The sequence below is a fragment of the Taudactylus pleione genome, unplaced genomic scaffold (genome assembly GCF_031769625.1).
Source record: "Taudactylus pleione unplaced genomic scaffold, aTauple2 ptg000541l, whole genome shotgun sequence".
Taxonomy (NCBI): Eukaryota; Metazoa; Chordata; class Amphibia; order Anura; family Myobatrachidae; genus Taudactylus; species Taudactylus pleione.
Genome location: NW_028284943.1, coordinates 3,289,986 through 3,362,074, shown reverse-complemented (window position 1 = coordinate 3,362,074; position 72,089 = coordinate 3,289,986). Strand labels below are relative to the sequence as shown.

Below are 72,089 nucleotides of genomic sequence, written 5' to 3'. Positions count from 1 at the left end.
TAGTACTGGACATGGTATACACATTTACACTGCATAGATTCTGCAGGAAGCAGTGATATTGTGTCTGACCACATCCTTGGAAATGTGGGGGAGAGGATATTAGTATATTCCGAAATGTACATGTAGGATTTTCTATATATAATTGGTGTATTCTACCATAAGAACTTTATAATTTTACAAACATTGCTTCCAGAAACGTTAAAATGCTATGTAAAATAATAAAATAAGTACTGAAATGTATGTGCCATTGTATATACTTTATTCAATATCTTAAATGACCATAAATATGTACCTTTGTTATTATTTATAATTTGTTTATTTACTGAGTTTCACTAGCTTGCTGTTTTAATAATTCAATTACTAGTTTTAGGCTCCAACTTATTAATACAAGGAGATGAGAAAGATTTTCTAATGCTGCTTATTGCAGAGATAGAAAATATTTTTCAACCTAAATTTCCATGTATCTGAGCCTAGTGATAGTGCAAAATGGGAATCACCCCCTGCGGTGGATTCCCATGTTACGCGTTTAATTAAAAGCACTACGTTGCCTTTTCCTACAGTTAGTTCCTTGAAGTATCCTACTGATAGGAAGGTGGAAGCTTGCCTGAAATACGCTCTTTCAGGGGCTGTTGCCCGTCCAGCCACGGCTATTGCAGCTAAAGCTATAGAGAGCTGGGCTGAAGCACTTGAAGACTCTTTTTCCCTCAGAGGCTTCTAGGGATCAGATGTATTTTGTTGCTCACATTCAAGATGCAGCTTCCTATATTGGAGAAGCAATATTTGATGACAGTCCACTAACCTCCCGAGTCTCAGCTGCGGCTGTGTCTGCCCGCCGAACCCTGTGGCTACGCTCATGGAAGGCAGTTGCGGATTCCAAGAAAGGCCTAGAAGGGTTTACCCTACAATGGGGAGATCTCATTTCTGCCTTCAGCTGCTTCTACTACATCTTTTAAGTCCTTTCGTCCTCAGGGAAAGCATAAAGACTAGTCCTTTCCTAAGCAGTCGGCCTCCACGAGGCTCGCCAAACCCAGGACCAAACAGACCTGGAACAACAGACGTCCTGCTTCTAAACCAGAGAATAAACCCTCAGCCTGACAGGCCTGGCATCCCTCTGGGGGATCCCAGAGTGGGTTGCCGACTTCTTCAGTATGCCCAGTGCTGGTGTCAAACCACCATGGATGTTTGGGTAAGAGAAGTGGTCTCTCACAGGTGCGCCCCCTCTTCCTTCAGACCCAAACAAGGAATGACAAATCGTTAAAAAGTGCTAGGTGTAGGGACGATAACAATGCCAGTGCACTCTCCTGCTGGTCGTTGGTTGGGGTCGGTGATCTCTTCAACATGCAGAAAGATCACTGTCTTTCACGATTTGTCACACATCATTCCGTGTGTATGCACGATAAACAATGTAATGGATGAAAGAGATGCACGCACGGATCAGTGCGGTCCGCGCGGCAAGCACCTGTGATAAAAGACACATGCAGGGACAGATTAGTTAGATCCGTCCATGCATCTGTGTAAAAAAAGAATGAACCAGTCCCGGGCTTTTCACAGTTGGTCCTGGTTATGCTAAATATAGGGGACAAACGACATACGGATCCCCTGTGTTTAGCACAACCAGCCCTGGGCTCTGAGCCGGTTCGGGTTTTGGAAATACAGGGGACAAAAAGCATAGGGGTCCCCTGTATTATCCATAACCAGCACCAAACTTTTTCTATCGGAGTAATGCCACAAGCCAGGGGAACCCTTTCAACGGGTCCCCCGACCAAAGCATTACCCCTGACCACTAGACAGCCCAGGGCGGGGATCCCTGGGGAATTGGGAAACCCGCCCAATAAAGGGGTCCCCCTCTCCAGGGCTCCCCAGGCTTAGTCTGATGGCCCGGAGCTATTCCCAGCACCCCTGGGAGCAGTGGGTGCTAGGTTGATAGTGTAGGGCAATTAAAGAGATAAAAATATTGTCTTTTGCAGTAGAACCAGAAGTACCAGCATGTGGGGAATTACGGGCCCACTGTTACCTGTAGTTCCACTGCAAAATAAATAGTAAAATAAACCATTATTATACCTGAGAAGTAGAAGGCTCGCCTCTTAGCCAATGAGCGCTCAGCACCGGGATTTCTATAGTGAAATCCCACCGCTGAGCCATCATTCGGGTAGTACCATCTTACTGGATAATACAGGGGACCCCTACGCTTTTTGTCCCCTGTATTTCCAAAATCAGGACCGGCTTGGAGCCCAGTGCTGGTTGTGCTAAATACTGGGGATCCTACGGCTTTTGTTCCCTGTATTTTGATAACCAGAACTGGCTCTTGAAAGCCTGGTGCTGGTCGTGCTAAATACAGGGGACCCCTACGTCTTTTGTCCCCTGTACTTAGCACAAACAGGACTAGCTGTGAAAAACCTGGGGCTGGGGTTTATTATTTATTTATACACTTATTTAAAAAAAAATAACACAGATGCATGGAAGGATCTCACTGATCTGTCCCTGTATATGTGTCATATTGGTTCATTTTTATTTATTATTATTTATTTATATGACGCCACAAGTGTTCCGCAGTGCCTTACAAAGTACATAGACAAATAAGTAACCATTGACTTACAATACAATACAATACAATACAGGACATGGATAAACATTGCTATATTAGTGACCTTTACGCCCGCATAAGCAGCCAAGTGTCAGTTGCCCTAGTGGGGAGTAAGACATAAATTAAATTACAGTAGGGAGAAGCACAAGAGGGTAGAGGGCCCTGGTCGAAAGAGCTTACATTCTTTAAGGGAGGGGAAGACAAACAGGAGTGACACAGAAGGGTAGGCGGGGAGGAAGGAAGATGTAGCAGCAAGTTAGGATGAGAGCTGGAAGGCTTTAATGAAGTAGTGGGTCTTAAGAGCTCGTTTGAAAGATTGTAGGGAGGTGCAGAGTCTGATGGGGAGAGGGAGGGAGTTCCAAATGTGAGAAGCAGCACAGGCAAAATCTTGGAGGCGGGAGTGGGAGGAAGTAATCAATTGGCATGAAAGGCGGCGTGTATTAAGTGAACGAAGAGGGCGGACAGAAGAGTGAAGGGAGATGAGATCAGAGATGTAAATGGGAGAGGAATGGGTGAGGGCTTTGCAAGTGAGTGTGAGAGCCTTGAATTGGGTTCTGAAAGGGAATGGGAGCCAGTGGAGGGCTTGCAAAAGAGGGGAGGCAGATGTAGAACGTTCTGAGAGGAAGATGAGCCGAGCAGCAGCATTGAGCACATCTTGGAGAGGAGAGAGATGGGATTTGGGGAGGCCAGCTAGGAGAAGGTTACAGTAGTTCAAACTGGTCATGACCAAAGAATGTACAAGGGTTTTGGTAGCATCCTGGGTAAGAAAGGCTCTGATATTTACAAAGATGCTTGTAGCACAGATCACACTGATACTTGCAAGCATCTGTCTACTATCGTGTACGATCTAATGATATGCAAATCATTAGATCCTGCATGATAAATCTTGTATCACATTATGTAGCTTTTTTCCTGCGTGTCCTGGAGTGCCGGGGAGATTTACTCACGATATTGCATCGTTGAGCACATCGTTCCGTGTTTAGGGGCCTTTATTCAGATGTTGCAGATTAGTATATCTCGTAGAGATATTACTTGTTGCTCTCAGTTATTCACTAAGTTTTTATGGTGAAAAACAGTCTAGGATTGCCCTTGCCAAACTTCAGCTACATTGTAGTGAAGTCTGGAAGTACCTAATCTTTCAGTTTCCACTAATGCTGTATTTTTCATATAAATTACAGTTTGGTTATATGGGAGAATCTCTTAATCCTAAGAGATGCAACCACCATTCATCCTGAAGATGAAGTAAAAGAAGTCACCAGAGATCTATGCATATGTAGTACACTCTGGCACAAAGCCAGCATGTACTGTGCTGCCAGGGAGGGGGCCTACAAGGAGCCTGCACATGGGCACTCTCCTCTCTTAAACCCCCCTGCTCCTCCATATCTTATTTCTGTTGTGTTAATGTGTTTTCGGTTCTAACTGTTGATTGAATATTACTGCTACACTAGGCATTACATGTTTTTTTGCGATATTTGACCACAAAATCAACATTTTAATGTCTGTTTTTGCTCGTTAATGAGGTGTAATGTCTGTTGCTCTTTCATAGTTTTTGTATGCGAACATACATGAGACATCTGCTCGGCTCACTGCTACCCTTACAGATAGCCTGCATATTTTCATATCTGTTTCCTGATGTTCCTAATGTGTATATTATATTGTACCTCTATATACATCAATATGGTAGAGTCCTTCTAATTAGATATACTGCATTCAGTACATATATACTTGTAATGGTAAGTTTGCTTACCTAGCATACATATTTCCACTAATAAAGCAGTAAATATATGATATTTTAGATTATACTGTAGGAAGATTGTGCATGTGGCTAACCTTGTGGGACCTTTAGACTCGGGTGTGAGTCTCCTGGTTTGATGTAATGGTCTCTCCGTGAAGTCCGTCTTTGATCCCAAACAAGCATGTACCTTCAAGGACACTGTGAATAGCAGTGTCCTTAAATGAGCCTGTTCAAATGCCAAAGCAAAAGCCAGTGTGCAAGATCCTTCTACTGCCCATAATGCATTTCAGCATGCCTGGCACTTTTCTCAAAGGTTAATCAGAAGGTAAGTGAAGGACTACCTAGTAAGGATGAATGGGAGGGGTTGGGTATCCTCCCCGTGCACCCTGATACTTACCTTCTGGATGCCGGCGGTCGGGATACTGGCGTCGGTATCCCGACCTGTCGGGATTTCGGCGTTGGTATTAGGACCGTCGGAATCCCGTGCGTCGGGATGCCGACTACATCCCGAATGGGGGATACCCTGATGAATTCCCTGCTAGTTTAGGTAATTAATTGGATGTGGCGGTGGCAGTGGCAAACGCAGGATTTCTAGAGGGGGGTTTCCAAATGCTTGATTTTAGAGCGAGTGTGGCCAGTCCATGAAGAGGGCAGAATTAGTACTTATCCAGCTTTAATATGCATCATACAATCTGTATTGTGTGTCATAATTCCAGCATATACAGGATAACAGTAAGTCATTTGATGCGGCAGTAAGCCATCCTGCCTGAGCTGAATGTTTTTATTTTAGATGTGAGCACCATTCCAGAGCATTGGAACAAGTCCAGGAGCCTGGAGGAGTAGCAGAAGAACCTAGCACTTCCCTGGACATATGTACATATTGGGCTCTATAGCAGTGCATGTTTTCCAGATCTCCTAGTTGGTGCACAGGTTATTAATTCTGGCTGATACATGTTAAAAAAACCACAGGTGGTGCTAATTATTTAATTTGTGATACGGAGAAGAACATGTAGCAATAGTAAAATTCTATTATATTGCTATTTCTACTGTGGTCGTGGTATGTGCTGGGGAGGGGGGTTTCCAGGCAGACGGAAACCCCCCCTGCGTTTGCCTATGGGTGGTGGTGCCCCATAAGTGCAGTCCAAGCTGCAAAGGTGCTTAGGAATTTACTAGTACTGTTGCAAGCAGTATGCTTGAGATCTGTTCCATATAACAGATGTGCCATATTTGAATGATGATTATAGATGATTACAGAGGGTGCATCTGTATTTTTCCAATTGACCGTATTTTGCATTGAACTGCATTCAGTATGTCATTTGAGCTATAATGTTTGTACATTTTCCTGGTATGAAATATGGTTGCAAAGGACGAACAAATTGTTATTGCTATAATTAGATGGTATATATTTTTCTATGACTGGGCTAATATAAGACAGTTCCACCATACATGGAACAGAGGAGTTCATTCAGACCCGCTCGCTAGATCCGTTCGCTCGCACCCAGCGTATGCAAATATAGTGCCCGCCCAGCAAGGCAGACGATCGCACGGCAAGGCATTAGCACGCCCACTATGTCTTGGCGTGCGATCACTGTGTATGCAGATGCCCACCAGCCATTCATAAGACGCCCACTTGCGCACGTCATCTCCTGGAAGTGCATGAAACCATTGGTACATCAAGCATCATCGGATGTGATCGCATCGCTTGAGGTAGACTATACCCTGCCGTAAGCACTGCGATCACATCAGTGTGAAATTCAACCAGGTGATGTGTACAATGACTCACGCCTCTGAAACGGCGTTGAGACGCTCAGGCACGCCTGCGTTCGCACCTCCACTCCCCCATTTCTAGTGGCCTGCCCCTGTTACCACCCACAAACAGCCTCTCCTGTCACTCATTTAGCTGGGCTGTCTATGCTGGGTGAGTGAACACTTCCCGATCTTTCGCAGTGGTTCCCGCACGCGCACTGCGATGTATGCGCACAATGCAAACCATCGGCAGCTATGAGCGAACACTTTTTAGCGAGCGGGTCTGAATCAGCTACAGAGTGTCCTCTTGACCACATCCTCACCACAAAATGTTGAGGGGATTGGAATTATTGCATGTAGGCATGATAGAACTGGATGCTACCTACAGAAGTCTTGGTGGAACTTGGGGCCTGATTCAGAGATAGATGCTATAGCACAGCCGGTGCATCTTTGTATGCAGCGGCTCTTCTTCAATATGCAAATGCCACAGGAGAAGTCTTAAGTAATAAGACGTCCACTGCCAGCTTCTCTGATCCAATGCTGCATCCGGAGACGCTGCCATCAGATCAACGTGACCATCGGACATGTGAATAACGCTCCGGTTACTTAGGATGTCCGGGTAAAGCACGCAGCCAGGGCCAGTGAGGCTGCGTGCAAGGACACAGCCACTGGCTTCAGATGCCCTGAAAACAGGGCAAGCGCACTTGTTTTCTGGGACGCTCCATGTCACGCTCCCATATGCCAGCACGTCAATCATACTGCGGCTTTTGGGGCACTGCAAACTGCACATGCCACAAAACATCAGAGATTTGCGCAAACATCGCTTTTACGTATATCTCTGAATTAGGCCCTTTATGCGGTTACAAAAAGCCATGGAGTCATTTTTCTTGTTAAATCATTCACCCAAAATGCCCCTTTACACTGTTTGCGTGGGTATGTTCAGGAGAGGAGATCAACTGCTTCTAAAGCCGAGAAAGGCCTTGGAGACTGGGTAGTGATAGGTTGGGGACAGTGTAATTGATAGATTGGGGCAGGATATTAGGGTTGGCAAATAATTGCAACATAAAGAAATATAGAAGTGAATTGTAAAGGTCCAGAGCATCATGGACAAATAGATAGGCTTTAGCCTGGAATAATCAGTAGTGGTAGAGGTTACTGGGGTAACCACTCTTAAATGTTAGAGTCATATGCAGCATTTTAAGAATATGAATGGAAAACAGATATAATTATCTAATTAGTAATACCTTTAAAAGATACAAATCCTGAAGTGGTGGTCTGGTGAATTAAGGGTATAGGGCTGGTAAGTATAGGGTAAGAAGTTGGCTTATAATGGAGAATGAGCAGGGCGTGTGAATGAAGTAGGAGAAAGTGGGACAAAGGGGAGAAAGGTAGGAATAGGGAGGAGGGAGGAATAAAGGGGTTCATGGAGAATTGATCAGCAAGTAAAACCATACAGTACCTTGTGAAAAGGAATTGTAGATCACTCCTATAAACCAAGTTAGCACTATTCATGGTTAGGAATTCATTTCAGTGGTGTTAAGGCTGGGGTTTGGTGTTGGCAACACCTATCTTAGTTAAGAAGATAATATTCTTAAGTGTCTAATTTATGTATATAATTAACTTTGTAAAACTATGGAAGTAACCTTAACAATATTTAACTGCAGAAGCTATAAAACTCAATTTGAACAGTTGTCCTTTATAGCAAACATCGCCCACCAGTGCCACTCAAATCAGACAAATCAAGAAATGAAATGAGAGTCTATGCGGGAAAGCGGTGTATGTCAGTGCGCTCCATCCACAAGTACTACAATAAAGAGCGTAACACAATGACTCGCTCACTCTCCCAACTTACTTTCTCTTGGAGCCCTTCTGATCTTTGTATATGATGCTGATGGGACCCTATTGGTATACAATTTGATTTCCAGTGTTCAAGCCACCAGCTGTGAAACACGCGTCTGACATGACATAGCAGACTCGGGCAGTGCACGGCCCGGACTGCTACAATCCCCTGGTATCGTATCTATACGTTTGATTTATACTTACAGGTTGCCTATACAAAAAACCCTCTGATACATGCAATAATATACAAGACATCTAAGGATATAGCCATTTATGCTTGTCCTCACGGTTCAGTACTCCTGAAGGAGTTTATGATTATAAATTGTTGTGTTTAATAAGATACTGGAATTTGCTCTTAAGCTGGGTACACACTGACAGATATACAGTATTGGTTGATCAATTGATCGGCCAATATATCTGGTGCCCGTCGGCCAGTGTGTACCAGCAATATCTCTGTGAATGACGTAGTTCACAGAAATATCGCATTGGCTGTGCTTAACAGCCGATGGCAGATATCTCTGCAGACATATCTGTCCATCGGCAAGTGTGTACGGGCGGTCTGTTGACCACCTGTACATATGCAGCGGCAGCCACGGGGAGGGGGATGGAGACGCCCCCGGTCAGCGAGACCCTGCGGCTGCCTGGAAGGTGGTGGTCGTTCAGTGTGCATGAACGACCATCATCTACAGCTATATCTGCAGATCACTCGATCTGCAGATATATCTGTACAGTGTGTACCCACCTTTAGACTCTTATTTTAGTGGAACTCTCATTGCGATCCCCGACTTCCATACCCCTCCGCTGGGATTCATTTTCCATCAGGAGAAAAGTCCTGGGCTGTCTCAAAAACCAGATTAAATTGCTTTTACTTTCTTCTGTCTAGGCCAGAGTTTTTCAACCACTGTGCCATTTCACATTAGTGTGCGGCGAGAGGTTGTCAAGTGTGCCGCGGCAGTCAGCTCAGCGAACTTGTACTGTAGTGTGTTTTTGTCCTGAGGAGGCCAATGTAGTGAGTTTTATTCCTGTGGAATCCAATGTAGTGTATTTTAGTCCTGTGGAAACAAATGTGTGTGTAGTTTTTTATGTGGGAGCCAATGTGTATGTTTTTTCATTGGTCACGCACGCCGCATCGCCGGATAGTGTGCCTTGGCAATTTTAAAATCTTGTGTAGTGTGCCTCGAGTTGAAAAAGGTTGAAAATCACTGGTATAGGCTGAGGGAAGTAGGCTGTCTCACTATCTGTGTTCACTGCAGATCACACGGAATCAGTATGGATGACCGCCAGACCTCAACCTGGCAGATGAAATCCAGACGCCGGCAACCCGAAGGGAGAAGATCCCGACAGGGCAGGTAAGTACCATATCCCTAACCCTCCCTTAGGGGTGCCTAACCCTAACCTCCCCCTTTAGTGCCTAACCCCCCCCACCTCACCAAACCCAAAACCTAAACCTCACCCCCCCCTTCCCCTAGCCTAATCCTAACCCCCCCGGGTATCCCTAAACCTAACACCCCCCCTCCCCTGCCGGGTGTCGGGATTTCAGCGTGGAGCTGATGGTAGGAGTCAGTATTTGGACGCCTATCATTGGTCCCATGCCGGGATTTCACAGTCGGCATTTCGACCGCCGGCTTCTTGACTACATACCGATCACACACAGGAGAAGCAAAAGCTGAACATTGCCTTTCAAAAGTGGTAGTTTTTTACAGATTTGTCATGGCTATGAGAGGCAAACAAGTTTTGTAGTGAATAATGAGGATGTGAATTCTTTTTGATCCAGCAATGTGGTGTTACGTCTCAAACAGTAACATTTAACTTTATAGGTAATCTATTATGATTCATTATCGATTATGTTGTTTTAAATTGGTCAACAGGATCACTTCACTAGTTTTATTAAAACTGACACACATGCTGTATGCAATATACTATAACAGCTGGCTGTGGCAATTAAACTGAGTTGGGTATGAAATACCGATGGCTTAAAAGCCATCGGTTGAAATTCCAACCCTGGCAGCCCGACACATCATAATCCCGACGCCGGCTGGTAAGTATATTTAACCCTCCCCTCTCCCCCCCTAACCCTCCCTTGGGAGTGCCTAACCCTAAGTTCCCCCTGTGGTGCCTAACCCTAACCCCCTTTCCCCGCACCCTAAACCTAACCCTCCCAGGGGGAGTGCCTAACCCTAACCCCCCCTAGCCTAAACCTAACCCTCCCAGGGGGGTGCCTATCCCTAAGTACCCCCGAGGGTGCCTAAACCTAACCCCCCCTTGCAGCTAACAGGTCGCAAAACACCCGGCTAACCTACGTTTGGTATGTCGGGATTTTGGCGTGGGGCTAATGATAGGAATCGGTATTTAGACGCCTATCTTTATCCCATGCCGGGCTTTCAGTGTCTGGATTCTGGCGGTCAGCATTTCGACCGCCGGCATCCTGACTACATCCCATTAAACCTATGGTTTTGCAGTACATCATGTGAATGAAATGCTTCTTGATTCAGTGATACATCATTGTGCCTGATAAGTACTTATTGATTTCAATTGTAACCAACAGAGATCAAACCCCATTTACACTGCACCTTCGATCCGGGTTATTCCTGGGTCAGCCCTGTTCACACTGAACATGGTCTGCCCTGCTAAACTTGTGAGGACATAAAAAGTGGGAGGCGACTGCTCCACAGTCACCAATCAGCTCATTTTAGGCATGACTCGGGGGAGATAACCCAGGTTGCGCCATTTACACTGGACCATTACCCAGGTCCATTACGGGTCCAACCCTGGTAGCTACCTGGGTTGGATTCCCAGATCACTTGACCCAGTTAGGTTTCAGGGACCCTTTTCCACTAAGCCGCGCCCCGGGTAGACCCGGCAATAACCCAGGTTACTGAAATAGTGGAAAACTACTGCAACAGGAAACTACTAAGAACAGGGCCAGATTAAAGAAGGGGCGACAGGGGCGGTCGTCCGTGGGCCCCCACACAGGGTCGATGTGATCCTGCCGAGAACACAGGCTCTGTAGAAGCTCTGGAGCCGTGCTGATCGACAGACTGCATGCAGCAGCACAGTCAGTGCTGCTGCATCAGCTGTCTAATGGAGAGAGAGCGCCAGCTTTACCGTGATCCCTCCGGCCGATGCCGCAGCCGGCCGCATTGGGGCGGAGCCAATACGGCAAGCCCCGCCCCATATACCCACAAATTGTGCCATTAATCGCAGGGGCGGAGCCTAACGAATTGAGGAGGGTCCGGCCGGGTCCTTTTGCAACCTGCTGCTGCTTCAAGTGAAAGTGTATTGTTTTAGCGTGTATGTATGTATGTATGTATGTATGTATGTGATACTGTGCATATGTGTTGGTGTGCATACTGTGTATGTATGTGTTAATGTGTATATATGTGTCAGTGTATGTATACTGTTTATGTGTATGTGTGAGTGGTGTCTGTGTGGTGTTTTCGGGTGGGGGGGTCAGCTCGGCTCTGTGTGGCTTGAAGGGGGCCCCCACAAACCTTAATCCGGCCCTAAGAATATTTTAATTGGATTGAACAAAGGTTACATTTTAATTATTATACTCTTTTCGCTCTTGAGTTTTTGCATACAATTATTTCCAATCAGATTGCCAAAAACTTCAGCTGCCAGCCACTTAAGGTTATGAGGCCAAGTTAGTTTACAAAGGACTTTTGTTCTTGAAAGTTCATATTGAAGTAGTATATAAAAAAAAATATGCTATGAAATATCTTTACTGTGTAGTGGCTGATTTTACCTAGGGGCTGCAGCCCCCCAGTAAAATCACAAACTTCAGTGAGCCAATGCAGTCCGTGACCGCACTGGCTACACTGTGACTGGAGGTGGCTTACCATTGAAACCATCACCTACCAGTCACGCACAGGATTGGCATCCCCAGGGGCAGGTGTCTCCTCCCCTGGGACTGCTAGTCCCAGCTGCGATCAGCAGAGAGCTGCTTCCAGTGAAAGCCGCTGCTCTGTCTTTCGGGCAGCCATACACGGCTTCTTGGGGCTGCAGTCAATTCAGCCTCTAGAAGCCAGATCTATTGCGCAGGCACCAGGAACCCGGCCAGCCAGCCAACCAGCAGCAGCGGCAGCCTCCCTCAAGTAAGAGCAGGAGCCACTGCTGGGACTGAGTCAATTATTTTGCTTTACCTGTTTAATAAAGAACATTGCATGCCCTGTTGATATCTAGATAATAAACACCTATAGCTGTCTCATCTCCATCATTCTCAATGTGAGCCAGGGCACACCCCCAATGGCTCCCACTGCTGCAACGGAAGGAGCAAGTCTGTGGCCACTGAATAGCAGGGAGGAGAGTGAAAACCTGCACCACTGGCCACACTAACTAGCTACCAGGCAACAGACCGGTCAAAAATACTAGTCTTACAATAAATAGATAACCTCACTCTGTCTTCCCGGATTGTAGCAACAACAGGGTTGTCTGATGTGGGGATGCATAATATAGGGGAGAACAAGCCCATACAATAAGAATCTTGACATATGAGCAAAAGGTCTCTCTTAGGTTGTTTTTAGGAGAGGTAAAGTTGTTAATCAAGACATTCATTGAAAAGGTTATTATATAGGACATCTATGCCTTGGAAAAAACATCCTTTAAATACCCACAGTGGAAATTTGTTAACATAAAGGGCCAGGCCACTTTATTAAAGGCTTTTGGCATTCAAAAGGGCTCCACTAGTTTAAAAGCCTTTTGGCTAGCTGTTTATAGGAGTTTACTTGTAATGAAGTCAACTTGATCAGGATGCAATAAGGATTTCAAAACCAATGATAGCCGATTCACCAAAATTACAACGGTTCCAGATGAGGACAGTGTCCTGGAAATTAAGAAGCTCTCCACTCAAAGCGGAATTTGCAGTGGGAAGTGTCCCCTCAGGTAGAAGTTGGTTGGTCCCCACCTCTTCTTCACGTCTTTACATTCACTGTAAACGGCAATCTTCTCAGCTCTGAAGGCCCTACAGGTATGGGGCTGCCGTGTAAAATTCAAAAGCTACCAATAGCGATGGAGCACATGAAGCATCCTCATTAGCAAATAATAAGAGTTATGGTAGACTTACCATTGATAACTCCTTCGAGTTCCACAGGGATAATGTGGTTGGAGTGATCCAGGCACCAAACAGTTAAAGCTTTTAGCTCCCAGGATGCCTCTGGTCCTCCTCCACATATACCCCACCCCTGGCCACAGGCATTCAGTTTTGTAAACAAGCCCAAGGCAGGAGAAGTAAGAACAACTGTACACCAGAAAAACTCTCATACAAGATGAGGGAATCCGTGACAAAAGAAAAATTATCCAAAGCAGCCAGATGAGTCAGGGTGGGTGCCCTGTGGACCCTATGGACCTCAAAAGAAAAAGTTAGCAATGGTAAGTCTACCATAACTCTTATTTTCCATAGGGATCCACAGGGAAACCATGGGGATGGCCTAAAGCAGTTTACCTAAGGATGGGGACACTACTGAGCAGAAAGGAGAACTAGTCACCAAAAGGAAGCATCCTGGGAGGCAAAAGTATCAAAGGCTTAGAACCCGAAAAATGTGTGAACAAAAGACCACATGGCTGACTTGCACAATTGCTCAACAGAGGCACCACAACTAAACGCCCATGATGGCCCTACAGACCGAGTAGAATGTGCTGTCACAGTGTGTGGAACAGGAAGATCAGCCCATGTGTATACCTGAGATAGTCGTACATAACCATCTAGCCAGAGTCGATTAGCTGGCCATCCTCATTTGTGAAAAACCATATAACACAAAAAGAGTATCTGATTTTCTAAAAGAAATTGTACGCTCCACATAGATATGAATTACATCAAGGGACGCTTCACCTACAGAAAGGTCTGAAGACTGAAAAGATGGAATCACAATCTCTTCATTCACATGAAAACGGGACACTACTTTAGGAAGGTAACCCTCCCTTGTGCGGAGAACTCTATCCTGGTGAAAAATCAAAAATGGGGAACAACAAGAAAGCGCTGCCAAATCAGACTCGGGAGCTCATTCAGAGTCGGTCGTGAGCGCTCACAACCGACTTGATGTTGCCCCACAGCGCATGCGCACGACGGAGCCGGCTCAGTCATTAGGGGTCTCGTAGCAGACGGGGCGAGCTGTCGATGTTGAGTGACAGCTCGCTCCGTTTTGTGGGCGGGCCGGGGGCGTGCCCGGTCAAACGGAGGCGTTTTAGTCGGAACGCTTGCCGTTTGCTGATGTCAGTGGGGAACTTCCTGCTCGAACAGAGCAGGAAGCTCCCTGGGGCTTACGAGTGCCCAGACCCTACCCTAGGGTCTGGTCGTAAGCCCCAATGGTCGCGATGGTCTTGATCATTGCGACCATCACCCATGTCAGTCGTTAGCTTAACGATCGACAAGGAGGCGGCCGTTCAGGATGCAAGCAGCCACCCTGATTCAGAGCGACCGCTTGCATCTAACGACCGCCTCTGAATGAGGCCCTCTGCGTGCAGATGAGATAGTGAGGCGAAAAAAAAAGTGTCTATGCTGTCAACCATTTCAAATCTACAGAGTCCAGAGGTTCAAATGGGGGAGCTTGTAGCCCCTTGAGAACCAAAGACAAATCCCATGGTGCTACCAGTGAGACAAAAAGGAGGCTGAACTCAGAAAACCCCCTGAAAAAACAAAATTGTAACATCTGGTAAAGAAGCTATCTTTCTCTAGAATCAGACTGACAGTGCAGACACCTGCATTCTCAAAGTGGCCAGTCGGAGTCCAAGGTCCAATCCAGCCTGGAGAAAAGCCAGTACCCGGGAAACCCTAAAAACCTAAGGGTCAAATTTTCTGTGGGAACACCATTGACCAAAAGAATGCCAAACTCTAATAGATGCGGGCAGAGGAAGGCTTTCATGCTCTAAGCATCATTTGAATCACAGAGCTGGAGAAACCCTTGGCTCTTAAGATGGAAGACACAAGAGTGAAGCCGCCAAAGCCAGACGAGGTAAGTCTGGATGCAGACAGGGACCCTGCGTTAACAGATCTGGCCATAGAGGAAGAGGATACGCCTTCCTGCTTGAATTTCCTGAGGACCCTTGGGAGGAGGGAAATCGGAGGAAAGAGATACGCCAGCTTGAAGTCCCATCTTACTGCCAGTGCGTCCACGAAGACTGCTGATGGGTCTCTGGACCTGGACCCATACCTGGGGTTGTGACGTGATACCATGAGGTCCATGTTTGGTAGTACCCATTTGTTCACCAAGAGTTGAAAAACTCCCAGATGGAGAGACCACTCTCCAGCGTGCAAGTCCTGACGACTTAGGAAGTCTGCTTCCCAATTGAGAACCTCCGGAATGAATATTGCCGAGAAAGCCGAAAGAGGACGTTCTGCCCAAATCAGAACTCTTGGCACTTCCCTCATGGCTGCATGACTTTGCATGCCTCGCCAATAATTCAGATACTGTGGTCGCGTTGTTGGACTGGATCTGGACTGGTCTGCCTTGGAGCAGGTCCTGTTCCAGGATGAGTGCTTTGTATACTGCTCGAAGCTCCAGAATGTTTATGGGCAGATGACTTTCCTGATTTGTCCTTCTTCCCTGAAAGGTCTGATGACCTGTCACTGCCCTCCATCCGCGAAGACTGGCGTCCGTGGTGAGAAGCACCCATGGGCGACCCTTGTCCAGATGATCCTTTTGTAACCAACATGAGAGAGAGAGAGAGACGAACCTCTGGAGGACCTTAAACAAAAGGACCCTACGAGCCACCACTGCGGCTGCTGATGCTTTAGAAGCTAAGAGTCCCACATAAGTGTGTCACATGAGCATCCACAGTAGGAGGAATATCCCACTTAGTACATTCAGAAGCTGGGAAAGGATAAAAGATGCTAATCTTTTAGTAACATAAAAACGTTTATCCGGGTTACTCCATGCCTCTTCCATAAGTTCAGTGAGCTGCTTGGACTTAGGAAACTCAGCTTTTACCACCTTCCGGTGTTTAAACACTGGCGCCTTCTTACTAGGAGCTGGTTCATCATCCTGTATATCTAGGATTGATTTAACAACCCTCACCAAAGAAGGAACATCCACTGTAGAAGGATGGTCCTCCTCTCCTGAGGTAGGACCCGAAAAAGAACCCTGCGCATCATCCGATTCCTCAGATGATGCGTCTGAATCCATATGCTGAACAGACCGATAAAAAGATAACTTCCATTTAGGCGCCTTAGGGACTACCGGTCTACTCGTAACAGCTGACTGCGCCATACTCTGACTTCAGTGGGCATGAGCATCCATCCAGGAAGGATGTATAGGAGGTGCAAACAGCATGCTGTGGGTAACCCATACATGGAGGCAGTGTGGGAGTAGAAAAAAAACCCACACAGCTGCAACAGAAGGATGAGGAGAAAAAAAACAGTGACAGTTATAACTGACAGTCAGAAATAAAAGGCAGTATCAACACAGCACCTAGCAAACAGTCACATACAATGCATATGTAATATAGTTGCAATGGGCTCTGAATCAGCTACTCAAAACACGAGGCTTGGTAGGATATAGAGCACTATGGGGGAGATTAATAAAGCTTGGAAAGATAAAATTGGAGATAAATAGCACCAACCAATCAGCTCCTGTCACTTTACAGGCAATTTTAGCTCTCTCCAAGCTTTATTAATACTCCTCCTATATACCTAAATCCATGGGAGAGGTATACAGGGAGACTGACCCAAAAACCTCCTGAGACCAACAGCTACAGCAGCACACCGATAGTGGACTGTGAGCGTCTCATATACACGAGGCGGGTAGGAGGAGCGAACCAGAAGCGCAAAAACATCTGAAGGAACTGGGTCGGGGAAGGAGCTACCGGGGGAGAGCCTACCTCCCCTAAGCTGCATCAACCAGCCAGGTACGCTGGCCTCTTGGCAGCAGAAGCGTCTGCTGCCGATCCCCGGCTTCAGACGATAAGGCCCCGGTGGTCTAGTGAAACTGCGGACGCTCCGGGCCCTCACTGCAGTGGCTTCCAGTGCCGGAAGCAAGGGCTGCCGCGTGGGATCCCCGTAAGCGAGGAATCGCCTTACCTAACATATTTGTGCGTCTGGTTGCAGTCCGGGCCCCAGCATCGCTGCTAGCAAACTTTGCCGTAACCCACTGAAATCATCAGAGATGTTACTGGTGTTGCGGCCCGGCAGGGGTAGACAGAGTCGCAGTGCATGAGTCTTAATTCAGATGCTCAGCACTGATAACGCAAAACATAGAAAATTTAAACAATATAAAAGATTAGGACTGCCTGAGCAGTAGCCTGTTACAAAGGTGCATCTGAATCCTGCCGCACCAAATGAAATGAATGCCTGTGGCCAGGGGCAGGGTATATGTGGAGGAGGACCAGAGGCATCCTGGGAGCCACTCTAACTGTTTGGTGCCTGAATCACTCCAACCACATTATCCCCATTGTACCCCTATGGAACCTAAAGAAAAGGGGGAGATAAAGATAAGAGGTGAATGGGATATAATCTCTTGCCAGACTTCTATGTAGCATTAGGCTGCCTAATAAGATGACATTTAATTTTCAGTGACTAGAGTGTAGTGCATGGCAATCATAGCATACCCAGTATTCGATGGAAAAAGTATTTCCATCGAATTGGGAACATCGATTGTGGCTAACCATTGGTTTCCTTTGTCCACCCCTAGTGCACTGAAATGTGGCTTATGAACTAGGGGCACTGTAATTTATCATAAAAAGAACTAGGGGCACTGTATGAACGAGGGGCACTGTAATTTAGCATAAAGAGAACTAGGTGGCACTTTAATATTGCACAGTATAAACTGGGGGCACTACAATGTGGCATACAATTAAATAAGGCACTACTATGAAGCATAAAATAAACTAGGGCGCTACTGTGTGGCAAAACATTAACAAGGGCACTACTATGATTAAAAAAAAAATTAACTAGGGCACTATTATAGACCATTACATTAACTGTACACTTCTGTGAGACATAAAATGAACCGCTGCAGAGATGTCTCTTTAGAAGCATTGGGGGCCCCTTCAAAATGTTATGGGGCCCACAAAGGTCTGGCTATGCCCTGGCAACAATTTTTACACTTTATGTATAAAGCACCAACATAGTACTCAATGTTGCATATTGGGAGGATTGTTATACACACAACATACAGTAACATGAAACGAAAGTAAAGTTGATCCTGTCCAATAAATTTATCATATAAAACTTGACACGTAACATAGCCTGAAAACAATTGTAACAGTTGTGGGTATATATGTTAATGTATACAGCTACAGTACTAATTCTTGGCTCCAGACAGTTGGTAATTACAGGTATAGTACTAGTTCCTGGCTCCACACAGTTGGTAACCACAACATTATAGGTATATATATAGCTGCTGTACACATTAGAATCCTGGCCTGCATTTCAAATCACAACTATCTGCTGTAGCTTTGTTGAATTGTTAACTCTCTAGATTTCAGTTAAACAGTCCAAGCATAATGGGGATAGTACTTTAGCATTTATTTATCTTTATAATAGAGGGCTTTAACACAGTCAGGTTCTAATGCGGTATTCTCATGTATGTCAAAGCAGGATTGTCAGGATCCGTCCTTACCCTCAGGGTCGTGCTGCTCTGTCTTGGTGGGAATCCCAGCTTGGAGGCTCTCAAGAGTGCGCTGTTGCCCGGTCCCCAGTGTGGTGGCGATGTCAGGGGCCCCAGAGCCCCGGCAGTGTTCCCACTGGCTCCGGACACTGGGCACGGCTACAGAGTGCCCGGCCAGCTGACTGCGTTGCTGACGGACATGCTGGTCTCGGGGAGCTCAGTCGGCTCTGGCCACTGGGCTCCACCATATTGGTCCCTGTCAGGTGACCGCTAGTCTCCAGTGACAGCCAGGCTAGTGTCCACCTGATCGCATCAGCCAATCCTTGCGAGACCCAGGGTATAAGTATCCTGCTCTGTCAGCATTCTGCCCCTGAGCCTCATCGCTGATACATGTCCTAGACTCTACTACTAGCTAATTGTTTTTGGCTGATTGATGAATCCCACTCCGGCTCCAGTCTTTACTCCAAATCCGGTCCCACTCCAGCTCCAGTCTGTGCTCCTAGTCCGGTCTCACTCCGGCTCCCAGTGTATACTCCAAATCCGGTCCCACTCCGGCTCGTCTCTGCTCCTACTCCGGTCCCACTCCAGCTCCAGTGTATACTCCAAATCTGGTCTTAATCCGGCTCACTGCCTGTTCTGTCTAGTCCCAGTTCAGCTCCAAAGTCTACTACAGTACTAGCCCAGTGTTTGCTCTAATGCAGTCTTAGTAATACCATGTGAGGGATTAAGGCAGAGGTTTCCAAACGCAGTCCTCAAGGCTCCCCAACAGTTCAGATTTTAGAGATATCCATGGTTGTGCACAGGTGGTTAAATCAAATTTACCGAGGTCCCAATTAAGTCACCTGTGCTCAACCATGGATATCTCTACAACCTGAACTGTTGGGGGGCCTTGAGGACCGCGTTTGGGAACCTCTGGATGAAGGTATATTTTAGATATTTTGGTACCAGATTCTGTTTTCTGGGAAACACATGAATTGCATCTAGGGCAGTGGCACTCTGACATTTGCATTACCAGATTCAGAAAACACACAAATTTGGGCACCATTGGTCTTCAATTGAAATATCTCATAATGCATTACATGAAGACAATATTTTGTATTTCCAGTGGAAATTACTTTTATGCACTTAGTTTTCATGTCTAATACATTACTTGTGTGGAAGGATGCATTACTACGCATTCTGTGTGTGGAATTTGAAAAGTCAGGTAAGCTTGCAATCTTAATACCAATAAAGTGATTTACAGGCGCTGAGATGATCTGTTAGACCAAGCAGCTACTAAAATAGGGATAGTCAAACCCTTAAACTATAAACACAAAACAAAGTAGTAGCGCTAGATTAATGCATAAATATGTAAAAAAATGCAGTAAATTACTAATTAAAACATATTAATCATTTTAATGAGAATTAGCCATAAAATATATAATACGGAAAACATGAGCACAGTGTCTCACCCATATAATTGTCCTAAGTATACAAAGCCTGTTCCTGTCACGGCCAGGGTTTCTCAGCATGTTAGTCACCGGGTATTACCTGTGAGGTCGTTGTGGCAGGGGGTCTCTGGCAGCGGTGCTGGTGTTTGGCGAGGGGCATTGGCTGCACGTGGTTCTGTGCGGGCATATTGTCACTAGGCCTGGTGAGGTCCGTTCCGTTGGCATGGGCGCCGCCATCTTGCCTGCGGCCATGTGATTCCGGCTGTCCAATCCTGGTAGGTCATGTGCTCGTTCCAGCCAGTCACAGCGCGGCACTGAGTATTTAGGAAGGTCCAGAGCCTTTCTTCCTTCCTTTGCCAGTGCAACGTGTTTCTCAGCTGCGGCTGAGTGTACCTGTGCCTTACCTGCCTGCCTGTCTTGTACGCTACTAGCCTGAACCTTGCCTGCTCCAACCTGCTGGATTTACCCTGCACCCTCCACATACCTTCACCTGCCTGAGTACCTGAACCTGCTGTTCCCTGCATCTTGCCTCCCTTCACTCCCAGCTGGACTTCATTACCTCAGCCTGCATTTGTTACAGCTTACCATACCTGCACTCGTTACAGCTCATCATTCCTGCATTCAGTTACAGCTCACCATATTTGTTTACTGGACTTTTCCTGCCTGTAACTATCTGGACATTTCCCATTAACCCCCACTACAGTTATCAAGTGCACTTTAGTCCTATACCTGGACTTTTTATTTGCCACTCCCATGTCTTCCAAGTCACTTATTAAAAACTACACTTTTTCATTTAAGTCTTCTCCTATCACCACCCCGGGTCCACAACAAATTCAGAACCTCATAGTTCCTATATACACTTCCAGTTTAAGTCAAGAAATAGCAGCAATATTTCAATCTCACTCATGAGAAAATAAGACTGTCCTTTAGGTATAATCGGCAAAAACTTTTCACCGGTAGAAGAATAGTCCTTTTGACATAGGAGTCCCATGCACGGGGCTAGGAGGCCTCAGATATTCAGTGTATGGATAGTGATCAGTCCAAAAATGGAGATAATTCCAAAATCCAAGATGATAGCTACCGTTTTGGTGTTTCCGGCAAGTTGGTCCAGGCTTCTTTAAAGATGATCAATTGCAAAGGTCAGTTTTGGGGGCAAGAGGCACATCAGCTGATGCTTTTCGCTGTGTAGGAATGGCAGCTTTTTCAAAAGTCCTTTAAAAAAAAGGCTGCCATTTCTGCACAGCGAAACGCGTCAATAATTTACTACATTTTTATTACATATTTATGCATTCATAATACTACTACTTTGTTTTGTGTTTAAAGCTTGCAAGCTTCTCTGAGGAGTCCAGAGTGTGATTTTAGTGACAAGCAGCAATCATTTTTAGATTCTATGGTATGGAAGTTACTGCCACTAATTTGTCCATGAACAATCTAGCATAGATACAGTGCCTTGCAAAAGTATTCACCCCCTTTGCATTTTTCATGTTTTGTTGCCTCACAGCAGCCATTTCTCAGGGCATTACTGAAGCTACAGGTCTCAGGAGAATCGGGTCCAGTCTCTCTGTATACCTCTCCTCAGGGCCAGGTTATACAGCGCGCAATCCTACCAGCATACTGAGGCTTGAGTAGTTGATTTAGTGGCCATTGCAAAATATTATTATATATATATATATATATATATATATATATATATATATATATATATATATGCATTGTATGTCTTACACTTTTTGACTGTCACTTACAGTAGATGAAAGTATGATACAAAAATCTCAATTTCCACAGACTTGGATTATTGCCTTAGTTGAGGGTCCAATATGATCCAGTGTAAAGGGGGGCCATAAACCAGCAATCACAAAAAAGTTATTTACAGATTCTTTATTGTTTTCCCCCGATTTAATGATTTCCCAATCCACCAATCTGCGTTCATACATTACAGATATTTTCTCTAATTTGCAGATCACTTTCAGCAAAACACAGATCTGCCAGTCTTGGAAGGCTCATCATTGTACTAGTAATAGTCTGCAAATCAGCTGATTATTACCACACACTAGCAATCTACAGCCCAGATCGGTCTGTGAAATCCAACATGTAGGGCAACCTGATTCACCAATTCCAATCACTTTTTGGTCTGAATCTGCGATTTGTAAACCCCATACATTGCAGATTTTTTTTACACAATCATCTGCAGAATGGTCCCAATTGATTGCTGATGTATACAACACAATACGACTGGGTCATTTCACTTACAGTCTGCTGATAATAGAACCTTTCAACAGGCTTACTACTTATCAAGTCCAAGTTGTAAATATTTATTCAAGTATTTTTTTTTAAAAAGAATGGTTTCCGTTTTATCATTTAAAGTTTGTGGGTGGGTGAGCATTTAATGGGTGCTAACTCTCACCATTTTTTATTTTGTGTATAGGGTTTGGAAGATGAGTAGACATGGATTGGTGTGTTTATTAAGGTAGGAATAAGGGTGTGTGGTGTAAATGGAGGACAATTTCTGTCAAGCTGGATTCTGTCTCTAAGGGGCCTATTTATTAATAATTAAATCTGGGCACGATATTAGCGCTCATGACGCAGGATGCGATCATAGCGCCCAAAAGGAGATATCCGCTGCGATCCCTCCATGATACATTCAGGGTATATTAAATATTTGCAGGTATTATTTAGGGCTCTATTCATCATTACATATTTGCAGCATATTCCCCAAAAACAGATGTTTTGGGGAATATGCTGCAAATATTTAACAATGAATAGACCCCTAAATGATTTAACACGTAATGTGCTTTTGGAATGATGCATACTTAATTTACTGTATATTAAAGTATGCTCTTTCACATTTTTTATTTATGTTTAGTGGCCCGTTAACAAGTGGTAGAATAATTAACCATCAAACATTACCTTTGTTATTGGGCTACTAATCCTAAAATACAGCAGAGTAAAAAATAATCAAAATTGAGTTTTAGTTATGCTAAAATAGAGTAATCTGGTGCTGTGTTTTCCCAATCAGGTTGCGCCTAGTTTACCATTGTATGAATAGATTTTATTTGGATAGAGAATTATCTCTAAAGTTGATATACCGTTGCAGTAATAAAGAGTGTGAGCTTTTTTTCTGTAAGAGAGACTCCCAGGAAGTGTAAACAAATAGGTACACACATCATTATTAGCCTGTCATACGTGTGTGTGTATGTAATGAGGAGAGTGCCCCTCCTGTAGTGCTATGCACACTACTCAGTGCCAGATTAAGGTCCACATGGGCCTGGAGCTGAAATTTATGAAGGGCCTATTGTGTGTCACCACAGGGGAGTTTGATAAGCGCTGTGGTGATGTGACTAGTGACGTGAGGGCAGGGCAGGGACGTATCTATAATGGGTGAAGGGTGTGCAGGGAACATGGGCCCCCGGGTCCAGGGGGGCCCACCCTGCACCCATAGGTAATTATACTTACCTCTCCGCCGATTCCCGAAGTGGTACTCCGCAGCGCCAGACCGGCGCTGTAGAGCAGCACACACTCACTGGGAAAATGAGCGATTGCCATATTCCCAGTGATCTTCACATGCACAGAAAAGATGTCCCTGGGAAAGTAGTGCTGTAGATTCTGGCCTGAAGCCAGGATCTACAGCGCTCAGTGCCGCCGTCAGAGAGGAGGGGGCCCAAACAGAGGCTGCACAAGGGCCCCCATCTCTCTTAAAACACCCCTGTGTGGGGGCATGCCTAGTGTGTGGTCTACACAGAATGTGTTGCTATCTCCATGGAGGGCATATGTGACATCTACCTTCAACCACTTTATAGTGGAGCTATAACAAGAAAAACAATTGGGAGTGAGAACTGTATGGTCTGCCTTTCCTTTACATTAATAAGATAAGAAAAAAAATCCAAAATTGTTCACTGATTTTGGCATATTTCTATAAGCGTCCATCCCACATCTCTAACCACTGCAGTAAATTAATAAATGAACTGTATTTTTTGCTGCTGTTATTTTAGAAAAAATAATGGCAATGCTGGACCATGGCAGCAATGGCTAACTTTTACTGCGCCTATAGCAAGGCATCAACCTGGTAGATTTGTGGTTCTTACCTTGTTACAGATGCAGTCAAAATAACGGTGATGTGGTGGTCCATAAAAGTATCTCCTCCCGGAAGGGGTTGTAGAATACAATCTTTCTATCATGCAGTACCAGTTATGTACTCTATGCTATGGGGGAGAGGGAGAGAGGGAGAATAATAATATATATATTATATACATACACAGTCAGGTGCATAAATATTGGGACATTGATGGAATTTTATATATTGGCCTCTATTCACCACCACAATGGCTTTGAAATGAAACAAACAAGATGTGCTTTAACTGCAGACTTTGAGATTTAATTTGAGGGTAATTACATCCAAATCAGGTGAACGGTGTAGGAATTACAACGGTTTCTATATGTACCTCCCACTTTTTAAGGGGCCAAAAGTAATGGGACTATTTCCTCGTTATTTCATTATCAATTAAGCAGGTAAAAGGTCTGGAGTTGATTCTAGGTGTGACATTTGCATTTGGAATCAGTTGCTGTCGACTCTCAATATGAGATCCAAAGAGCTGTCACTATCAGTGAAGCAAGCCATCATTAGGCTGAAAAATCAAAGCAAACCCATCAGAGAGATAGCAAAAACATTAGGTGTGGCCAAATCAACTGTTTAGAACATTCTTAAAAAGAAGGAATGCACCGGAGAGCTCAGCAACACCAAAAGACCAGGAAGACCACGGAAAACAACTGTGGTGGATGACAGAAGAATTATTTCCCTGGTGAAGAAAACCCCTTCACAACAGTTGGCCAAATCAAGAACACTCTCCAGGAGGTAGGTGTATATGTGTCAAAGTCAACAATCAAGAGAAGACTTCACAAGAGTGAATATAGAGGGTTCACCACAAGATGTAAACGATTGGTGAGCCTCAAAAATAAAAAGACCAGATTAGAGTTTGCCAAACATCATCTAAAAAAGCCATTACAGTTCTGGAACAACATCCTGTGGACAGATGAGACAAAGATCAACTTGTACCAGAGTGATGGGAAGAGAAGAGTATGGAGAAGGAAAGGAACTGCTCATGATCCAAAACATAATACCTCATCAGTGAAGCATGGTGGTGGTAGTGTCATGGCGTGGGCATGTATGGCTGCCAATGGAACTGGTTCCCTTGTATTTGTTGGATGATGTGACTGCTGACAAAAGCAGCAGAATGAATTCTGAAGTGTTTCGGGCAATATTATATGCTCATATTCAGTCAAATGCTTCAGAACTCATTGGACGTTCTTCACAGTGCAGATGGACAATGGTCCGAAGCATACTGCAAAAGCAACCAAAGAGTTTTTTAAGGCTAAAAAGTGGAATGTTCTGCAATGGCCAAGTCAATCCCCTGACCTGAATCCGATTGAGCATGCATTTCACTTGATGAAGACAAAACTGAAGGGAAAATGCCCCAAGAACAAGCAGGAACTGAAGACATTTGCAGTAGAGGCCTGGCAGAGCATCACCAAGGATTAAACCCAGCGTCTGGTGAGGTCTATGCATTCCAGACTTCAGGCTGTAATTGCCTGCAAAGGATTTGCAACAAAGTATTAAAAAGTGAAAGTTATTTTAGGATTATTTAGTTTGTCCCATTACTTTTGGCCCCTTAAAAAAAGTGGGAGGCACATATAGAAACCGTTGTAATTCCTACACCGTTCACCTGATTTGGATGTAATTACCCTCAAATTAAATCTGAAAGTCTGCAGTTAAAGCACATCTTGTTTGTTTCATTTCAAAGCCACTGTGGTGGTGAATAGAGGCTAAAAGATGAAAATTCTGTCTATGCCCCAATATTTATGCACCTGACATATATATATATTATACATACACACACTATCTCAGAGAGCATCACAGGGACTTCCATATATGGCATTGTATTGCACTCTATATTATAACACAGAGAGCATCGCAGTGAGTGCCGTATAACACAGAGAGCATCGCAGTGAGTGCCATATAACACAGAGAGCATCGCAGTGAGTGCCTTATAATACAGAGAGCATTGCAGTGAGTGCCTTATAATACAGAGAGCATCGCAGTGAGTGCCTTATAATACAGAGAGCATCGCAGTGTGTGTCGTATAATAGAGAGCATCGCAGTGTGTGTCGTATAATACAGAGAGCATCGCAGTGTGTGTCGTATAATACAGAGAGCATCGCAGTGTGTCGTATAATACAGAGAGCTTCGCAGTGTGTGTCGTATAATACAGAGAGCATCGCAGTGAGTGCCGTATAATACAGAGAGCATCGCAGTGAGTGCCGTATAATAGAGAGAGCATCGCAGTGAGTGCCGTATAATACAGAGAGCATTAAGTGACTGCCATGTAAAGAGTAGTGAGTGCCATATAATACAGACCATCAGTGCCCACCATACAGTATAATACACTAAGCATCTAAAGTGGCCACCATACACTACAAAGAACACTGCAAATAGTGCCATATAATACAGAGAACTCCAAAGACCACCACAAAATACAACGGACATCACACCCACCGATTATGGCCCCTGAAATGGGTTAAGTTAGATAGGAAGCTGCTGGCAGATGTATGGGCCTGATCATGGTCAGACGGTATTGGGCAGCTGCAAGGAAGCCGCTGTGCAACACTGTATAGCAAGTATTTGTATACTGCAGTAGGCGTCTACAGGAAGCAGACGCCTCCTGACAGCATGAGCAATCCGAGTGCAGTGTCTGTAGACGCTGCCTCGGATCCCCATCGCGACTATCGGTCTCGATGGCGGCAGCACTGGCCAGACTAAGTAAGCTCCAGCTTATTCAGGCTGGCAGCCTGTGAGGCCAGAAAATATGCGTCCACAGGGACAGACCCTGGCCTCGGTGCTCCCGGAAAACAGGGGTGACCAGTCTCCATTTCCGGCAACGGTGCCCAGGCTGCATCCACCCAAACACCACAGCATGGCAATCATGCTGCGGCTTGGAGGATCTGAGAGCGATATCGCAGAATCTGTTCTGCACATGCGCAGTTTTCCAGTAATTGGAAAACTGTGTGATATCCCTCATCTGCGTCTGACCATCAATCAGGCCCTTTATCTATAATACAGCACAGCCCTGCTCCCTCCTACCTCCCCCATCATTCACTCCCAACTCCCTCCATACTGTGTGCACCGCAGCCAGCCTGCCATCATGGGCACACTGAGACTGCGGCTGTAGCAGGAGGCCAACATAGCTGCAGTCCTCTCTCTCTCCCTTTAGATATTGAACTGGCACTCCTGACTATATAACCAAGCTGTTTGGGTGCCCTCAGTGATGCATAGAAAAAGTAGAAAGAACTGCGGCACTCAAAGTCTGATGCACAAGACGATCTATATTAGCATAGAACCCAACGTTTCAGAGCCTCCAGGGTCTTTTTTCAAGGTTCACAAAGTATGTATGTATGTATGTATGTATGTATGTATGTATGTATGTATGTATGTATGTATGTATGTATGTATGTATGTATGTATGTATGTATGTATGTATGTATATATATATATATATATATATATATATATATATATATATATATATATATATACATACATACACACACACACACACACACATATATATATATACATATACACACACTATATACATACATATACAGGTTGAGTCTCCCATATCCAAATATTCCGAAATACGGAATAATTTTGGCATGCCTGAGATAATGAAACCTTAGATTTTTGATGGTTCAATGTACACAAACTTTGTCTAAGGCACAAATGATTACAAATATTGTATAAAACTACCTTCAGGCTTTGTGTATAAGGTGTATATGAAACATAAATGAATTTCATGTATGTACACAAACTTTGCTTGAGCCACATAATTATTGAAAATATTGTATAAAATGACCTGCAGGCTGTGTGAATAAGGTGTATATTACACATAAATGCATTCTGTGTGTATATTGGGGTCCCATTCCCAAGATATTTCATGATAAGCAAATATCCCAAAATACGGAATATTCTGTTATCCAAAATACCCCTAGTCCCAAGCATTTTGGATATGGGAGACTCAACCTGCATACACACAAACATAGATGAGCACATATATACACACATATATAAACGCATACATACACACACTATATATACACACACATACATATACACACATAGATAAACACATACATACACACTATATACATACATATATACACACACACAAACACATACATAGGTGGCAGGCATTACACTGACCTGGTTATGCATGCTGTTTTTCAGCTGGTGACAGGTGCCTTCCCTCCTGTTCAAGGCAGCTCAGCCTCTGCGCTCCACCTCAGCCTCATAAATTCCAGGGCCAGCTGTGTCAGCCCAGTTGCAGAGGAAGGCGGGGGAGCTTTAGATGACCCGGGGAGTCGGGACCGAGCTTCTGGTCACCTGGGGGACACAACTATGGTGGGCGACCCAGGCCGGGTTGGTTAAGCAGGACCTGGGGGCGGAGCTTCGGGAGCATGGGGGCGGAGGTTTGAACTGCACAGAGAGGATATTTAGAAAGCCAGGGACGGAGCTTGTCTGACCGGGGGCGCGGCTTTGGACGGCAGAGGGGGGAGGGTGTGAATGGTCCGGGATTCGTATCCTAGTTCACTGTCTGCAATACAGACAGTCATGTTGTCAGGATTCAGTGCAGTGCAGACAGTGTTTACAGAGATTTTTATTTTCCCTGTCAGTACTGTCTGCAGTGGATCCTGTGGGCCTATTTCCATGGTGGGCTTGGAGCTGCAGCTCCACCCGCCCCATGAATAATCCGGCCCTGACACTACTGTTGTTACAGCATAAGTTCAATATTCCTCATCGAGTGTTAAATGGTTGTTTTGTATCTTTTTTTTTTGTTTTGCCATACATTGTTCAGAGGATAACTAATACATCTGCTAAAATGCACTAATAAGCCTCAAACTCTAATCCAAGTTTACATGATTATATTCATACCATATCTTCCAATTCAAGACTCTGGACCTGATTCAGAGATGCATGTTCATCCGAGGATGAACACACATATCCGATGGTTAGGGGTCTGTGTCTGCGCAGGACCCGTTCTGCACATGTGCAGAACAGATCCTGCGATCTCACTCGCAGACCCTCCAAGGCGCAGCATGATTGACATACTGCAGGGTTTGGGGGGCAGAGCAGGGGCGTGCCTGGTCGCCTTTGCCAGAAACTGACGTGTCTCGTCTCAGTTTTTCAGGAGGGACGAGGCCAGGGTCTGCGTCGGCGGATGCAGATCCTGGCCTCTTGCATGACCAGGCACCGGCCAGGCTGTGGGATGTTTCAGCGCATACATCCTGACCAAAGGAGCAACCACCGGTCGCGATGTTTATCCCAGCCTGCGGCATTGGTCGTAGTGCTGGGATTGCAAATGCAGCAAGGAGGTGTCTGACACATCTTTCTGCATTTTCATCTCAAATGGACGGATTTGCACAGCTGCTTGTGTGCTGCTCTGCAAATCCATCCACCTCTGAATCAGCCCCTCTGTCCACTGGTGGAATATATGTTATATAAACATTAGGCTGTATACACAGCAAGTGGTAAACTTACTTTTCATCTATGTGAAACTGATCTCTCAGGGCCCTGTACGGCCTTATAAAGAAAAAAAAACATTTTATATTTCCTTTTTTTTTTTTTTATTAAAAGTAAAAATCTTTTACAAAGTATGCCATATGCCTTTCTGTACAGCCAAATACAGTATGTCATTTCCAGCAGTCTTGAACAATATTGGGGAGGTGAAGCTGGACCGTCTTCTGCTTTTCACAGAAATATCCATGTAATATATTATCTTGTCAGATATGTATGCTATCCAAAACACCTCACTATAGTTGGCCACAATTTAGATCTGGAAGTTTGGCATCATCGCTCAGCTGCATTGAATGGAATGATTATATGTATGGATTTCATGGGGCTCAATTAATGCATAGATATCGTGGTTGCTAGATTACTGCATTTTCAGCCAGGGGGAACTAAAATCAGGACAGATCTAATGTTTCACAGGCCATCTCATCTTGCTCAATGGGGCCCCTTACATGCACCGTCTTTGGGCCACTTTGCTACAGTTGAAGCACATGCACTGAGAAGATTGCTGCTGCATGTGGCAGGCCTGAAGGAACAGAAATATAGTAGTTTGCCTGTAGTAGTTAGACTCATGGAAACATTTGTATGAAGGTGAGGGGTTTTCATAAGAGGTCATATGACTATACTTAATGAGTAAAAAAACAGCTTGGAATCATTATAGGAACGGTTTGTGGTATCGTCCTTTTGTCTGTATAGTGGAGACAGTTAATGTCCCTAGTCTTCAGACTTCATTCCTAGAGAGGAGACCGCAATGTGAGGAGCAGCATGGAGACATATGACATATACGGCACAATGTATTATTAATCTGATGCTATTTGCTCATCTCATACCTTTTTGTAAAGTCCTCATATGAACATTTTCCTCCTGCACAATCTCTGCTTCTCTCTGTAAATGTGCAGATGAAAAAATTATTTTTACCATTTTATTTGTATTTAAATTCTCATTTGGTTTTTTAAGTTTTAATAGCTCTAATAAAATCCCCATTCCACTAGTTCAAAAGCAAAGTCAATGATTCTCACATTTATATACTGTATGCTGGGCCTGCACTCGGTAAATATAAAATCCCTGCAACCACTACAAAAGTAATAATGAATTAACAACACATTAGACATGAAAATAAGGAGAGGAGATGGAAGTAGAGTTACACAGACAAAGTTACAGGGAAAAAAGACAAATTAAGGAATATAATATAACATTACTACTATAATAATCTGGTGACATTTTGTAATAATACATGTATAGACCTAAGATTTATCTTGTATAAATGGTGTATGGAAAGAGTAGTTCAATTCCATAAGTGGTATTTTTCCCATGTATTGCTTAGGCGGTTTCAACCTAAAACATGGGCCACCTAACTATTTAGGGTGTGTTCTCATATCCTCATAATGCTTATTATGTATCTCTGAATAATAAACACATTATTGCTCATATTTTAATGTTCTTTTGTACAACTAATTTAATTTGCAATATGGTTTTAACAATAATATCTAGTAGCTACATTATTTACATACAGTATTTATTAAAATGAAGTAAACTAGTAATGAGTATCTGAGCAATACAAACTTGTCACGAATCGGGGTCTTAAGGTGCATATCCACTTGACGATTAAAATGAGCGATTGAACGATAAAGACATCGTTAAATCGTTCATTAATAGTTCAGTAAAATGTTGAAAATGACCAGCGATGCACGCTCCTGCTGGTCGTTTTAGACATCAATTATCGCCTGAACATGCCAGTCAATCTGCCGATAACGACAGATTGTGCATGTTCGGGGATGAGGGAGGGTGTCTGCACTGAACGACATATCGTTCAATGTAGGCACATTACAGGATGAGGAACGACTGTACGATTACAATGTTGTAATCGTACTGTCATTCCTCTATCAGCAAGTGGATACGCACCTTTAGCATCCCTTACAAACTCAGACATTGTTTTATTTCTGTTTCCAAGACATCTCAGGGACGCCTCCCTGTGATTAACTAATGCACCTGTGTGCTCACCTGGTCAGTCAGACCAACGGCTATTCACCACCTCCTATTTAAACCAGTTCCTGGGAGTAACCCATTGCCTGAACCACGTGTTCCTTTCCCAGGATAGTTATAGGCTACTCTGCATGTGTGCTATTGTCTTGGGCTGGTTCAGAGAAGGGTGATGGTTCCATGGCTAGGGTTCAGTGTGCAGTATACGGTCTCTACACTGAGGTGTCCAGTAGTTGTACTCACTATCCTGAATCTCAATTTTCTGAGTTTCTCACTGGGTACCGGTTCCAGGTCTTGCGTCAGGGCAGCACCAGAGTTACAGTTTCCTCAAGTTGTTCTCTGAATATATTAGACTATGATTCCTGGCTTCTGAGTTCCTATCTACCAGTACTATATTGTTCTGAGTTCCGGAGGTCATCCTTGTTCCTGGAGTATATCCTTCATCTTGCTGGCCTTCACAGGTCACTAGACGAGGGGTTGCCCAGTGGATCTGGTTTGTTCACTCCGGTTCCAGTTCAGTATCCATCCATAGCACAAGTCTGTGGTTCCTACACTGTCACTAGTGTACCTATACTCCTGTTCATACCCATGAGCTAAAGTATTATCTCATTTCCTATGCACATCCGTCATACCTAAGGGTCCCAAGCCAGATCTACAGAATACCCAGACCATGACAAATCAGTTTATACAGACATAATCAATGCGATTTAGAAGATCATTGCCAGATAATAAGTATGTAAAAGTCACCCTGTATAATACACTCAGCCAGCAGCCTTGTGCTATTATATTGTCAAATATATATCATATATACATACATATTTACAGATATACACACAAATATATACATATAACTGATTATTCAACATCCAGATTAAAAATGTAAGCAATTAAGAAATACAAATAGATAAGATGAAATAAATAACTACATATTAGCCAGAAGTACCTGATCCACTGGGACCTCTACATGTGTATGTGCATCTTCTTTCACTTCCTGGGCACCATCTAGCTCATGTCGAGTTTCTTTGACTTTAAATACTCCCCCTTCTTCTGCAAAAAGAATTAGAATCAGTGTAGGTTGAACAACATCAGCACATAAGTCTTGTGACTCTAACTGCCTTTTAACTAGTAACAAAGTAAAAAAAATAAACATAAAATGCCAATAAGCCAGGGCTATAATGAACAGTTTATAACATGATTGTGACATAGAATAGCAAAGACTAGGGAAAGTACTTACCCCTGGCATCTTCCTGGTTGGGCCTATGTTTCCGGGTTGGACGTACCCTGACTGGCTTGGCATAGAAGACAGAATCCTCTTTGGTTGGCCGTTTGACACTAGAGAAATTCATAGCTGCTCCCGTGGAATGAACCCTACGACTATCACCCTGAATTGAAATTAAACATAGATAATGCATTATAGCCATCTGTAGTTTACAAAAATCCACACAGTTTATGTTTCATTTAAATGAAGTTCACTTACCTGAGTTGGAGAGTCATTAAGAGCAGAGTCACTGACACCATCTTGTGATACACTATATCCTTTACCAGCCTAAGAAATTAGAGCGCCATACATAAATTGGTTGTTCATGCTAATTAAATTGACTAATCTTCTTTATTATTATTATTATTAGAATCTGCAGTTAAAATGAGGATGTTGTTTATCTAAATTTAGCTTTTAATGATCTTTTTTTTTTGTTGTTTCCTTGAGATTTGTACATTTGTACAACCTGTGTACCACCATTTTATTCTAATAAATATACTTCTGTACCAAGAAGCAAATCTGATATTGACAATTGTATTCTACAGGTCCGGAGGCATTCGACTCACTCTATACCTTCCCCCTTTTTCTTTCTTTTCTTTCCTATTCTCTCTCTTCTTCTTTCCTCTCCTTTTGTTTTCTTTTTATTTGTTCTATAACAACGCTATTTATGCTGAAATTAGATGCAGACAATAGTTCTATTAGGCAAATATACTGGTATTGTATGTTGATGGATCAAACTCATACAATGTATTACGTATATTTATTCCTTACGTTATATATAAAATAATTTTACACTGTTGCAATTGAATTCTTATGTACCTTTGAATATTGTGTGTTTTTCATAGATTATATACAAAAAATGCAAAAAACTCTTTTTGGCTATTTAATACCTTTGCAAATTGTGTGTTTTTCAGATATTAACTCACAAAAAACTGGGATTATTTTTCTTGTCATTTGATATTGTATGTTTTCCAGATATTATATACAAGATATTGTAAAAAAATTTTTACAAATTTCTTGACATTTTTGCAGTACTATGTCAAATCTGCTTTCAATAAAAACATTTAAAAAAAAAAAAAAAAAAAAATTACATTCTACAAAACCCATCAGTGCTAGGTGAGTAATTACACAATATCCTGTGAATCCATATGTGATTTGGACCAGAAGAAAGGAAAAAGGAAATATATTTCCTAAGGAAACCGCCACAGTACAATCACAGGGATGAGATTCATAGCAAATAGGATGTGACTCACTAATCTTATTATATATATATTCGTAATAAATATACAGTATACGTATATTTATACACACATACATATGTCTGTGCACACTACATTTATTTTTTTGGGTCAGTTTGCTCACGAAAGACCAAACAGATACATTTTAGATTATAATCTGACACAAAAGGTGTGTACTAAACATTTTTTTATTTGAAATTTGTGAAAACCACTTAATATTCATACAAGTGCATTATTTTTCCCATGACATGAATTAGAAAACAATGACCCAAGTTATGGCCACAAAGAAATGTCACGGATGACCCAATAGTTGATTTTTATTTAGAGACAGCTTACTAATGCTCAGTTAATGCATGGTTACCAACAATTAAATTATATGACCAAATATAGGAGGCCATATCGTCACAATAAAAGATGCTTGTAATCAGTGCTTTTTCTGATGGCACCCAGTATCTGCACCTTTACTTTCTGGAAACAGGAAGTTTCTACTGCCATTACTTGTATATTATAACATTCCTTCCTGGAAGTTGCATGAGCTGACCAGTCCATTACAGACCTGAGAGACACTTACCCGGCCACATGTCCTTCAGTAGTTAAGGTGAGTACCAGTACCTTTCTTCATAGAAAAAAGCATGGCTTGTGACCAATCAAATAATTGTAGTACATTTCTGGTGCACTACCACAGTAGGCCATCATCACAAAAGTAAAATACAACCAAGGAATTTGGCACATGCAAGCATGGCATAAAGCATATGACAGATGTCACACACCTACATATGCTTACCATAACTTTTGGAATCCTGCGCTTTACACCAGGGCGATTCCTAAAGCAGACATAATATGGCTCAGGTAAAAACAAAAATGATGAAAATGCTTACTAGAGAGAGAGAGAGAACATAACTGGAAGGAAAGATTTAAAGAAAAGAATATGGAGAAATATCTTAAGTGCTGTACTTGTTTCCTCCAGGTGGAGTGAGGAGTTCTTCATATGGGAGGCATTTATATTTCTCTGATCCAACAGCAACATAATATTCACCAGACACCAGCTCAGCTCCACATGAGATAGAGACTCCATCTAGAGTGCACACCCTGGAGGGAGTTACATGCAACAGACACAGGGATCAGAACATAGATTGAAAGACACACAGCCCTATTTTGTGCCCATAGACTACACTTACTTTCTAACTGCTCCACTGTACAGGTTGGCCTTTTCAGTAAGCAGGGTTAGGACCAGCTCCCACTCCTTCAGGATGCTTGGGGGTATAACAACCCGGACAGGTGGGGTCATTAGATCTCCATTACGGAAAACACTGTCAAAAGAGTACACTAACTAGTACGGTTGAAAATGATGAGGAGAGACAAATAATGCACAATAGAAACATAGGGGTATATTTACTAAAGTTCGGGTTTTTAGAAGTGGAGATACTGCCCATAGCAACGAATCAGATTCTAGCCATTATCTTCTAGAACAGTGGTTGCCAACCTTAATTGAGGTGTGAGCTACTTTAGTAAAATGAAACCTTCTGAAGAGCTACTAAAATTGTAGAAAGAAAATCTGGCTAATAACCAAACAATTGAGGTAATTTAAGGAAAAAAAAAAAAAAAAAAAAAGTTTAATAGAAAACAATAATGCATTTCATTATTAGTGATATTGTTGTAGTTTGTAAATAAAATTTAAGCAGAGGCAGATTTCACTGTTAATCTGCATCTCCAAATAGGTACGTGCCGTCAGGGGCATAACTAGACCTAGGGGGGCCCCATAGCAAACTTTTCATGGGCCTCCCCTAGGTCCCCTCTCCTCGACATACCTGCTCCATGGTCACGCTGTGCAGGGTAGGCACACCTCCTCTCTGTCTGCTCCTCACTGACTGAAGCTGGGCAGAGGCGGCCATGCCTCGTCAGTATCAGTCAATAAGGAGAGCTGGAGCCGACCGGGAGGACGCAACCAAGGAGTGGGAGGGGGGGCGGGGAGCGGGATCACGGAGCAGCCAACAGGTGAGTCAAAGAGAGGGGAGTGAGGAGGGTGCGGACCGTAGCCTGGCACCTTAGATGCAGGGGGAGGACCGGGCCCCATAGCTGCCGCACCCCCTGCACCTATGGTAGTTACTCCACTGCGTGCAGTAGAAAAGCAAAAGATACTGTATAGGCAGGGCTGCTGTGTGATTTTTCCGGCAGGGCTGGGCAGGAGTTAGTCGCTCTGCCGTAGCGTAGACGCAGTGTGTGTGGAACCACAGGGAAGCACAACTGCGGCAATCACCTGCCCTGTGGCTCCACGCATGGCGTAGATGCCATGGGGGAGCACGTATCACTTCCTCCTAGTTTACTCAGCAGTACTGCAGCTAGGAGAGCTACCAAAATTAAGACCGCAAGCTACCGGTCGCTCGCAAGCTACAGGTTGGAGACCACTGTTCTAGAAGGTGCTAAATAAATGTTAAAGTAGGATTTGATTGGTTGCTATGGTCAACAACTCCACTTCTAAAAATCAGCACTTTATTAAAATATACCTCATAATCTCATACTATTTAATCATCAACTCATACTAATTTGCACCAGAGCTAAATTGTAAGGATTACATGACAATTGCAAGTATTGGCTCTTTAAACTCATACTAGCATTTTGTCCAAATTTTTTGATCTGCGATCATACAACAATAAGGTTTAGACTAAATTGGGTCTGAAAAAATAAATAAATAAATATTTTAATTCTCCCCACATTTGTCACTGTACTTGTTTTGCTTGATGTTTATCAGGTTTTTGCTCTGGATAAAGTAGTAGAATTCCAGCCATCATGGGCCCCTATAGATAATGGAGGTGTTGGACTACTGGGAAAGTTCTGACAGAACACAGAGATAAGAGAATTTACCGAATTCCCTATACACAACACTCTTTTAAACTGCTAAATGTAATCTGCTCCAGGTGCTGGAGTAAGATAGCAGCGTAGAGTGTTACAAGGCTGATGCATACATGGGATCTGAATAATCCCTACAATTTTACTATGCATTAAGGATATATGTTCTAGAACTAGAATACTAAAAGTGACAGGGACAACTGGTTCGCTGTGATAATACAAATAAAAACAGTGGACTTAGGGCCTGATTCAGAGCCGGACGCTCTGACCAGAGCGCTCGCTCTGAATCAGGGCCATCCTCCATGAAAATGGAGCGGCCTCCTGGCCGCTCGCATAGCTGTGGGTGACCACCCACAGCATATGCGAGCGGCCAAAAAGATGGTCGCGATGGTCTGGACCATCGCGACCATCGGATTTGCGACGGAGACCCTGCGGTAGGGTTTCCCAGCCACAAGCCCTGGAGTGATTTTGGCTCTATCAGAGCCAAAATCACTCCCACTGACATCACTAGTGATGTCAGTGGGGCCGGCTGCAGACGGTAGGCGTTCCCATGGGAACGCCTCCGTCTGGCAGGCACGCCCACCAAAGGGGGCGTGCTGTCAATCAACATCGACAGCACGCCCCCTTTGGTGCGAGACCCGCAGCGACAGCTTGGCTGTCGCAGTCCGGGTCTCGCGCATGCGCACGACGGAGCTCCCTCCGTCGTGCGCATGCGCAGTGGGGAACATCGACACACTTGCGAGCGTACTGCCGCTCGCGAGTGGGTCTGAATGACCCCCTTAGGGCCTGATTCAGGTTGGATTGCAAGGCTGCGTTCGCACGCACCCCCGCTCGCTGCGAAAATATGCTAATGAATGCAATCGCAGCTCTATACCAGGATGCCCACCACTGTATAAAGCCGCCCACTTCCCATGAAATGGATCCGCAAGTCTGCGAAAACATCGGAACCATCCGCACAGTTGTGGTAGACCTAACCCGACCGCACAAACTGCTAAAATTCCTACCCCCATCTAAACCTCTGCCAGCGTATGCTATTGCAGGGGCTTATTTATGCACGCCCCTGTAACGGCGTTTAAATGCCCAGGCACGCCTGCATTTCTCTGACCAACCCCCCTCACCACCCTCAAAAACTATCACTTCCTGTCATTCACTGTGTGAAGACTCTGCATGCTCACCGTGATTGCATCGGCCGTTTCACGCAAGCGCACTGCGTGTTATACACATGCACAGAATGCGAACATCGGCTGGCTGCGTGCGAAAGCAGCCTTGCGATCCAACCTGAATCAGGCTCTTAGTTTTGAATAAACTTGTACGATTCATTAAATAAAGAAATAGAGCGTATAAGGTGAAATATATACTGGAGAACTATAAAAATAATGAACAACAACTGTGGAGGACAATAATTTAATCCACTTGTACAAAATAAAGATTTTATTTCATAATTAATCCTACTCAATATTTCGAAAGCCAATTTTAGAAGTTTTATTAGTCGTTAGGTTTGAAATTTTTGATGGTTCACTTAAAGCAGGGGTGGGGAACCTTTTTTCTGCCGAGGGCCATTTTGATATACATAACATTATTTGCGGGCCCGATGCAGGCCACGCCTCCGTGTGATGTCACAAGTGGACGGGGTCACATTCGCCAGTGATTACAGCAATGCCCGGAGCAACCTGAGAACCCAACCCAAGGACGCTCCAGGCGGCACTGCTGCATAGATTCTGGCTGCACGGTGCCTTTCTAGGCACCCTGCTAACCAGCTGAGGATAGCAGAAAAAAGCTCAGAGGGCCAGACCAAATGATTCCGAGGGCCTTATATAAAGCCCTCTGGCCTGAGGTTCCCCATCCCTGACTTAAAAGTTATGGGTCTTATTATGATTAGTCCATGAATGCCCCATGAGAGGAATACTTTGCGTTCTCAACAGAAAAGCAAAGTAGCAAAGACAGAGAGGCCTATTCTAGACTTCTGGTGTAGGGAAGTCCAAAACTCTTTCTAGAACGGTCCTTACAGGCTGGGTTGCTATCAGAAATTGTGGGGCCTGTTACTGTCAAAATAGGTAGGGCCCCTCAGGGGGGATGGGGCAGAGGTGGGCGGAGCTACATCGGGGGTCAGACATCAATTGGTTTATAAAACAGTTTAAAAATTCTCAAAGAATCTATAAATATAGTGAAAGCAACATTGATTCTACATACATATATACACATACACACCACACTATATATATATATATTTTTTTTTTTTTCAATTTCACTGGCTGCACTTGGGGGGGCAGAGGCTGACTGTACTAGGGGGAGAAGGCACAGGGCAGAGAAGGCTGGCTGGACGGGGGGGGGGCTAGGCAGAGAAGGCTAGCTGTACTAGGGAGAGACAGGGAAGGCTGTCTGGACTCCAGGGGGTGGGGGAGGCTTAGGGCAGGGAAGGCTGGCTGGACTACGGGGGGAGGCTGGCTGGACTAGGGGGGGCACACAGCAAGGTCAAGGAGTACCTTAGAGGTTTCTTCAGCTGGCACAGGTAGAAGATATGGGGGCCCGGGTGGCAGTGGCAGCCAGGGATGGTAGAGAGAATAGCTATAGATCGCAGACAGCATTTCGACTATGGCGAGGGCGGTGAGCCAGTCAAAGCTTGCGAACTGGCAGCCAATCAGGAGCGGCCAATTGGATGCCGTTCTGCAAGCTCTGTCTGGCTGCAGCACCAAATAGTTGAAATACTGTCGGCAATGTATAGCTATTCTCTCTACTGTCCCTGGCTGTCACTGCCAACCGGGCCTCCCTCTCTCTCTCCATGCTCTCTGGGCCCCGGACTCAAGGCCCAGTGGTCCACCCCTGATGGCGGCCCTGCTTACAGGTCCTGGAATAAAGGGGTTTTTCTCCCTTAGGAGAGGTCCCAAACACTTAGAGACCCTGGGTATGAATTATAGTTGGTAACAAAAGAAAAAAAAAGGGAGCATATTTGCACATTGGCAAAACCTGCAGGTGGGGTATATTTAAAATATGTAGCGAGATTGAAGGGATGTTCCTATGTGAACTCTAAGGCTGGGTACACGCCTAAAGATTTTCTGTCCAACCAGCAAACTAGTTGATTGGTTGAAATTAAAATCTGGTAAGGTATGAAAGCAAATGACAATCAGCAATTTGCTAGCAAATGCAGAAAAATTAACAAAAACTGTTGTTTGAACAAATTGTTTTGATCAAACATTTATCAAACTTGTCTGACGACCAGGGCGGATTAAGGGGGGGGGGGGGGGGCGACAGGGGCGGTCGTCCCTGGGCCCCCACACACAGAGGGGCCCCCACACAGGGTCGTTGTGACCCTGCCGAGAACAGGCGTCTGGTGGCACCTGTTCCCGGATGGGGGCTCAGCTGCCGTGGCACTGAGCTCTAATGTATGCAGCAGCATAGTCAGTGCTGCTGCATACAGCAGAGTGCGGCTCCCGGGTCTCCTCATCAGTGTCACGTGACGCTGATGAGGGGGATTAGGGAGCAGATCTGCCGGGACTCGGGTCAGGTAAGTAATTAGCTGTGGGCCACTAACGCTTGCAGGGGGGTGTTTCTGAAAACCTAGAAACCCCCCTGACAAACGATTTCTTCCTACAGTACAGCTGGCTGGGGCTGGCTACAATGGGGGCGGAGCAAACTCTACATGCTCCTCCCGCAATTTCACCACAAATAGCGGCACTATGTCAATCAAAAGTGTAAGTATGCACTGTACGTGTAATGTTATAGTGTGTATACATGTATGTGTTAGTGTGTTTGAATGTGTTATTGTGTGTATACTGCACATGTGCATGTATGTGTTAGTGTGAGTATACTGCATATGTGTTAGTGTATGTGTGTGTATACTGTAAATGTGTATGTTAGTGTGCATGTTATATAATATATATATGTTTGATATAGATAAATATATACAGTATATATTATACGAGAACTGCGGTACTCAGGGATTAATAAAAGATGACATCTATATATCTATATCTATATATTATATAAGAAACCCCCTAGAAAATCCTGCGTTTTCCCCTGGCCGCCAGGGATGGAGTAGTAGGTTCCGTGTGACTTAGGAGGAGCGTGGTAGATCCCGTGAGGATTGTGGGGGCCCCCACAAATTAGTTGCCCTGGGGCCCCCACAAGCCTTAATCCGGCCCTGCTGACGACCATTTTGATCTGTTTTCTGGCATTTAGGAGCAAATTGCTGATCATCATTTACTCCCATTCCTTACCAGATTTTCATTCTAACCAGTCAACTAGTTGGCTGGTTGGACAGAAAATCTTTAGGTGTGTACCCAGCCTTAATTGCAGTGTAAAAGTAAAGAAACAGCCTTTATCACCTACATGCAACAGTAACCAGTATTTACCCTGTATGACAAAAAAATGTTATGTACTTGCACCCTTTGTATTCATGGTTTGTCCAGATGCAAAGTTACTTGCTTTTTATTCTTTCCCAAATCTCAATGAGCTTGTTGCACTTTTTTCGGAAAACACTGACCAAGAATCGCAAGCCAGGCTGTAAAAACAAGCCTAAAAACATAAAAACACCAGCTGCATGCAAACTAAAAATATTGCTCTTCATACATGGCTGTATGTGTGACATTTACCAGTGGTTTGGGCTACAAAAAAAAAAAAAAAAAAAGACATATACAGAAGAAACATTTTGCATGTCTATACGCACAATTCTTAATCCTTTTAGTGACACCACCATTGGTTTAACTGACCTACCCATCTAATTTTCTGGATTATACCTTGCCACTGTGCACCTGTTCTCGGTAAGGTCACACTGACCCTGTGGGGGGCCCCAGGGCTGCCGTGCGCCCCCCCCCTTAATCCAGCCCTGCCATTAACTCATTACTGCATCTATCACCAACAGTACTTAATTGTCTCTCAAGTATATGTCTAGCCTTATTACTTGAAGCTTCAAAGTATTTGAAATTGATGAGACAATACTCACTGAATGATACAAGGAAGATAGGATTCTTCTCTCCAACGGCCTGCGACTTTCAGCTTGTGAGAAACCTAGAGAGACCATGATTAGGGTGGGAACATATTTCTGCTAGCATTAATTATTCTGTAGTGTATTTGGTTCATGCCCTTCCTGAATTCACCTCCGAACACCATGACACCAGATTAACACCCTTCCTGCTGTCCTAATTCACACGACTCTCCCCGCTGAACTTTTGACTCACTAAAGCAGAGATAGACCAACCTTAAACTAAAAAATGTTCAGAGTTTAAAGAAAGTACTAGCCAACAGTGTGTGGGTCATGTAATAAAGTGATAGATTCTTAGAATTTTGTCCCCACTTGTGTGGAAGACAAAAGGTACTATGAAAACAGAAAATTATATTTTAAATAAACCATTTATATAGCTACACACAATAGTTGCCCATTACACATCAGCAAAGTTCCCAGTAAAGAATAACATATCTAAACAAGTTATCTACCAAAAACTGAAAATTATATTTTGGGTGTAACATGTCAGTTTAACCCGATCTTAGAAAACTTACCAGAGGTCCTGCTCTGCTCACTGCCGATACAGATTCCTCTTGTTGGTGGTCAACACTTTGCCAGTATTAAAAGACTGAGGGTCAGAAAAAGCTAGGAGAGCCCCATGGGAGCACCCTCCTCCTCCTCAATGTTTTACAAGGAAATAGCCTTTAATACAATAGAGTTTTTTGTTAACTTACCTGTTGAATGTCTTTAACTTTAGCAGCCACAGGTGGTGTAACTTTAATATGAAGGTAACTGTGTCAATACATTAAACAAGCAAAGTTAGATATGCAGGGAGCAACTAATATATGTACACCATAGAGCAGTGTTTTCCAACCTCGGTCCTCAAAGCACACGAATACTCCTTTTACACCAGAGCTAAAACCAGGGTTGGATTCCAGGGTCAAGTGACCCGGCAATCCAACCCAGGTAACTTGCAGGGTTTAACACCGGAATGACCTGTGAAACCCTGCAGTGTAAACGGCGCAATCCGGGTCACGATGACCTGGAGTGCACCGCATGCCGGCAGATTTGCCAGCTTCAATGGCACTTGGAGATGTCATCTCCAAGAGTCCGCTTCCAAGCCGGGTCACTGCAGACCCGGCTCCGGTGTGAACGGCGCCGACGCTGGTATTTCCTGGGTCGGTGCCGGCTAAATTCCGGGTCTGATCCAGTTTGGAACCCTGTTCCAACCTCCGGGTCAGACCCGGAATTTAGGTGTGAAAGCAGTATAACAGTCCAGGTTTTAGTGATATACTTGCTTAAACATAGATGGCTAAATCAAAATGAGCACGTGTCTTAATTAGTACCTCAGTTAAGTATGGCTATCCTTGAATCCTGGAATGTTAGTGTGCGTTGAGGACTGTGGTTAGAAACACCTGCCATAGAGGATAGTAGTAGTATTTTCTATTCCGACAACTAACTTTTGCATTCATGGTTAGTTCATCATAATGTGACAAATGATTCTTACAGGAATCATAAATATGGTTCAAAACGTGAATAAGCCAGTGGTTCCCAAACTTTTCTGAGTCACAGCGCCCTAGAGTATCAGCATTGTTTTCACGGCACCCCTAAGTCAAAAGTTTGTTATTGTTATTGAAAAAAAAAAAAAAAAAATGTACAGTAGTAAAGTGAAGTAAATTGTGCTTACCTGTCAGGTTCAGTTATGTGGTGGTGGACAGGTTAGAGCTTTTGTTTGTCCACATATTCCTTACATTGACCATAAAAAAAAATTTGATTTGGAGCTAGACCACCAACTTGAGGCACCCCTTCAAGTGTCCCGAGGCACCCCGGGTGCCATGGCGCACAGTTTGGGAACCGTTGGAATAAGCCTTAAATCTGTTGCCACCTGCTCGCTAGAACTTGTATGCAATATCTACACTACAGTGCATCCGTAAAGTATTCACAACGATTGCCTTTTTCCACATTTTGGTTATGTTACAGCCTTATTCTAAAATGGAATAAATTCATTTTTGTCCTCAAAACCTTAATCAAGGTGCACCTGGGCATGCTACCGTGGTTGGATTGAGTGCCGATCCAAATATCCGTCATATATATTTAATTTTTTTTGCAAATTTACTAAAAAAAACAAAACAAAAACACTAAAGCTGCATACACATGATTTTGTTACAAACGATTTTATGAACAATTTTCTGTCTGATTTTTTAAAGTGTAATGAACGATTTTTTTGAACTACAAACGATTTTTGCATATTCCCTTAATGAAAATCGTTGAGTTGACAAGCCTGACTGAACTACAAATGTGAACGCGCATGAATGATTATCGTTCATCGTTTGACTCAGAAAGTGAACGATTTTTTCAAACGATCATTAAACGATATCGTTTAACGATAATCGTTCAAAAAATCGTTGTATGTATGCAGCTCAAGAAATCACATGTACATAAGTATTCACAGCCTTTGCCATGAAGCTCAAAATTGAATTCAGGTGCAATCTGTTTCCACTGATCATGCTTGAGATGTTCCTACAGCTTAATTGGAGTCCACCTGTGGTGAATTCAGTTGATTGGACATGAGGTCCCACACTTGACAGTGCATGTCAGAGCACAAACCAAGCATAAAGTCCAAGGAATTGTATGTAGACCTCCGAGATAGGATTGTCTCGAGGCACAAATCTGGAGAAGGCTACAGAAAAATATCTGCTGCTTTGAAGGTCCCAATGAGCACAGTGGCCTCCATCATCTGTAAACGGAAGAAGTTTGCAACCACCAAGACTCTTCCTAGAGTTGGCCGGCAGTCTGTCTAAACTGAGCGATTGGGGGAGAAGGGCCTTAGTTAAGAAGGTGACCAAGAACCGGATAGTCACTCTGTCAGAGCTACAGCATTCCTCTGTGGAGAAAGGAGAACCTTCCAGAAGGACAATCATCTCTGCAACAATCCACCAATCAGGTCTGTATGGTAGAGTGGCCAGACTGAAGCCACTCCTTAGTAAAAAGCACATGGCAGCCCGCCTGGAGTTTGCCAAAATGCACCTGAAGGACTCTCAGACCATGATGAGACAAAGATTGAACGCTTTGGCGTGAATGCCAGGCGTTGCTTGGAGGAAACAAGGCACCGGTCATCACCAAGCCAATACCATCTCTACAGTGAAGCATGGTGGTGGAAGCATCATGCGGTGGGGATGTTTTTCAGCCACTGGAATTGAGAGAGTGGTCAGGATAGAGAGAAAGATGAATGCAGCAATGTACAGAGACATCCTGGATGAAAACCTGCTCCAGAGCGCTCTTGACCTAAGACTGGGGCGACAGTTCATCTTTTTGCAGGACAACGACCCTAAGCACACAGCCAGGATATCAAAGGAGTGGGTTCCAGAGAACTCTGTGAATTTCCTTGAGTGGCCCAGCCAGAGCCCAGACCTGAATCCAATTGAACATCTCTGGAGAGATCTGAAAATGGCTGTGCACCGACGCTTCCCATCCAACCTGATGGAGCTTGAGAGGTGCTGCAAAGAGGAATGGGCGAAACTGGCCAAAGATAGGTGTGTCAAGCTTGTGGCATCATATTCAAAAAGACTTGAGGCTGTAATTGCTGCCAAAGGAGCATCAACAAAGTATTGAGTAAAGATTGTGAATACTTATATACATGTGATTTCTTAGTTGTTTTTTTTTTATTAAATTTGCAAAAATCTCATAAAAAAAAAACTTTTTACACGTTGTCATTATGGGGTATTGTGTGTAAAATTTAGAGGACAAAAATACAGCCTTATTCCTAAATGGAATAAATTCAACATAACAAAATGTGGAAAAAGTGAAGCGTTGTGAATACTTTCCGGATGCACTGTATATGTTAAGGATACAAAATGATATCAGTAGTACCCTGCATTTTTTGTTGTTTTTTTTATTTATTTGCTTAAAATCTGAAAGCTAAATCACCAACAGTTTGCAGCTGACTGCAAGTCACAGGCTATTACATACTGTATACCTTTCAAAATTTCAAATAAATATAGTTCTTTGAGCAGAAAATGGCATACCGATGTGTATTGTGGAGCATTTAAAATTAACTCAATCTCAGGACATATAATTTTTGAGATAATTGCACATTTAGAACCAATATGGATGAAAGTAAGTTGTTACAGAATTTTAGGAAAATTAGTTCATATTTGTGGTTTTACTCAATATTAGATCTGAAAAAGTGTTGAGAACAAAAAAGGTACCTACCTTTAACCGATACTCAAAATGTTAATTATTAGTAATTTCTGTCATTACTAAATTATAATGCTATGTACAGTGTTCTAGTTTATGTATTTTTACAGAACGCCCAAGTTACATAGGACTAAATGAAAGCATTAATATTCTCCTTTAAATGCCCTCTAAATGGTTATTCCCCCATAGCTATGTGGGCAAATGTGCTATGTTTATTAATACACAAGTTAAAAAAAAAAAAAAAAAAAACACACACAAACACACACACAATTTGATAGCTCAATATATTAACATATACATTAATTACAGGGACACTTGGATTTCCTGTCCTCCTTTATACGAACGAGTATGGACTAGCTTATACATAAAGTTTGAAAAAGACAAAAGAGAGGATTACTGCTGCATTTCAGTTCATACAGGAAAAAAAAAAAGTCTTGTGCCCTACTGTTACTATGAGAAGAGGTCTGCTAAACAAGATTCTAAAAATGGGAATCATAGAGGCAGTGCGGAGAAAGGCAGGGGTCACATTTTAAAATGATACACATATATTCACTGGTATAAATCACCAATTGCGCACGCATCAAGCAATATGTATACTCACTCGAGGTGTCTGAATTTTTCAGTTCCCGCAGCCACGTACTGTCCCCTATTATGCAGGTCACTGAGCTGTGTCACACGGTGACCATTACGTGGAGTGTAGATGTTGCGCACAGCGGTCGATGCTTGGATGCTAGTAGTCACCTCATTTAAGAAAGCCTCAAATGTTACAAACTGCTTTTCGTTGACTACCATCCGGCGCCCATTGTGGAAATGGTCACCGTTTCTAAACAACAACACATTTTTGCCATGTGGGACCAACAGTACCCCCGAAGGGGAGCTCATCTTTGTGCAGTTATTTAAGAATAAAAAGCAAAAGGCAACTACGGAGAACCACAATCTTCTCACAGTTACATCTGCCTCTTATGTAGCCCAATTACAACAAACTTATCACAGTTCTATCCCTGTACAAAGCACTAACAGCTCTGCACCCTCCCAGTCTATCATTCAGTTGCCGTGACTCTTTGCTGTTGCCGGGTGACAACAACTAGTTACCACCATGTGTAGGAGGGGTGAGTGCTCGGTTACAAGATACACGCCTTCTAGACAAGAATAGCAGCTCATTGTACTAATCACATACCTGTATCTGACATTACCCAATCCCTCACAAACAATAGTGATCACCATTTCATCAGGTTAAGATTCCTAGCTGAACCGGACATGATCATAATGCAATTGTATTATATTTTAAATATTTATTATCAAAGCAAACATGTAAATCGTCCAGACTATTCAAGGACACAAAATTCAATACATTTAGAATGCAAACCACAAAAATGTACACTTGAGAAATGGAAGGCTAATCAGAGACCGCTGTTTAGTGTTGAGTGATTGTTTACAAGCTATAATTGAAACAATCGCATACGGAAGTTTAAGTACTTTATTACCTTTTACTCATCAGTACATTAGCAACAGCAATCATTATGTTGTACAGAATGTCTTATCTGTTGGAACAAGTAGCAGCATCATCTCCATTTAATCGCAAAAGATGCAGCACAGTCTTCCACCAACTGCACTGTGTCCAGCACCTCATTGCATTAGACAGGAATGGTGTATATTGGAAAGGCCTGTGGTAGACCTTCTGGCTTCCATATTTGTTTCGGAATGAAGTACAATGTCCTAATCAGTTCTGGATCTCCAGCTTTTGTCTTACCATTAGATACTGTGGGGAAGAGAATATGTGTTACACAGGCTACATAAATTACTACACACCAATGTGTTCAGGCTTTTGTGGTTGAAAATATATTTTTCCAGGAAAACTGAATGCTTGGGCAAATATAAATAAAAACTTTTTTTTGGTACTCATATCTGTGTTGAATCTGTGTGGAATTTGTATGTTTTCCCAATGTTTACTACAGGTGCAGCAACTTCCTCAAAAACATACTGGCAGGTTAATGCATATGTGTGGTAGGGAATTTACATTAAACTCCCATGGGACAGGGACAGATATGAATTATTCTCTATAAAGCAGATGCATACAATTATAAAAATAATAATATGGAGTAGATCTTTGTCAGGGACCCCTATAGGTATTCCCTGTTTGACTCAAACTAGTTCAGAGGCAATAACTTTGTCACTCAGACTGGCACTACACTAGCGTCAGGACTGTGCATGCACAGAACCCCAAGGCCTAATATAATACTCATAATTAATATTCTATCACTCTGCCCGTTATACCATAACACTTTTCTTGCTTCCAACCACCCATGGAAATAAAAAGCTATTACAATTGCACAGTCTCTGCGACACAAACTAGCACTCAGTTAGTTGGTTTTCACCTGCTTCTAGCAATAAATAATAGTTATGGAGTAGCCTTATGCTGCCCATCCGTACACGATGCGGGAACGACGGCACGATTACGATGCCGTCATCTCCTGTGGGGTGAACTGCATACACTGAACGTTCAGATGTTCAGTGTATGCAGATCAATCATCCCCGAACATGGCAACCTGACGGCGGTCGTCAGGTTGACCGTCATGTTCGGTCGATGAATGATGTTAAAAAATTCCAGCGGGCGCGCACATCGCTGGTCGTTTTTAACCTTTTACTGCCCGATTTGCGAACAATTACAAAGCGATGGAGCGATAACGACCGTCGTTATCGCTCCATCGCTAGGTTTAATCGCCTATTAGATGGCCAGCATTAGAGATCTTCAAAGACTGGGTTCTGGATCATATATAAAAATAGACTAATAAAGCAACACTATTTACAAAAAGGAATTGAATATGCCCCATAAGCTCCAACATCCATTGAAGGACATTAACATCATCCAAGGACCTTTAATAAGCAATCTTTTGTACTAAATAATTAATATATACGGACCCCAATACTGCCATTAAACAAGGGGCACCGAATATGTATTACAGTGCACCAAAAAGATTGCATGTACCTGTGGTCATTGTGAGAGATCAGCCATATATTACCAGGTTAACTGTGACAAAAGCTACAAGGAAGAGAAATATATTGAAAATTTTGTCAAAAACCAGGTAGGTTACAGGAAGGACAGGCTCACATCCAAGCTAAAGTTAAGGATTATTCCATTTGCAGGATGTGCTTATGTGAATGAGCTAGCAGGGAGGAGAAGACTCATTTAGGAAGATATTCTCCATTTTTTGGTTAGGAACACAACCACTTTCCTCCCTGCAAAAGGACATGAATTCGCTGGCTGGCCCAATGTGGCAGGAAATCCCACCCAATCCCTACAATATTAATTGGATGCACTTAACGTTTTCTATAAGCACTCACATTCTTCCTACTGGCAATTGCTTGTTGCACCCACAGCATCTCCATTGCTAAATGGCTCCTATGCTTCTGAAGCTCATTTACATGCTTCAAAGAAAGCTCTAAGAAAAAGTAAAATGAAAAAGGCACTGAATTAAACGCAAATAAACATTTACATGTGGTTTATATATGGATACTTTAGACGTAATAAGAATTTATAAAAGGTTGAACTCATTGGACCCATGTCTTTTTTTCATCCTAACAATGGGTCTGATCAGCAAAGGATGCAGCTAAGTTTTCTATGCAGATTCCCGATGTTTGGGAATCTACGCATGAACCGGAGCCCTGTGCATGTGCAGACCAGGGTCTGCGATGTTGCTCGCAGTTCAGCAGCACACTGTCAATGATTGACAGTCTGCTGCCATTTCGGGGTAGCCACGGCCTCAGTTTCCAAAAAGGGAGGAGAGTCACCGCTTTTGTGGGGGAGTGACGAGTCCAGGATCTCCGTCAGCTGACAGAGATTTCATGGCCTCTTTTCAGCATTTGCTGCAGCCGGCTTGCAGTGCCCCCATGGGGCACTTAGTTGGCCGATGGTATCGCAGATGATCCGATGTTGAGCTCTAGAACGCAACTCGGATCTGTAATGCATGCAGGAGGCAGGACACATACTGCTGCATCACCATATTAGAGCTACCAGAGCTGCGATAGCACCTCCGTCCGCTGCAGAACCAGGACCTATGTACTGGTAGTTACCAAAAACATTGGAAGGGATAACATAAAAGTAGTGTAAAAGGACACTGGGCAACATGTAGCCATTATGGTCTTTATGCACAATAGCATAGCACAGTATCTGGAATTGTGAAGGAAGTATGAGGCACCAGTCTTAAACCAAAAGAGTCTCATCACTCTGCTGGGCACACAGCAAGGCTGTTTCAGCGGGGCGTCGCGCCCTGCCCGATTTGAAGTAGCTGAAATGCGTCCTGCACTTATGACAAAGCCCATCTGAAACAACCATCCCTACCCACGGGCCGCAGTGCCCCGCAGGGAGGAAAAGGTCCAGTGAAACAATCACCATCGAGTGAATAGATGCCATGCACATGCGCACGGCATCTATTCACACTGCAGGGAGAGCTTGGGGGCAGGCCAGCATCTCCGTGAGACCCCCCCTACATTAAGGAGAAGGGAGCGCACAACCCATTTTCTAGTGACCACTCCCCTTTTTTGAGCACGTGCACGCCAGAGGTGTGTGCCCTTCTGCGTTAGCCGCCCTGCCCACCCTAGAATGAACACAATACATCTCAAAGATTTATCTGCAGCTCAACCGATCTGCAGATGGTATAGAGACTATAGCTGGCCATACACGGTGCATTATGCACCATGCAACATGACGGGGGATCCGACTTCCGACATACAGGGCAGTGCCCACACACGGTGTGATCGGGTGGCCGACCGCCCGATATGCCAGCTCCCCTACCCTCATAGAGCTGCATGGGATCGCACATCGCATCCCCTGATTGACCGAACCTGCAGTAAGATCTGGGGGTGCTATGTACGACCGCATGGGTGCGCGCTCTGTCCGATATCATGCCCATACACGGTACGATATAGCAGCCAAATCGTACCAATCCGTCGGTTCGGCTGCTTTATCGCACAGTGTATGGGCACCTTAAGTTGTTCATACATACATACAGTACTGACCAACAATCAAAAAGATATCTGCTCTGAGATTATTGGCCAATTAATCTTTCATTCTGTAACCTTATTTTGAGGTCAGCCGATTGTCTGTACACACTGGCAGATGTACAGATATATCGTCATCGGCTGTGCTGCAGGGCTGACCAGATTCTTGTTACTTAAGGTATAAAACTAAAACAAAATAAAAAAGGGAATTAACTCTTTAATCATTTAAAACAAGAAAGCAAACATAAAACTTTTTTATAAACTAAATTTAAGACTTCTACTAACAACTTATTTGAAAAAGTGCAGCATACGTCTTCATCGCGAAGTCGAGAAGACAATTCAAAGTCTATGTTCCTAAAACCAAAGATAAAACAGTAAAAATAACACAATATGTATCAAAAATATATAAAGTTAACTTTCATTTACCAGTCTTTTGTCCACGATATGCATGTAACTATGTAAGAAAGGCAGAGCACATAAAAAGGCTGATGCAGTTATATTGCTGTATCTAATCCCGGTTCACATTAAATAGTTTTGCAAATGTACCCATGCATTTCATATGCAGCAAGGTAAGAATAAAGGGAGGAAATAATATGGACTAATGGTGCATACACACGATCAGATTTTTCCTTCAGATATGGACGATAACGATTAAAAAAATTGTTCAGTCGTTCATATCTGAAGGAAAATCGTTCATATCTGACATGCCTGAACGATGGACGATCAACGATGCGCGTTCCCGTTTGTCAGATAACGATATCTGACATCTGATGGGTTTGCAGTCAGACTTGGACGATTCCATTCATTTTAATGCAGTCAAAAATCGTTCAATCGTTCATCTGACAAATCTGACCGTGTGTACGCTCCATTAGACTTTTTTTTGGCAAGAAACTGCACAGCACTATACGAGTGTAAAATTAAAAATAAATGTTAGTTTTTGTCCTCATCTAAACAAAAGGTAAATACAGTACTAACACTCGGGCTAAAAAAAAAAAAAAAAAAAAGTAGGCATTAGAAAAAAGGATGGCATTAGAAAAACTAAACCAACAAGCAGAATCCAAGGTGTAGCCCTTCTACTCAATCAGATTAACGATATATAGGTTGCGCTGACCTCTTTTTGTGTATAATGAGCCAAGATTGTGCAGCAAGGAAAAAGAAAACCTTTCACTTTTATTCCCGAAAAAAAAACCCAGCAGCATCAAACATGTAAATCACATATAAATCATATAATATAGTACTAATGCAGTAGTCAGCAACCTGTCGCTCGCTAGCGACCGGTGGCTCGCGGCTGCAACCTGGGTAGCTCGCCTTACGGCGACGGCGGTAGCACGGTGGCGTAGCTCGCCTTACGGCTCTAACCTCACGGCGCACAAGCCGCGCATGGGACGTGTTTGTCACGCGACGCGGCGGCTTTCACTTCATGACAGACACTGCCAGCAGGCTCGCCACTGACCGCATTAAGACAAGCACTGACTGGGCACTGTTTGGTAGGAGTATGGAACCAGGCCATCCACTGTCCCACCTGCATAATCTATCCAGCAGCACCCCGCCCCCTCCCGACAGCTTTCAACAGGCATCACAGGTACAGATTGGGCACTTTGAAAAGGGGGTGTGGGACTATAACATGAATGGCGATAAAAGTCCCAGGCGACCAGCTCCCAACTGTCATGTCACAGGCTGTGTGTGAAAAATTGAGCCAGGAGCTGATTGGCTTGCACTTTATCTCCATCCAAAGCTTACTACCTCTATCACTGTATTAATAAATGCATTGTTGTTTTTCTATAACAAATTTTGGTTATTAGCCAGATTTTAACTTTCAAAAATAAAACGTGGCTCTTCAAGACGTCTCATTTTTCTCAAGTAGTTTCCACCCCAATTAAGGTTGGAGACCACTGTATTAATGAGTAATCAGAACACAATATATCTATTTAGATGCTCCTCACAAAGCACCGTAGTAAAATGTATCTATTTGATTTCTTCACATAAAGTGCAGTAGTATAAATGTATCTCTATGTACACATGAATTTAGACAGATCTCCCTGATCATTCATCAGCAGTAATAAACTTTATTGGATAGCTTTGGTCCGCAACTGATATATTGCAAAATGACAGTGCATCAGTTTAAAAGGAACATCCACAATAAATTGCAATTTTATATAAGAAAGTCCATAGACCGTAATAACAGACTTATTTGTTAGTCCATATGTTGATATTTCAATTAGGGCTTAAAGCAGGGCTCGACAAATCCCGGGGGCCAGGTCGCCATGGCTACCAGATTTTGCTGCCTGGCTCCTAGATTTTGCAGTGAGGGAGGAAGCAGATTCTCATCAGCTCTGGCGGAGATTCGTGCCTATAGTATTGCGGTGTTCATATCATGCACAGGAGTGCATGTGCTGAGTGTCGCCTGCGGTGACTGCTGTGCCTCTGTCTGTCCCGGCCTGCACTGACGACTCCTCTCCATCCTGGCCTGCTCTGATCCCTGCTGTGTCCCAGTCTACGCTGATCCTCCTGTACATCCCGGCTGACCTACTGTCTCCCATCACCGGCTGCATAGAGCTCTCCGGTAGTAGGGTCTATGCGTGGCCAGAGATTGTGGAGCGGCTTCAGAGGCATCGTGGTGTGACCACGAGAGGAGGGGGGTTTGTTGTACTTTCTGGTACAATTATTTTATGTGAAATGTGGTCTGTTATTACTGGAGGGTGGGGGGTGGAGCAGGGGAGCTGTGCAGAGCAGTGAGGGGGCCTCCATTTTACTGTATCCATTCAACTGTGACCATTTTGTGGACAAGTATAGTGTGTATAACAGTTGCATAACACACAGAGCTGTGTTCCTTACTCACTCCTATAATTTTTTGTGGGGACGGTGGTCTGGCTCCTACACTTTCATCCTGGCTCCTAGATTGTAGAAAAATTTGTCAAGCCCTGGCTTAAAGGGTTGTCCGGACTACAGAAGCAGCTCCTAATCGATTTGTAGTCTGAAAGAACACCTCCAGGTTACTCAAAGAGGTCAGCGCAACCTATACATCTTTAATCTATCTAATATCAAACCGAGGACACCACAGAAACCCTTTTATGGCTTGCTGTAGATCTATTTCTTATTTTATTGTATTTTATATTTAGAGCTAATACTATTTTATATTGTTTTTCATTTAGCTCAATGTGAATTTAGCCTCCACTGGCACTAATTTAAAACATAGGTTTAGTTCTTCTACTCAATCAGATTCCCCACATAAGTAATGATGCATGTTTCTTGATGAATCTTCTGCAGATTTAATATAATCTGCCGGGTTCCTTGAGGTGGGACCAAGCCTCCAAAATTACTGAGCACTTGGACTACTCTATAATAAAACAACTGCTATGAGAGAATGAGCTTTTCCATCTGACTGGGTGGCAATTTATTGGTTCTGTTTGTGTATAATTAGAGAGGTGGACAACATATAGTGGAATGAATGCAAATTAATGCACTTTGTTTAACAAGGATGGTGGAGGCACTGTTCATTTACCCAGACTGATTACCTCTGCTCATTCTTCATAGATCTAGCACGAACATTAATGCACTAAACAAATGTTTGACCAGTCATTCGTTGGGTTGCTAGCTATTCTGGCCACATCCCTCAAAGTTTCCTACAACCTCTAGCCTCCTATGGGAATGGGTATGAAGTCCCGGCGGTTCATATCCCAACTTCGGCAGCCTGAAAGGAGCAGGGCAGGTAAGTACCCTATCCCTACCCCTCTTCCTCCCCCCTAACCCTCCCTTAGTGGTGCCTAACCCTAACCTCCCCCCTAGTGCCTAACCCCACTATGCTCCCTAAACCTAACCCCCCACCCCCCCCGGATGTCGGTATTGAGACCGGTGGCTCTCATAACTACATCACCCTCCCATGTCTCGCCAGCCTGATGCCCCCACCAATGTCATTCCAACCTCATGCCTTCCTGTGTCTTGGTAAGATTCCCTACAAGGGGCCCGGGACCCCATTTCTCACAAACCAGGCAATGGTGGCCGGCATAGTGCATTTACCTGACTTACTAACTTAATTTCCCCCTGCCATTACATAACACCTACTTGATAACTACATGCTGATCAACTTTACATTTTAATATTAACTGAGATGGTCCACTGGTTAGCCCTTACAACTAGTCACCGCATGTGCATTGCTTGATTAAAGCTGCTTAAACTATTTTAAACAACATCTCATCCCAACTTCCGCACCTTAGCCAAAGACTTGTTCGCTTAATGGATTACATTTATTCTTCTCTGTGATCAGTTATCTATTCTCCTGTATACACAGGTTAAGGGTACTTGGACTTACGCCTATTGCACATCTATGCTACCAGGAAACTCATACTGGCTGACAAATGCAACTATCTCTTTATGGTGACTAACCTCTTATGTATGATATAACAAATTTTGTGGTTTGACATTTTATGAGTGGCCATCACTCACATAGTACTATTTAATACAAAAACATAATGTTTTATATTTATCATTAGATTCTGTTCATTCAATTTTGGTATAATGGGATTATTATTACTAGAGCTAGAACTGGGTTGTTTATTATACATGGTAAAACTATGGCAGGGCATGCTGGAATATGCAGTTCCACAGCAGTTGGAGTGCCAGAGGTTGCCTTCCCTTGTTCTAGGCTGTAGCACAAGCAAAGGGCATGGAGAAGCAGCTATGATCCAACTGATTGGCTATTATATGAATAGTGTTCACTCTAGCTCCGGCGGCAGGCAGGGTGCCGGAGCTAGAGAGGGCAAATTTGTGCGCGTGGGGGAAAAGGGGGCGTGTCTATAAGACGCGTCCCCTTTTTCATCAAACTTGGGGGCGTGCCCGGCACTTACGGACATGCCGGGCAGCCCCCAAGCGCTGCAAACAGGGAGAATAGATGCCTGTGAGGGCAGGGTGCTTTCTGCCCTCCTTCTGGAGGGCAGGGTGCCGCACCCTGCTAAAACAGCCTAGCGGGAACGCTATATGAACAATGTATAGATACACACTGAGGGCCCTGTGGAATACACCGGCTAATGTACAGCAGCAGTGCATTTTGTTTGGGGTTTTTGGACATTGTAGCTGTAAGTGGGCTTATCCAAACCAAGATGCTTAAAATCTATTCATGCTGTACAGTAACATATTCCTAGAAAGACAATTATGTATTAGACAAAATTAAAGGCAAAATGAAAACAAACAAACCACTTGATGAGTATACCATCAGATCTGTCTAAACATATTGCACTTTCCCATGTGCATCACCCGATTGATTCTTCTAATTTGGCTCTCTAAAGCTTAACAAGCCTGTAATCCCTACTAAGGGGGAAAAAGCACAGACGTGCCTATTGCTAGAGGGAATCAGGAAATGGAAAATATTAGAACATACTTACCTGATCTGGAATACAAGGCTCTGTAACCCTTTTTTGCGCGCATGTCAAAGCAGAGATAAGCAGCATGTCCTTTTAAACAGCTTGTAACTTCCTGACATTAAATGGCAGGAGGTAATTAACCTATACATACCCACTGCCATGTTTCAGAGAGGAAATAATATATTATATATATATATATATATATATATATATATATATAGCCTTAGCCCTTTCTTTCTCACCTGTATATAAAAGTTGATTATCTCTTGTCCATGGCAGACTTTGATCTGTGCTCATTGAAATGTCAGAATAAGGAGGGCAGCGCTCCCTCTCCGGATCAATAGTCTCTGGGGAGCGACGCTCCCTCTCCGGGTCAAAAGTCTCTCCTAGAGGACAGCACTCCCTCTCCGGGCCAACAGTCTCTCCCAGAGGGCAGCGCTCACTCTCCGGGCCAACAGTCTCTGAGGGAGAGCACTCCCTCGCTGGGCCAACAGCCTCTGGGGGGCAGCGCTTATTTACCGGGCTCTGTACATCTGCTTCTTCTTCATCAAGTGAAGGCATAGCGATTTGTTCATTTCTGACCTGTATACAACCATGACCTCTACCTCCTCCTGAAGTCACACTGACAGGTGCTTCACTACTTTGACATTCTAAAGCGTGTTGAGACCTTGTGAGCATGTGATGGGGGCAGCCATACTGCTTACAGCAACAGGACTTTTCTTGGACTCCAGCCTGAAGAAATAAACAAATTCCAGCCTTAAAGCGGCTCGTGTCATACTGCAGAGCCTTACACAGAATATATACAGAGTATACTACTCACCACCTGCGCTGTGAATCGTGGGGAGGAGAGGAGCCATTTCCCCCAATGCAGCACAAAATCCTCTCCCTCTATCTCCCGCACCACCTCCACATACTCCCGCAGCAGCCTCACTAGCCTCTTTCGGGTCAGCAGCCCGCGGATGTGTTTCTGAGGGGGCCAGAGAGCAGGGTCAGGCGCATGAATATGGTAGTGACAGCAGCGCGGCTCCTGATCTCATGGCCGCCGCCCACCTGTCTATAGTGTGAATTCATTATCCACCAAACCAATACTGATAGCCCTCTCTCACCTGCAGGAGCCGGGCAGCCGCTTCCGCCTCTACCATCATTCAACCGCCGTTACCTTAGCCACTGTCCCAGGCACTGTCTGATTACGTCATTATATGGGTTTCTTTTAAATGAGCGAAAACGGCTATTTAATGTGTGTCACAGGAGGTGCGGCCATTTTGGAGAAGATCAATACAAACCTCGCACAAAAACATAGTTAAACATTTATTCATGATTGTTTTCAAGTAATTAGTGCGAACTGCGCATTTAGAAATATGTTATTAAATGTGTTTGATGTTTCTCCCATGCAATTTAATACTTATGTTTAATTTGGTCTGGTTTAGGAAAGTTATAGAGACTAGAATTGGGGTGTTTCTTAAACGTTTTACTTTTTTCAATTATTTTATTTTTATTACTTAATTTACCCCAGTTTTGCTAGAATAGACCTTGGGGGACAAAACAAATATAATTTAATTTGTACAGCAATTGTTTGCTGTCGCTGTAACTGTAATTTTAATTTTTTGGACAAAGCTACTTTGGGTCTTCTTGGAACCAGAAAAGGCAGGGTCTTGGACTGCACACCCTACTATCTAACATTCTGCTGGCATGCCCCCAGTGTCTCTCTGCACTGCATAGACATAGCGCGCAAGCTAAGCAGAGCAACAGGTGAGAAAGGGGCCTCCCAACCTGACCCCCCTCTGCGGGACACTGCCCCTTCAAAATTTTGATGTTTGGGAGGTATGTGGAGGATACAGTATGCACATTTAACACAGACCCTCCAACACATACCTCCCAACATGACCCTCTCCAGGAGGGACACAATACTCTGGTCCTGGACTTCCCTGGTAATTTATGATTGGTGGAGGCTCCAGAGATGGGGCTGCAGCACAGTCCAATATTCAAATAGGGGAGTCACACCAACTGCCAGTGAGTACCAGCCAGTGATGTTGGGCAGCGTGTGAAATGACAGTTGGTGTGGCTCCCCTATTTGAATTTTGAACTGCACTGCAGCCCCACCTCTTACCAGGGAAGTCCAGGACCAGAGCATTGTGTCCCTCCTGGAGAGGGTCATGTTGGGATGTATGCCAACATGACCCATTCCATTAGGTACAAAATGCTCTGCTCCCTGGACTTCCCTCTTAATTTATGATTGCAGACACCTGTGCTGAAACACCTGTGTCAATAACTACCTAGATCAACACAGGTGACTGCAATCATACATTAGCAGAGTGTTTCTACATCAGGGTCCATAGGGTATCCACAAGATACCTTGGGGTATAGGTGATGACGTCAGGCATCGGGCACCATAGAGTTAAGTTTTCAGCCTCCCAGGATGCACTAGGGTCCCCCTCCTATACCCCGCCCCCGAGCCAAGGCATCTCAGTTTCGTTGTCGGAGTCGGAGCACCTGTTTAGAAGGGGGCTAAGGATAGCCCCTGAAGTTTTCTTCGAGGCAGCTGTGGCTGCACATCTGGAAGTATAGCATGGACAGTCATTACTGACGTCCATGCTGTCTCCCCTACACCCCGCCGGTACCAGAACGCCGGTACTGATCCGGGGATGCTGGTAAGCATCTGGGGTCACGGCTAGCGATGACCCCAGATGTTTCGGACCATGGTCGAATTCAAGGGGGCAGCAGGGTCCCGCGGTGGGTCCCTGCTGAACACATGGTCCAAAGTCCCCAGGCAGGGGGCTCCCTGGGGACTGGCTGCAGCGTGGAGCCAGGTAACTAACCTGCGCTTCCACTACCCCCCTGGGACAGCAGACCACAGCTGAGCGGTAGCGCTGCGGCATCGCAGGGGTTAATTGCATGCCAGGGGAGTGCGCCTTCCCTGTACACAGCCGGCGCCTCCCCCGCCCCCCGGCCCTCCCTGGGCTTGTTTCGCTAAAGCGCTTACAACCCTAGTGGGCCAGTTAGCTCCGCCACCAGCGTTTTCCCAGATGGGATTGTCCCAGCAGTCAGTGGTGTTGTCACCCATGCAGGGGTTCCCGAGACAACTGATGGTACCCCACAGTCTCCCTATTTCCCCTCCCCAGGTTTCACAGGAGCCTGCGTGGGTTAATTCACTGACAAATTCGGTACAGCATTTGTCGGACGTGTTACAAGGGGAGTCTGTGTTGAGGCCACATAAGCAGCCTGTGGCATCTCTGTCTGCTCCTTATGAGGATGACGACGTGACGTCCGATGATGGTGAGATTCTGGATCTATCTGACCAAGATCCTCTCCTTACTAAAGAGTCGGACGCTAAGTCCAAGGTTTATATTCCTGGCCTTATTCGGGCAGTCCGCACAGCTTTAGTTATTGAGGATGACGATCCAAATATGCCTTTTTTTAAGGATATTAAGGGTGACGCCACAGTGTTTCCTCTTTCGGGTCAGTTAGTAGACCCTGGTAAACGGTATCAGCCTCAGAGTCGCTTAGCGGTGGCTTATCCGTTTGCGGACAATTATTTTTCTAAGTGGGAATCCCCTCCACAGGTGGATTTTCATGTGACACGCCTAGTCCGAAGTGCCACATTGCCCATGCCCTCCATGTCCTCCTTGAAGGATGCTACGGACCGCAAGGTGGAGATCTGCCAAAAGTCCATTTATTCCCTCGCGGGGGGGGGCATCCAGAACGACTATGGCTGTGTGTTGGGTAGCCAGAGCTATGGAGCGCTGGGCTGATAGTTTGGAGGCGTCTTTGGATTCCGACTGTTCGGCTGAACAGGCCGAGTTGGAAGGCAATCTCCGGGATTCTGCCACTTACATCAATGAAGCGGCCTTGGATATCAGTACCCTCACATCTCGGATTTCTTCGGCAGCTGTTGCTGCTCGTCGCACCTTATGGTTGCAATCTTGGAAGGCGGACGCTGATTCCAAAAAGGGCTTGGAAGCTTTGCCTTTTAATGGAGAAGTCCTATTTGGTCCAGATCTGGATAAAATTGTAGCCACGCTGGCGGCAGCCAAATCTGCATGTCTCCTGTCTGCTGCGGTCCCTTCCAGTTCGGGTACGTCGTCCTTTCAGCCTTACAGGGCCCAGGGTAGGCCTAAAGCACAGTCTTTTCCCCAACAGGCTGGCCCCAAAAAATCGGCCAAGCCCAGGAAATAGGCCTGGAGTACCAGACGTCCGGTCCCTAAGTCAGATGACAAACCTGCGGCCTGACGGTCCGGGCTTCCCTTTGGGGGATCCATAAGTGGGAGGCCGCCTGCTGCAGTTCGCCCAGTGTTGGTTGATAACCACGACAGACAATTGGGTTCACGAGGTGGTTTCTCACGGGTATGCCCTCTCCTTTCGGCACAGGCCCCCATCCCGATACTTCACCACAGGTCTTCCATTAGACCAGAACAACGCCGTGGAACTGCGGAAGGTTTTGCACACTATGCTCCAGGCTGGAGTTATAGTGCCTCTTCCATTCTCCCAGAGGGGCAAGGGTTTCTATCCTAATCTATTTTTGGTGCAGAAACCCAATGGGTCGTACCGTCCGATTCTCAACCTCAAGGCCCTCAACAAGTCCTTGCGGGTGCCGTGGTTTCGGATGGAGACCCTACGGTCCATCATTCTGGCGCTGGAACCTGGGGATTACATGGTGTCATTGGACATACAGGACGCTTACCTGCATGTCCCTATTCTTTTGCGCCATCAACAGTTCCTCAGGTTTGCAATACGCTACAATCACTTCCAGTTTCGGGCGTTACCTTTTGGCCTGGCGACAGCACCACGAGTGTTCATCAAGGTAATGGCGGTCATGGCGGCTTACCTGCGGCTGCAGGGAGTCCGCATGTTGCCGTACCTAGACGACCTTCTGTTGGTAGCAGGATCTCCAGAGCTCCTTCTACGCCACTTGGAACTAACGATTGCAGTTCTGCAACGTCATGGCTGGTTAATAAACTGGCAAAAGTCCACCCTGATCCCGTCTCAGAGGATTCTGCACCTCAGAGCCTTATTGGACTCCAGACAGCAGAGGATCTTTGTGACGGGGGAAAAGATCTTACAATTGAAGGTGCGCAGTTGTCTGCAGAGTCGCCGAGTGTCTCTGCACTCAGCGATGAGGTTACTGGGCTCCATGGTGTCAGTATTCAACATGGTGGAATATGCCCAGTTTCACTCCAGACCTCTGCAGCAATTGATCCTGTCCAAATGGAATGGACTGCCTCAGAGTCTAAAGTCCCAGACGATGGTGCTCACTCTGGAGGTTCGCCTGTCCCTAGCCTGGTGGTTGCAGATGACCCATCTCAACAAGGGTCGTCCGTTTTCGGTGGCAAACTGGGTCCTGTTAAAAACGGATGCCAGTCTTCGGGGCTGGGGAGCGGTCATGGGTCCACACTTGTTCCAGGGCAGGTGGACTCAGGCAGAACAGGAGCTTCCAATAAACATCTTGGAACTCCGCGCGGTTTTCAATGCTCTCCAGCAGGCACATCGGGTTCTCCAAGGTCACCCCGTGCAGGTACAGTCGGACAACGCCACCACCGTGGCCTACATAAATCGGCAAGGAGGAACCCGAAGTCGGGCGGCACTCGTAGAGGTGTCCCGCATCCTGGTCTGGGCAGAGCGCAATCTCCCGGCCATATCAGCAGTATTCATCCCGGGAGTCCTCAACTGGGAGGCGGACTTTCTCAGTCACCAGGACGTTCATCCGGTGGAGTGGTCTCTGCACCAGGACGTCTTTCAACTTCTGGTGGCAGGTGGGGTCTTCCAGAGATAGACCTCATGGCATCACGGCACAACAACAAGTTGCCGGTGTACGGGTCTCGAACAAGAGACGAAAAGGCGTCTCTGGTGGATGCCGTGTCCGTCCAGTGGACGTTCCGGTTTGCTTATCTCTTTCCTCCGTTTTCCCTTCTTCCACGGGTAATCCGGAAATTCAAACAGGAAGGAGGGACGCTCCTGTTGATAGCTCCCGAATGGCCCAGGCGGCACTGGTTCTCAGACCTTCAGAGTCTGTCCGTGGACATTCCTCTGCGGTTGCCGCTATGACCGGACCTGCTGTCACAGGGTCCTTGTCTTCACCCGGACCTGACTCGGCTGTCTTTGACGGCGTGGCTGTTGAGACAGCCATGTTAAGGTCCAGGGGGTTTTCCAGCTCTGTAGTACAAGCTATGCTAAGAGCTCGGAAACCATCTTCTGCAAGGATATACCATCGTGTGTGGCATACGTTCTTCCAGTGGTGTCGACCGAGAGGTTATGCCCTTCGGGAGTTCCATCTGTCTAGAGTGTTAGCTTTCCTACAGGCGGGACTAGACCATGGGCTTCGCCTTGCTTCTCTGAAGGTGCAGGTGTCTGCCCTGTCAGTCTGCTTCCATCGTAGGATTGCTGCAATCCCTGATGTGCGCACCTTTATGCAAGGTGTTCTTCGAATTCAGCCACCTTTTGTTCCACCAGTGGTGTTGACTGAGAGGTTATGCCCCTCGGCAGTTCCGTCTGTCTAGAGCAGGGGTCTTCAAACTTGGCCCTCCAGCTGCTGTGGAACTACACATCCCAGCATGCACTGCCACCTTTCTGATATAACAGCATGCTAAAACTATGTGCAGTGCATGCTGGGATGTGTAGTTCCACAGCATCTGGAGGGCCAAGTTTGAAGACCCCTGGTCTAGAGTGTTAGCTTTCCTACAGGCGGGACTAGACCATGGGCTTCGCCTTGCTTCTCTGAAGGTGCAGGTGTCTGCCCTGTCAGTCTGGTTCCATCGTAGGATTGCTGCAATCCTTGATGTGCGCACCTTTATGCAAGGTGTTCTTCGAATTCAGCCGCCTTTTGTTCCACCGGTGGTGCCTTGGGATTTAACTGTGGTCCTGAGGGCTCTCCAGGGACCGCCGTTTGAACCACTGGGCTCAGTGGACCTTAAATGGCTGACAGCTAAAACAATTTTCCTTCTGGCCATTGCTTCGGCCAGACGTGTTTCTGAATTAGGGGCTCTCTCCTGTAGACCCCCTTTCCTGATTTTTCATAGGAACAGGGCAGTGCTGCGCACTCGTCCTGAATTTCTTCCCAAAGTTGTTTCACGTTTCCATATCAACGAGGAAATCGTTGTGCCAGCTTTTAACTCCCCTGATCTTTCAGTGGGTGAGGCCACTTTGGACGTTGTGCGGGCCTTAAGGATTTAAGTTGACCGCACTTCTTCGTTTAGGAAGTCGGATGCCTTGTTTGTCCTCTATGGCTTCCGTAAAAAGGGTTGGCCTGCTTCAAAGCAAACTTTGGCAGGTTGGATTCGTATGGCTATTTCAGAAGCTTATCTTCATGAAGGCCTTCCAGTTCCATCCTCTGTGAGGGCTCATTCCACTAGGTCTGTGGGTTCTTCGTGGGCAGCACGACGTGGTGCCTCTGCAGTCCAGATCTGCAAGGCTGCCACGTGGTCCTCTGTCCATACCTTTGTGAGGTATTACGCGTTTGACACCTTTGCCTCTCAGGATGCTTCCTTCGGGCGGCGGATTCTCTTTTCAGCACAGAAGCGTCCCCACCCTTGAAGGATACTGCTTTGGGACATCCCCAAGGTATCCTGTGGATACCCTATGGACTCTGATGTAGAAAATATGAGCTATGGTAAGAACTTACCTTTGTTATCTCTATTTCTACGAAGTCCATAGGGTTCCACAGGACTCCCGCCCTGTCGCACGTGCTGCAGATGGGCTTTACTCTGGTCACCGGTTTTTCCGTCTCCCTCTGGTGAGAATGTGATTCTTGTGTGTGTCCAGATCTTTTTTCTCTCTCTTCCTTCTCCTCCTCCGGCCTATGGCTTGGTACGTAACTGAGATGCCTTGGCTCGGGGGCGGGGTATAGGAGGGGAACCCTAGTGCATCCTGGGAGGCTGAAAACTTAACTATATGGTGCCCTATGACTGAGGTCATCACCTATACCCCAAAGTATCCTGTGGAGCCCTATGGACTTTGCAGAAATAGAGATAACAAATGTAAGTTCTTACCATATCTCATATTTTTTGTACCTAATGGAACGGGTCATGTTGGAGTGTAGGTTAACACTTCCCATATAATGCTGTGACTAAACAGCATTCTGTTGAAGAAATTATTGAGTAGTTAGGAACTTTTAAGAACTGGTCTTTATGGAGGGGTGTAGTATATTTTGTGACATTCATAATGTTGACATGAGAATGTCAATGCAACATGGTAGTAATGTCGACATGCATTAACATTCATATTGTCCACACTGATGAAATGTCAAGTGGACACTTACCTGGGTACACACCTGTACAAATATCAGGCCAATCTTGCGATTCCCGATTTGTTGTTCATATATTGTAACAGTGTGTGCACTCCAATGATCATGATTTATCACAAAAAAATAGGTCAGGTCTGAAGATCTGATCTTATGTTCTTCCTAAAACTCATCAGACGCAATGGTCCTATGTGAGACAAATCAGGACATGTGTACGTACTACCAACCATTCTATCTGATGCTTTGGCAGTAGCCTGATATCTGTAAAGTGTGTACGGAGTCATGGGGCCAAATGTACTAGGTTGAGAGTTTAGCAGTAATCACTCACACTATTACATTGGTCGAGTTGTATTTTTACAATGGGAAAATATCTAGATGAGTTTAAATCGTGAGAGATTTGAGTCTGAAAAAAAAGAGCGTTTGCATATTCTTGGACTCTATTACTTTGGCCGAGTTTAAAAAGTGTTACAAAACTCTCACATTTTCTAAACTCTCACCCTATTACATTTGCCCCATGATCTTTAGTAGATTGTAAAGCTGTGTACACATGAATCTGCATGTTCATCAGGACTTTCATCGTATCTGAAGTACAATTGTATATGTGTGTACGTAGCTTAACAGTACACTGGTGTTTGTTTTTGTAACTGTATTCACAACTTGTCCAGGGGCGTATCTATAATGGGTGCAGAGTGTGCGGTGCACTCAGGCCCCTGGGTCCAGTAGCCCACACAGCACACCCTGCACCCATATTTTCTAATACTCACCTCTCCAAAGTCGCACGTTGGCTGTCGCAGCCCTGCATAAAAAGGCTGGAAACTGGCTGCCGCCCCCATGTTTATGGCGTTTTGCGCATGCGCAGTGTGGAAATCGCTGGAAAACAGGCTAGTGCTCAGTCTACTGCTGTGGTCAAGTCCTCCTCTCTCAATACGCCCCCGAACCTGTCAGTAATATTTAGATTGCAGACTGCATTTTGCTAAAATTGGTGAACACAAAAACAATAGCTTGTGCTCAGCGCAACAGTAAATATAGAATATATATTATTTTGCCAAGGTATGGGAAAATGTGCCTATAGATTTGTCACTGTCTTTTTAAGGTATTTTGAATGTAGTGGCCCTAAAAATGATTTCAGGGGACTGTCCAGCCATCTGCGATTGGAACATTTGTCCTGATTAGTGGGTGGTTGGTGGATATTCCTCTACCACAGGGATGGGGAACCTCAGGCCCGGGGGCCCTATAAGGCCCCCGGAATCATTTGGTGTGGCCCTCTGAGCTTTTTTCTGCTAGCCTCATCTGGCTAGCAGGGTGCCTAGAATGGTACCGTGCAGCCAGAATTTATGCAGCAGTGCCGCCAGGTGAATACTCAGGACACTTCAGATGGTCATACCGCTGCCCTTATAGCTCCTGGAGCATCCTCAGGATGCTGTGGGCATTGCTGTAATCACCGGCGATTGTGGCCCCGCCTCTGTGTGACATCACACTGAGGGGGCATGGCCTGCACCATGCCCGCGAATAATATTATATATATCAAAATGGCTCTTGGCAGAAAAAAGTTTCCCCACCCCTGCTCTATCACATGCATTTCAGGCAGGTATTCCAGTACCTGCAACAACAGAACAGTGGTTTTGTATCCTGGTACTCTATGATGTGGCTCCACCCCCATCATACCGCACCCATGTACCTGTGACAGCCCAATACAGGAATTCCTAATGTTGGGAGGTATGCTCAGTCTAAATACTTATTCCCACTCTTCAAACTTGCTACTAGGAAATCTCTGTTTCTCCTTGTTTGGCCAGGGCAATATTTGTATCCCTTCAGCTAAAGTCAGATGTGTCCGCACACACAAACGGGCAGGCTTCCAGTTTCTAAGCTAGAGGGTGGGCTTTTATTGGATCAAATGTATTCCTGCATTGTTACCAGCACATTACAGTCTTATGCTTCAGTGTCCAAGACCACATTGAAATGTGTTTTGCCTAATATGTATCCCATGGAATATTCAAGGTATCATGTTCGTACTGTGGGCCTGATTCAGAGCCGGACGCTCTTGAAGAGCACTCGCTCTGAATCAGGGCGTTTTTGTTTTTTTTTTGGTTGTGGCCTCCTGGCCGCTCGCTAAGCTGTGGGTGACTACCCACAGCTTTTGCGAGCGGCCAGGTGATGGTCGCGACCATCGGGGCTTGCGAAGAGACCCTTGTGGTAGGGTCTCGTCCGCCGCAAGCCCCAGAGAGCTTCCTGCTCTAACAGAGCAGGAAGCTCTCCACTGACATCACTGGTGAGGTCAGTGGTGTCTCCCACAAACGGCAGGCGATCCATCAGGAACGCCTCCATTTGTGTAGCCACCCCCCCCACCCTGCCTACAAACCGGGGCGAGCTGTCGATCAACATCGACAGTCGCCCCTTTTGTAGTGAGCCCCGGAGCGAGAGAAATTCTCTGTCGCTCTGGGGCTTGCGCATGCACGCGTGCGCAGTACCCCACCATCGACCCACTTGCGAGTGCTATGCGTGCGCAAGCGGGTTTGAATCAGGCCCTGTGCTTCTGTGATATTGACATATAACACCAGCTTTTTACATAGAGAGCAATTTATTATAAAGTAATAAATATGTACACACATACTGTATGCTCTGAAATATGGCTAAAGTCAGTTAAAGTTATTGTACTGCATACAAAATGATCTTTCCTGAACTTGCATTTTTTTTTCTACATTTGCAGGATTTTCTATACACTAAGGCATGTCATCCAGCTCCGTTTAAAAGCTGATCAATGCATTTACCATGCTGTGCTTATACCTTTGAAAACTAACTGCACAGCAGGTACTTGCCAATTCTTTACTTTTCATATCTCCCTATAACTATATCACTTATACCCAAACTGCTTAATCGAGAAGTAAGGTTCCTATTGTATGTGTAATCTTCTGGTTAGCGGAGTATTTCATCTTCGTACTCTGCGTAGTTTGTCACCATTCTCTTTCCTGTAGTAGATTTATATCCAGGACTCCCTACTGGATACGCTCTGTCACCTCTTCAGTAGGGGAAGGCGGTGTCTCCTGGTTTTCTGCCAAATTCAGTTTTTGTCTAAATAATCATCTGTTAAGGAATATATCACACAGTTATACATACTGAGCACAACACTACTGCATTGTACACAACATGTAAAACATTATCTGAAAATAGCTATAAAGATATATGTTTCACAAGGCATAGGAAGGCAATCTGCTTTGAATTGTGATGTGTTCTCCCACATTGTCTGACTTGAGACTTGCTGCGACTATGGAGCTGACACAGTGGCTGGAATCGGTGTGAACTTGCAGAAAGTGGGTGTAAGTACGACTATAGTGGGTGTCCACTGCAGTCACAACAACAGTACACTAGTACAGTGTGGGCATGTATTCGCAAATTGCGACAAACATGGCTGCTGAAAAGCCACAAATGCAGCCTTCAGAGGGTTTGAGCTGCGTGGGTGTTATAGTTGATAGTGATGACTACAAAGCTACAAAATATGACCGATTGATTGTTCACAACTGTAAAAAGCACACCTAATTATTCCAAATCAGCAAGAGCACCGTTTAAAAAAATAATAATTTCACACTGCAAGCAGCACTAGTTTTTCACAAATAAAGACTGATTCATGCACAATCGGGGAAAGGTCTGTTGGTTTAGAGAAAAAAATATATATATGTGTGTGTGTGTCTGATTTGCAGAGCAATTAAGATGTTCCAAGCCACGTGGCTACTGATTAGCTTTATAGAGCAGCCATTCATTTCAATATATTTCTATTGTGTGCTGCAATTTTTAGCATTATGATTACTGTCCATGAAGCCAGGCCTCCAGTCTCATCTCAGTCTGGTAAGACAAGGGGAGGGAGTCGCAGACTGAATAGGTTGCACAGATATGACTTTTAAATCAAAAAAACACAAATTGCGATTTAAGTTTCTGACTGACTTTGAATAAGGCCCTTAGTGACGATTGAAGAACAGATCTGCTTATGCCTCTACTTGTAACTAGAGTCTTGACAGATTGTTACATATGGAATGGGAAAACTTAGCCAAGGAATAAATCTGGCCACACACATTTGAATCTGATCCAACTATATAATTGATCCAATACAACCAAATTTCGATGGTCAAATTGATTGATACTCTGAGGGATATCAAGGGGTTTCAAAGCTGCCGTGTGTTCGGCCATTTCCTTTAAAGGGGCAATAATATTAAATACAAAATATGCCTAGTTTTGTATTAATTATTATTGCCCCATTAAATGTAGCAGCCAAAATTTCCGAAGACACAGCGGCTTTGAAAAACACTGCTTAGTAAATGTACCCAAGTGTTTTTGAGGGAATATGATCAACTGCAAGTGAAGTTACAACAGTTGATGTAAAATTGTACTTCATGCAAGTAAAATAGAGTAATCATTTTAGACTCAGACTGAAAATGCCTTCCTAGTCTCTCAGATCCGATTTGTAATGAATGGAGAAATGTACTTATTTGTTGAAAAAAAAACAAAACCCAGAATAAATATCAGATTGGAACATTTGTACCTTAAGTATATATTAATGTATACGGACATGCAGTTATTTGTAAACATAATAATTGTATGTTTGTATTCAACTTAACAGTAGGAAGAAAGGTTAGTAGTGCTGGTTCTCTATATGGGCCTGATTCAGAGGTGGACACAGTGTTGATGGTGTATGCAAATGGCAGATGTTTTAAGTCTGCGTATGCATCTGAGTGGCACAGCGCATGTGGGACGATTATCTGCACACAGAGACACAGCACACAATTTTTTATAAGGCATTTCTGGAAGGTAACGGGGTGGCGAAGCCAACTCGGGCGTTTAAAGAATCACAGCCGCTCACACAGGAGACCATACTTAGACGGAAACACGGCACCTGCCATAGGACTGGTGTGACCGATGGTGGCGGCTAAAGGCAGAAGGATGGAAATGCATTGTTTTAAGATGCTGCAAGTGGGCGTTTCAGGTCAATCGGAGGCTGCGTTAGCATAGAGATGACGACGTGACCGCTGCAAAAGATGCAGGTGCAGCTCAGAATGCAAATGCTCTGAATGACTTATTAAGAAAGCCAGCCACTACTATTTAACTACTTTACATGAACAAAACTAAGGGTGCCATACTATTGAAAGACATGAATCGTTTAAGAAGGATGTAAGATTTTGCCTCATCACCTCTTTTTATCAAACTTTTAAATAAATTGCTGACGGTTGACAAACCAGCTATTTGGAGATAGTGTGATCCATGGTAATTCCCTGCTATTCTCTATCTGTACGTTTCTCTGGGGAGCAGCTAGATGCCAGTCATACATACAAGTTGAGTATTTCATATATATTTGCAAGAATTGTTACTGAGAAAAATACTTGCACTTATATACTGTATATATTATATATATTTATTTATCATGAACACGATGATGAAATGTTTGCAACTACAGAATTTTTATTTCAATAGGCAATGTATTTATTGTATTTCCATGATGCAGACACTAGATGGCACTATTGTGTAATATAAAGGTACACGATTGCAAAAATGATATACAGGGCCAGGTTCCGAGATGGACGCTAAGTCGATGCTGCACGCGAGCGGCCAATATTTTCAGTCTGCGCATGCTTCCCAGTGGTTACCGTTGAAAGCCACAGAACTAAGGCCCTCATTCAGACCCACTCGCGAGCGGCTGTCCGCTCGCAAGTGGGTCGATGGTCCGCACTGCGCATGCGCACGATGGAGGGAGCTCCGTCGTGCTCATGCGCGAGACCCTACGAGCGAAGGACTTTCCTTCGCTCGGAGTGTCTCATCAAAGGGGGCGTGCTGTCGATGTTGACTGACAGCACGCCCCCTTTGGTGGGCGTGCCTGCCAGACGGAGGCGTTCCCAAGGGAACGCCTACCGTCTGAAGCCGGCCCCACTGACATCACTAGTGATGTCAGTGGGAGTGATTTTGGCTCTGATAGAGCCGAAATCACTCCTGGCCTTGCGGTTGAAAAACTCAACCGCAGGCTTCTGCTCGCAGTTTCGATGGTCGCGATGGTCAAGACCATCGCGACCATCATCCTGCACGCTCGTATATGCTGTGGGTGGTGACCCACAGCTATACGAGCGTCCAGGAGGACGCTCCATATTAATGGAGGTGGGCCCTGATTCAGAGCGAGCGCTCTGGTCAGAGCGTCCGGCTCTGAATCAGGGCCTAAGTTAGACACAGAGAGATGCAATTTCAGTGGGCATTTCTGGTTGGTAAATGCGGGCGTGTTGCCGTCATCGGCTACGGATTTTGCCACAATTGCACTGATTTCAGCGGCCATGTCCACACGGACATTCTGCGCCTACATAGGGCTGGTGCAATGTTCCATGGTGCAACTTAATACGCGAAGCGGCGGATTAGCGCTGCAGCTGGTGGGCGTCTCTGTATGAATCCCATCGGTTATGGACGCAGTTGAGGTAACATTAGTGTGCACAGGGTCGGACTGGCCCACAGGGGTAATGGGGAAATCCCCGGTGGGCCCCACCTCCCTTTCTAATACATTGTTACTCTATTACAGGGTCAGTTACCTGGGAGAGCAGGAACATGGATGAACACACCAGGCACTGTAGTCTCCATGTTGTCCTCTATAATGTTTAGCCAATCCTTTGTGGTGGCTGGCCACCCAATCTGGAGGCTGGCCACACCCTTTAAATCTGGGTCCCTACCACGGTCTTCCCCCAGTGGGTCTTTCACCCCCCAGTCTAAGACTGAGTGTGCACCTCTGAATCTGGCCCACAGTGCTCCCACTTTATAAAAGCAGCTGTAAATAGAATTAAAAATGGTAACATTTGGCATTATTAAGAGGGTGATATATAACTGAATAAATATGTTAACAGAGCCAGAACTACCATTAGTCAAACCTTGTCTTGTGCATCAATATTTAGGGTGCGCCTAGTGACATAAGGTGTGTTTAATGCCCCTGTGGTGCCCCCATATAAACCGTCAGCCTGCTGACATGGAGTAGACGCAGATAACACCTGGGGCCTGACTCGGGCTGTGGTGCTTTGCTATGGTGTCACTGCCAAGTGCAACATTTCCACTGAGAACAGAGGATGCTGGCCAGAGCCATAACTAGGGGTAAGTGAGGGGGGCGGCATTGTCACTTCCCTATGGCACCTGCATTTGGCTTCCAAGGTGCCTGGAACAGCAACCAGCAGCTAGTAGAGCTAAGCAGAGCAACAGGTGAGAGAGGGGCCTCCCAACCTGACACCCCCCCCCCCCCCCCCTTCCTCTGCGGGACACTGCCCCTTCAAAATTTTGATGTTTGGGAGGTACCACAGGGTCCAAAGGAAAAACTCGTCCAGTTGTGGCACTGATGCTGACCCACTTCCCCTCTACTATAATAAGAAGCAGCGGGTGGGGGCCTAACGAATAGGAATGGGTACTGGCTCCGGCACTGGATGCTGATATCAAGTGTTAGTGCAAAAAATATAATCTCAATTTCATTTATGAACTAAACTAATGGAAAGTTAAGGAAAGACTACATTCTGCCATCATGCTTCATAAAGGCCATTTTCATTATTTTATTTTTGA

At 44.7% G+C, this 72,089-nt stretch overlaps 3 protein-coding genes across 5 annotated transcripts in view; all 3 read right to left on the bottom strand.

Moving 5' to 3' along the window:
• Positions 1-29,541: 29,541 nt before the first annotated feature.
• On the bottom strand, positions 29,542-47,312 carry DCDC2B (doublecortin domain containing 2B). 3 transcript variants are annotated; one of them, XM_088451234.1, is made up of 11 exons: positions 46,549-47,312; positions 42,485-42,542; positions 41,751-41,815; positions 35,143-35,274; positions 34,919-35,053; positions 34,749-34,788; positions 32,946-33,014; positions 32,703-32,850; positions 32,412-32,515; positions 30,319-30,373; positions 29,542-30,222 (listed from the first exon to the last, which is right to left on the bottom strand). In XM_088451234.1, exons 1-11 carry the CDS (start codon positions 46,827-46,829, stop codon positions 30,203-30,205), a joined length of 1,107 nt encoding a protein of 368 aa, XP_088307360.1. In that variant the 5' UTR covers positions 46,830-47,312; the 3' UTR covers positions 29,542-30,202. The 3 variants fall into 3 exon arrangements, with proteins under 3 accessions (XP_088307360.1, XP_088307361.1, XP_088307362.1); XM_088451235.1 differs by having other exon boundaries at positions 32,412-32,512; XM_088451236.1 differs by lacking the exon at positions 32,946-33,014.
• A 98-nt stretch (positions 47,313-47,410) lies between these two features.
• Positions 47,411-57,516, bottom strand: IQCC (IQ motif containing C). The gene is made up of 5 exons (XM_088451238.1): positions 57,409-57,516; positions 57,123-57,269; positions 56,545-57,034; positions 49,290-49,387; positions 47,411-47,706 (listed from the first exon to the last, which is right to left on the bottom strand). The coding sequence occupies exons 1-5, from the start codon at positions 57,445-57,447 to the stop codon at positions 47,668-47,670; spliced, it is 813 nt and encodes a 270-aa protein (XP_088307364.1). The 5' UTR covers positions 57,448-57,516; the 3' UTR covers positions 47,411-47,667.
• Positions 57,517-67,172: 9,656 nt separating this feature from the next.
• Positions 67,173-72,089, bottom strand: part of CCDC28B (coiled-coil domain containing 28B) — a 34,155-nt gene continuing 29,238 nt past the window's right edge. The window contains exon 6 of the mRNA XM_088451265.1: positions 67,173-67,601. Coding sequence (XP_088307391.1) covers positions 67,526-67,601 — 76 coding nt within the window. The 3' untranslated portion in view covers positions 67,173-67,525. The remainder of the gene's footprint in view (positions 67,602-72,089) is intronic.

Excerpts from the sequence above, each read along its gene's own strand:
- DCDC2B (XM_088451234.1), bottom strand. The coding sequence starts at position 46,829 with ATGAGCTCCCCTTCGGGGGTACTGTTGGTCCCACATGGCAAAAATGTG. Across the intron at positions 42,543-46,548 it reads GAAAAATTCAGACACCTCGA|TTACCTTCATATTAAAGTTA; the intron begins GTGAGTATACAT and ends GTATTGACACAG. Across the intron at positions 32,851-32,945 it reads TTAATGACTCTCCAACTCAG|GGTGATAGTCGTAGGGTTCA; the intron begins GTAAGTGAACTT and ends ATTTCAATTCAG.
- IQCC (XM_088451238.1), bottom strand. The coding sequence starts at position 57,447 with ATGATGGTAGAGGCGGAAGCGGCTGCCCGGCTCCTGCAG. Across the intron at positions 57,035-57,122 it reads CACGATTCACAGCGCAGGTG|GCTGGAGTCCAAGAAAAGTC; the intron begins GTGAGTAGTATA and ends TTATTTCTTCAG. Across the intron at positions 47,707-49,289 it reads CAATTGCCAGTAGGAAGAAT|TATCTAATGGTAAGACAAAA; the intron begins GTGAGTGCTTAT and ends TCTTCCCCACAG.